A 72,089-nucleotide genomic window follows, 5' to 3' on the forward strand; every position below is an offset into this window, starting at 1 on the left:
ACTTCATCTCCAGAAGTTGCTGCTTTTAGTTTCCCCCGCTTGGGCTGGGGGACCTTCCACGTGCGAAATCAGCATTCCTACGGCGGTTAGGCGACTGGTATGGGTAGGGCGACGGCGATCGGTGTGAGCGGGCTGTTCCTCGGTTGGTGTTGGACAGGTATTCGTCGATCTCAGTAGGGCGCTTTCCGGGTCTGGGGCATGGGGCGTCGACGGAGAAACCACGCAGTCCGAGTCTCCTGTACGGGCAGCGACGATAGATGTGATTGGCCTCTCTGCAATGGTAGCACAGCGGACGATGATCTGGCGTTCGCCAAACGTCAGTCTTCCTCGGCGTCTGGGTTTGGGCTGTGTACGGTTGTACGGTCGACGGCGGCGACAGTGGCGACGGCGGCGAGAGTGGACGGCGGTACGCTGGACCTTCTTGGCGGCGTGTTGGAGCAGGGCGGGGTCGACAAACAGTAGCGGAGTAAGTCATAGCTTGTGGCTCTCGGGGTACCTCGGATGGCGTAGAAGTTTACAACGCTTGTTGCACTTCTTCTATAATCACGTCGGTGAGGGAAGCGACATGGGGCTGTGGCGACGTTGGTAGAAGTTTCCGCAGCTCCTCTCTCACTATTGCGCGGATAGTCTCGCGTAGGCCGTCGGCCGGTATCCGCGTGCTGCCAAAGTCGTTCGCATTGGCCGCGCCAACAAAGTTGCGGTAATACTGCTTAGCACGCATTTCGAGGGCTTTCTCAATGGTGGTGGCTTCGGTCACGAATTCGGCGATGGTTTTGGGCTGATTTCGGACAAGCCCAGCAAACGGTTCCTCCTTCACTCCGCTCATTAAGAAGCGCAACTTCTTTTCTTCCGTCATTTCGGGGTCCGTGCGGCAAAATAGCTGCTTCATCTCCTCAACGAAGATCACGACTCCTTTGTTGGGGTGTTGCGTGCACGTTTCCAACAAAAGGGCGGCTCTTTCTTTCCGCACGACGGTAGTCAAGGCCTTAGTGAACTCGCTTTTGAAGTGAGCCTAGTTTGTCAAGGAGCTCTCGTGGTTCTCGAACCAAGTGCGAGCCGAGTCGTCACAGTAAAAGAAAACATGCCGCAACGTTTCTGCGTCGTCCCACCTGTTGAATTTCCGGACGCGCTCCAGTTTCTCCAACCATTCTTCTGGGTCTTCAGCGGGGGTTCCTCGAAATGATGGCGGGTCCCGTGGCTGCTGCAGAACGACGGGATGATTGGCTTGGTTGGCCATGGTGCTGGTTGCGACGTCTTTCTTCTTTGCTTTCTCCTTTAGTAGACCAACCTCGTGTGGTAAATCTTGCAGGCGGAGGCTGGCTCTTGTTGGACTGGCTTGGCGGCTTCCAGAGGTTATAGTGGGCATGAAGTGTGCGTACCCCCACCTCCACCAGATGTCACGAAGCCAAGGACGACGCAGTTGTTTGGAAAAGAAACAAGTTTATTGGAGCGAACTTGTGCTCTCCTAACAACTGAAAAGAATACAGAGGCGGCGAAGCAGCGGTCAACAAAGTGACGTACGTGTGTCGGCGAGCGTCGCAGAATCGAATGCCGTGGCGTCTGCTGTGTAGGCTTTTATCTTTCGGCGCGAGAGTTTCTGGAACCGTCGATTCGCATCCAGAACATTGTAGATCACAGAAGATTATTGTGGGCTAGCGGCGTTAGGGCGAAACACCCTGCTTATCTGAATGAGATAGCCCATGCGGCATAAAAATAAAGAATGGAAAAAGTGCTTGGCATGGGACACAGATAACAGAGCCGGGCGCGGCCGGGCATTAAAAACAAACAATAAATAAACAAATCTGTACATGGTTCGCGGCAATATCACAAAGATATATTATCACCTATCCGAGATTTTAAAACAGATGTGTATGCCCAGATGTGCACTATACGTGCGTGGGCATGTCTTCTTTTTACCCCTCTCTTGCCCCCATTGTAACGGGACACAGAAGATAGCAATTACCTTGTTAAATTGTTTTGTTCTTTCGCATGTTGAACCACGTGAGTGTGATTTTTTTGTTATACCTATTTTGTCCTCCACACATAGTCTTCTCTCATTTTTTTTCGGCGTTCTTTGACTATAATTTTATTGTTCAAATTCACCCTTGCTACATTCTTGATTGATTGATTGATTGTGGGGGTTTAACGCGCCGACGCAACGCAGGCGATGAGGCGCGCCGTAGTGGAGGGCTCCGGATTAATTTTGACCACCTGGGGATCTTTAACGTGCGCCGAAATCTCGTACACACGGGCGTTTTTGCTTTTCGCCTCCATCAGAAAAGCGGCCGCCGCGGCCGGGAATCGAACCCGCGACCTCATGCTCAGCAGCGCAACGCCTTAGCCACTGAGCCACCGCGGCGGGTTCCCTTGCTACATTCTATATATATATATATATATATATATATATATATATATATATATATATATATATATATATATAGCATAGAAGTCAGCTTACCCAGTACTGTGAAGAAAGAAAGTCCTCTCCCTAAAACACAAAGAAACTCTTCGTGCTGCAAACGTTTTTGTCGTGGTGTGTCTCTGTCTTTACTTACCTTATTTTTCCCACACTTTTTTAGTTTTTTTCCGTATATATATATATATATATATATATATATATAGATTTTTATACCTTTACAAATGTGGATCACAGATTGAACTGCTTGGTGGGCTTCTTAAAAAAGGCAGAAGGTTGGATATGCATTTAGGAATGCCAAGAAAAGCAAAGAGATAAGGCATCAGGCATAGGCCTTTAGCGTGTAATTAGCTCGGCGTCAAAAAGCACGAAGTATAAACGTTACCATGATATTCTGTACCATCGAACCATATGTTTTCGCACAGTGCCACAAATGACACGTATATATCCTAGAAACAAAAAACATATCGCAACCCTGCTTTCAACCTATTCAACCTCGTGGTGAATTCAAAAGAAACCCGCGTGTATTGCAACGCGAGGTTTAAACAGCGAACAAACGAACGCATTTAATATCGCTTATCTTGAAGCCAACCATTGTCAATCCTAAGGTGATTGATTGGCATTGTTTGCTATGCTCACAGAGTTGTTTCTTACAAATCGCTAGGACAGCCATGCATACCGTTGCTTCTGTATCTCTGTAACTTCTTCCAATTCCAACACGGTTGCAATATTGAAAGCAATTTTATGACAGGCCCGTGTTAAACTTCTAAAAGCGGGATTTGCTTTTCTGTGTTAAAAGTGTGGAAGCAACATAGCAAAAACCATTATATTTGGCACACAAACATGAATTGTTGGATAATTGTCTGTGCAGTCACTGCTTGTATTTTTTCAGTAAGTCTAGAAGATGAAGTGCTCAACACAAAAGGAATGGCTCCCCGCAGCAACTTAGTTCGTGAGTGTGCTCTGAAAAGTTTATTTCCCATTTTACTGGTATGCCCGCAATACCGAACTGGTTATAACACGTATCGTTTGTGCCAACAGAACAACAAGAAACCAAGGCATCGGCCAAAGGTGCAGATCTATTTGGTAAGTTTAGTGCAATGAGCCCAGTACCATCTCGAAAATTCTTTATTCTCCAGATATCATGTCAGTTACCTAAAAGAATCGCTTCTTTTAACAAGACCGAATGCAAAATGTTGCCGCGTCGTCAAGTGACATTGCTGGTTTGTTTGTTTGGAAAAGTTCATGCAATTTTTAAAACGCATGCCAGAATCAACATACCAATCCTGTCCCTGAAACGAATTGTTTATTTTGACAGAGCCAGTTAAAAGCAACGTTGGGCAGGAAATAGAGGACCTATTGGGTACGTACTCTCGAACTTTTAGGCCTAATTTGTATCAAACCTATTTAAGCCCTGAGGTCCGAAACAGGTTCCCTAAAGGTTTTGCTTCTAATACAGGACCCAAGGGAAGCGCATTCACGCCGCAAACAGTTGAGGTTTCTGGTACGTAGACTGTTCGAATTTTAGCATAATGTCTTTAAAACATATCTCGGATCTACGATACCAACTGGGTTACGGAAACTTATCGTTCTTGTTAACAGAGCCAAAAGAAATCAACGCAACACCGCAACCAAGTGGCATTTTGAGTAAGTTTCCGCTATCGAATTTAAGAAAATTTTGTAAATCTCATTTCAGTACGACATAACAACACAGTTCCTCAGACTCCTTGTTTATGTAAACGGAGTCTGTAGAAAGTCCGGAGGCCCAGCAGATGGACATCTTTCAAAAATTCACTCGGTTAAATTTTCCCACTTATTTATATTTTTAAGTCCCGGCTACTGAAACGCATTTTTTCTGTTAATAGCGACCTTAGGAACCAAAGCGACGCAACAACCCAAAAACGTGCCTCGTAAGTTGTTGGCCTAAATTTTCTTACAATTCGTTTAAAATACGCATTAGCTCCGAGATATAAAACTGGTTACTGAAACGTAATCCTCCTGAAAATAGAGAAAGAAGAAGCCTCTCGGAAGGAGCAGCCACGCCGACTAATCTGTGTTTTGTCTGTCAGTTTTTGATCAATTTTTTTAATATACCTTTTCTACCATGTATATCAATTATCTCTTTAAAACTGTTTTTACCTACCACGCAAGCGCCAGTCATTGGGAAGGAGAAACTTAAAGACGTACATCATGGGCAGTATCTCTTTCATTTTTGCCCAACTTGTTCGGGTAATTTCATTCTGGAGAAGAAGACCACACTCTGAAAGTTATATTTTTATGAACTGAGCGAAAAGGTACATCTTCCAAAAAACAAACAACCTGCAAGCTTCTTAAGTTGAATCTTCCGAATTTTCGCACAATATTTTAGAAGCCTTTTTTATCGGAGTTATGCCAAACAAATTTCTGAGGCTTCCTGTGTATTGGAGCAGTAGCTACCGAGCATACTTGAGAATTATTTTTGTTGATGCCGCGGAATATTAGTGTGTCTATTCATTGCGGTATACATTGCGTGAACATTTCTATGCGAGCTTGTTTGTATTTCTTTGTGGGAATTTTAGTAGGAAAATTTAGTACGAATTTTTTTTTGTGGGAAGCAATAGTCAAGTCTTCAAATAGTTGCCTCTTGTTGGTCAACATTTTTTATGGACCATAGCTTGGTGACTAAATACCACTTTCCCTATGAAGGTTTTCGAAAAGAATATATGTTATTACGGCAACTTTCAATACATTAAGGTGATGACAACTTTTGTCCAAGCTTAGCGCAAAGTTCTACAATTCACTTTGTATGAACATTTCTGAACACCCAACAGAATTTTAAGCCGTGTTTGCGCGAACTACATCATTGTCGTTCACAGAAATGTCCCATTGAAACCTCTTGTATCAAATAGTTTGGAAGTGTGCCGACAATATTCGCATTCGTATGTTGTGGTAGTATTTTCTTGTTATACAATGTGGTCGCGAATATTTCAGGGGAGTTATATATCAAGGCATCAAGAAAAAACCCGATATGGATATTTCTTGATTGTTATGAAAATATAAAATATGAAAAAAAACAAAGCTAAAAGGTGCTAAGCAAGAGGGGAATTATCAAGCTTCCATCTTTAAAATGCAGTATTGTCTTGTATACTGAATAAAATTTCTCTTCGGTTTTATTTCTGTGTACTGTACAAGAAACTGCAAGGTCACTGAAGCCTAGGGGGGGGGGTGGTTTCTTCCGAATAAAAACCCTTATCCGCTCGCAGATACCGAAAATACTGGGCAGAGGGAGTGAGAGGAACCCAGCAGCCATGCGACCTATTGTAACGGGGTGCAAACGTATCTGCCAAGTGCTCAGTGAGGGAGACATCCAGCTTCATAAGGTCCTTGCCTTTAAGGTTAACAGAAAAACGAATTTGTAAAGAAGTAGAGGCTATTTTTAAATACTAGAAGAGGCGAGAGAAGTAGAGGCTATTAGTCCACCTCACGACTTGTGGAAAACAGGGTTGTACAAGAAAGTGAACAACACGTTTATGATTTCAAAAGCAACCTCAGTGCAGTTTTTTTTATATAATATACAGTTTGCACCTGGAATCCTCCAATTTTGAGTGAACAGTTTCGAAGTTTAAAAGTAACAAAAAACAATAATTGGGCGTTCCGAAATTGGAGTTTTAAAGTAACGTGATGCATTGTACCAGCCAGAAGACATGCTGTTCAGCACCTATTATTAATACACATATTCTATTGCAGTGTAAACCCAAGAAATTGCTGTCATAAACGCGTCCGCTTAACTCACCAAAAGCTGTATCTAAACCACAGCAACTCATTTTTAGGAATGCTCGGTGAAAACTTTAATTTCAGCAATTTAGAGTGTCACTGTTTGGCACAAAGAATTGTTGCGGCTCAGTGAGGCGAGTATTGGAAATATTCAATATATTTATTAGAACAATATAAACAGATAAAGTAAAAATGACGTTCAAGAGATAAAAATCCGCAGTTTTTCCTATGATTTATAAGTCGAAGTACAAGTGACAACTTGACAATATTCTGTCTTTGCTTTTGAATTTTTTTCAATTGCGCTAATCCCTACCTTAAAATTTACAGAGAATAAAACTTCTGCAAATAAGACGGATAAGAAGAAGCGAAAAAGGAAAAAACCATGGGACCACTACCGTATGTTGAGATTTTTAATTATTGGGGTTTCTGCATAAAGGAAAGTGCTAACGCAGGACGGGGCTAGTTTTTATCGTATAAATTATTTGGGTGGCTATATATTTGCTATCGCAACACTTAGTGAAAGAACAACCTTCTATCAGACTGTAAATAGGCGGCTATAGTCAGAAACTATTACACAACTGTTCTATGTCACCCCAAAACAGAATCAGATTACAGATGCGAGTGAAAGTTTCGACACAAGTTTTAGAAACTTACTAATGTTAAACTACGTTAAACGCAATGCTAGCCGTTGATGACTTCGCACTGGCAATTCTTCCAATCATTCCAATTAAATTTTCTCTACCTAGTATTCAGGTGCCAACATAGTGCAGTTATGGCGATTTTCCAGAAAACCAAAATATATATGAGCTGTAAAAACTGCGAGAAAGTCTTCGCATCAACCCTGGCTCTTAAAACCTAATAAACAGAAAACTAAAAATTAAATAACAACTACCAGGAAAGACTCACTGAATAGGCGTTGGTCAGCCCTCTATTTGTACCAGTGTAGCCTGTATGCACTAACCCCATATACAAATATATGTAGTTTGCAGGCTCATAGTTCTTTGCACTTTGATTATCCACTGACTTGAGTTTTTAACGTACCTGCTGATGAAACACGATTTATAAATCCTCGAGCTTGCAGAAACCCAAATAGCAACACATTTCTACCTTCTTCACGTTTCACTATTTACGCATAGCCATGGCTCGAGATATTATCCTGTGCTTTGAGCTGAAATGGACTTTCCCTTCATTCTTTAGGTGAAGTAGGGCATTCCGGTAAGTCGGGAAGACAGTGTGATTCTGCCGTTCCCTAGTGAGCCTTTCCATGTTTCATTGAGAATAGTCATATCTCAGGAGATGAGACGGTTCCTGAAAAGGCATGTTCTAAAATTCAAATGCTTGAAGTTATAATCCGAAGCACTGGTTCATTGAAAGATCAGCTCGTGTACCCAAATATGGATTGTTTTTTTAGGTTGTGATTCTGTTTTGTCCGAGTTCGTAGCACAAGAAATACCGTAAACAAAACAAGAATATTTCCTAAAGCTTCCCAGTTTCTTCTCCGAGGAGTGCATTTTGAGAAAAATGGGAGGCTCATCAACAATAATATTGTATATAATAAACAAAAAAACTTTGCCTGCTCACTTTTAGAAGGAGACCGAATTGGAGAAGAACTTCGAAGTTTGTTTTGTGTGGTACGACTGAGAGGACGGCTCGATCAAAAGAAATCCCATCAACTAAATTGGATGAGATAACAGCTCGTGCAAAATTCTGTAGAACGTGGTTAGCAGCGTTGTTTGCGAGAAACCATCACAACTTGGTTTTCAAATCTGTTGTCACTCTTCACACTTACTTTTTCGAGGAACCTGTCTTGTATACAGTGGAGACGTGCATATCACTTTGGGGTGCAGGTAAAGCCAATCTTCCCCATTGCGGCTTCTATTCACAGACCTTTTCATTCTGTACTGCTTTAGAAGGAGACTCCGTCCCGAAGTCCAGCCTGAAAATTCTCACCACATGCGCAGCAACCATGAACTACGAGAATTCCGATGTGGGTGCACACTCTCGTTCTCAGTTCATTAGGCTAATAGTGTGCAAACGACCTCACGTTTATTTTGGTGCCCAACAACAGCCGTCACCTACGAAGTTTGTCAATGCACAAACAAACTTATTTCCGCGTGTCCCATGTGTGTCATCATCATCAGCGTTACTGCCAGCCTATCTATTCCAACTGCAGGGCAAAAGCCTTAACCATAACTCTTTTTTTCGTCCGGTCCTGTGCTTACTGCGACCGCGCAAACTTCGTGATCTCATCTGCCCATCTAACTTTCTGCTGACTCCTACCACGCTTTCCTTCTCTAGGGGTTCACTCTATTTCCCTAATGACAATAGTTTATCTTGCTTCGCATTACATGCCCTACCCACGTGTATTTCTTCTTTTTCATTTCTACTATGTCCTTAACAAGTGTTTGTTTTCTGAACCACTCCGCAATTTTGTCGTTTATTCTTACACAAATGATCTTCCGTTCTATTGCCCACTGAGACTTCCTCAATGTAAGTTCAACCTTCCGAGCGAGCATCCACATTTATTCCCAGTAAGTCAGTACAAATAAGATGTAGTTGTAATACAATTCTTTATCAGGGAAAACGGAAGGCTGCCTTTCATTATCTCAGAATGCCTACGGAATAAACTCCACCCGTTCTTATATTTTTAATTATCTCTGTCTAATGCTCGGGATGCGGGGTCAAACCCCTGCTCTCTCATGAGGTTTTAATCATTACTTTAGTCTCCTACATACTAAAATGGGGTTTCATTAGGAGGCGTTCACAACGTGTTATTAGGGTCTGATTTTCCAGAGTCCAAGCTAGCTCGAGAGTCCTCGCGCAAGAATCGCGAAAAGCGTTATCGATGGGGCTGTTTCAATGATTTAGCTTAGCACATAAACCTAGTGTGGGACGGACGCCACTTGAAAGTAAGTCTCGGTCTCAGTTGAGCACACACACCTTTGGTAACACTGGTGTTTCTTCTAACGGCCACTATCTCTGTTACAATTACCTCCCGGGGAAAAAGGAGCATCTTTGGCGACTGAAGGCGAGGCGAGGGCCAGCTTGTCGTCATACGGCCGAATGCGCTGAATATGAAATGTCTCGCGGCCAGGGTGACGACAATCTGTTGGAGGAGTGACTGTCTCAACAACGTAAGTCAGGGGTGAAGTTCGTTCGACGACTCAGTAGGGTCCCTTGTATTTAGCTTCTAGTTTGCTCGAAAGGCCGGGGGCATTGGACGGTGTGAAAACCAAGCGAGGGAACCAGTAGCGTATGTAGGAACTCCGCTGGTGGCGTCGTGGCGGGACTTCTAACGTACTTGGTCTACGGTCGTGACGATCTCGCCAGTTGGCGGCACGTTTTGCATACTTGGCGATTTCGGAGACTGGTGCACACTGACGCTTCCGGGTAGTACGGAAGAATAGTGTGAAATGTACCCGATGGCTCATGCCTGTATAATAAAAGAACCGCGAGAAGCCCGTAGTTGTCTGCGTCACAGTATTATCGGCGTAAGTGACGAAAAGCAGAACTGCATTTCAGTTGGAATGGTCGGGACAAATGTACATTGACATGATGTCACCTAATCTACTGTTGAAGCTCTCGATCAGTCCCTTAGTTTGTTAGGTTGACATGAGGAGCTTTTTATGCGAACGACTCGGCATTTGGTTAGCACCGGCTTCACTATGCCTGACAAGAATACGCGTCTCCTGTCACTCAAAAATTCTCCCGGCGCTCCACGGCGAAGCATAAAACGCTGCACGAGGAACGTTGATACGTCGCGGGCGGTGACAGTGGAAAGCGCGGCTGTTTCTGCATACCTGTTGAAGTGGTCAACCGCGACGGTAATCTATCGGTTGCCTGTAACCGAGTTAAGGAGCGGACCATAAATGTTGATGGTGACAGCCGAAAGGGCGACTCGGACATGGTGGAGGTTGCAGCGGGCCGATTGGCTGTTGAAGGGGAGACTTGCGACCCTGGAAATCTGTACACGAGCGGATGCACTTCGTTACAAACAAGTACATTCCGCGCCAGTAATAGCACAAATGGAAGCGCTGGTACGCTTTGAGCAAACCGGCGTGCGCGCAGGTTGCGTCAGCCTGGTAGTGGGATCATATATCAGAGCGTGGATGGCCAGGGATGACGAGTAACCACTACCAGCCCTCAGATGAGTAGTTGCGATGCTAAAGAAGGTCGTCCGGATGGGCGCAGTGCGAAGCATCGCGGTGCAGTGCACGGGAGGCAGCAACTGTTGACGGAATCGACAAATATTGACATGCAAAGGTGATTCTGAGATCTTTGCGCTGTTTGGCAGCCATGTCAAGGGAGTCCAGGGACGCCAGGGTAGTACCTGGTGTACATGAACTATCATCCTCCGACCCCACGGGTGATCTCAACAGGGCATCAGCATGCGCGTGTCTGCGTCAGGACTAGTACACGACTCCAATATTGTGTTCCTACAGGCAAAGAGCCTAATGACAGAGTGTGCCCGAAGGATTTTTGAGTGAAGACAGCCATAAGAGGGCGTGGTGTTCAGTGACGACTTTAAATGGACGACACTAGAGGTAAGGGCGATACTTGTTGATTGCCCAAACGATCACCAAACATTCTTTCTCTGTTACGGAATCATTTCATTCCACCTTCGCCAGAGTGCGGCTGGCGTATGAGAGCACGTCTTCATAAAAGCCGGCTTTCGGCTGTGCGAACACGGCGCCACGACCGATACAACTCGCGTCAGTGTACACTTCAGTAGGTGCAAGCGGGTCAAAATGGCGCAGTATTTGGGGCGGCGTAAGCAGGCGCCGCTTGGTGTTAAGGCGGTCTCCCAAGCAGGCGACCACTGGAGACGTTCGTTGTATCCGCACAGGAGCAGCGTTAAAAGGGCAATGATGGTGGCAGAAGTTCGAACGAATCTGCGAAAATAGGAAAACAAGCCGACAAAGCTTGGAGGTCTTTCACAGAGGCCGGTTTTGGAAACTGCCGCGTCAGGAAGCCTGTCCCGATCTGGACGGACGCTGTCTTTGGACACAACATGGCCCATAATTGTTTGCTTGCGAGCAGCAGAGCGGTGCGTATTCAGGTTCAGTTGCGAGCCAGCTGATGTGAGGCAGGTGAACACTTGTTTTAAGTTGCTCAAGGTGCACCTCAAAATCTGATGAAGACACAACAATGTCACCCAGATAACAAAGATATGCTTTCCACTTAAGACACAATAAAATGTTGTCCATCATTTGTTCGGAAGTGGCTGGCGCATTACAATGCCTGAACAGCATCACGTTAAATTTATAAAACCTTCAGGTGTAACGAACGCTGTTTTGAGTGATCGGCATCAGCCCAGGGCACTGGCCAGTAACCCGACCGCAGGTGGAAAGAGAAAAACTCGGCACCCTTGTAGGCAGTCAACAGCGCCGTCGATAGGGGGCAGAGAATAAACGTCCTTGTGTGCAATCTTATTTTGGGGGCAATTATTTACGCAGAACCGGATAGACCTATTGTTTTCTGTGACCAGAACTACAAGAGAGGCGCACGGGCTGGTAGAGGGTCGGATGACGTTACGGGTAAGCATATAGGTTACTTGCTCGTCGATCCCGCGGCGCTCCACAGTTGACACGCGGTATGGGTTCTGCCACAGTGGGGCGTCGGAGCCGGTGTCTGTTTCAAGTGCAACAGCCGACATGCGTCCCATATGGCTTCCACGCGCTTAATTGAGTTCCGAAAACTGTGAAGGCAGGCGTTGTTCCGCGCGAAGCTTGCCCACAGCGGGGTGCCCGAACGCTTCCAGGAATCTTAAATTAATCGCCAACCAAGTCTGAATCTTGGGTTCATTATTACAAAACCACGACTGAGCTAATTTGTCGATGGAGACAAAGACGTTGTAGACATTTGCAATGTCAACCCAGCGGATGTGGGTGCTCATCCTTTCTGATAGCCAATTTTCCGCATCGATATCGTCGCTGCTGGTGAAACAGGGGGAGAGAGCGCTCGGTGCCTCGTCAGACGGGAGGGAGTGCTCTCTTGCTTCGTAGTTCCAAGCCGGGGACCATGCAGAGACTACGACCTCCACCAAAATATAAACGGGTTTATTTGCAGGCGACCAGAACGTGGTAACAGGGCGACCAGAACGTGGTAACAGGGTCTGGTTGTGTCAAAGACGAAGCTTGCTCGAGCGTCCACGCGCAGGTCTTGCGAAAGAGCGTTCTCGGTGAGGCTGTTCGGATAACTGAGCTCTGCACACAGTCCTAGAGGGGTATTGACGCCACTTAAAAGACAGCCTCGCTCTCAGTAGAGCTCACATCCCTTTAACCACATCGGTGTTCCTTATAACGACAACTATCTCTGTTACAATATTATATTTAAACCACTAGGGATTTACTGTTGTGGCCAATGCGGTAAGCATCCTTTGCATTCGTCCCGCTACTTGCGTAGCAAGGCAAAGTCATCAGCAAGTCTGAGGTTACTGAGGTAATCTCCAATAAACCTTCCTCCCTCCTAATCCAATGTTCTGAATTCTTCTTGGAAACATGCTGTGAATAACATTGGCAAAATTATGTCTCCTTATTTAACGCCCTTTATTATATGTATTTTACTGATCTTTTTTTTAAAGGACGATGGTAGCTGTGGACCCACTGAAATATCTTATGGTATTCTTACATAATGCTCGTCGACACCCTAGTTCCGTGTTGCCTGAATGACTGCTAAGGTTTCGACCGAGTCAAATGCTTTCTGATAATCTATGAAGGCTATATTTATGAGTTCAGTGTACTCCGCCCACTTCTCTATCCCCTCATTATTCCCGTGAATATGGTTCATTGGGCAATAGCCTTTACGAAACCCTGCTTGTTCTTCATGTTGACTGAAAGATAAGGTGGCAGAAATTTTTTTAGCGATTACCTTGGTAAGTACCTTGAATACGACTGACAGTAACATAATCGGACTGTAAATTTTTAGGTGATTCACTTCACATTTCTCATGGATTAGGGTGATGTTCGCGTACTTCCAAGGTTCTGGTACACTCGCAGTCATTAGGCATTGCCTGTACAGGTTTGCCTGTTTTACTAGTACAATTTGCCCGGCTGCTGTTATCTAATCTTCGCCAGGTGCTGTGCCACCTTGTATTTCCTTTACACCTTCCTTCTGTTGTTTAATGCTATGTGTTTAGCATTACACAACGTCACCGTTCAGCTTTGGAGAACGCAGCGTCGACTAGTTCACCGTAGGCTGCATCGTGTGTAGCTCAGGCATGGTTAGCTCCTCCGCGCATTCGGAGGACGCCTAGCATAATAAAACGGGTTTTGGGGGTTTCATCAATGCTTTTTGTTTGATTTTAATATTTGGACCTTTGATTTTCGTAGAGAAGATATTTTTCTCTTTCACTGAGTTGAACGTCCGCCTGCACCGCATTTTTGCGAGTGAAGGGGTTTAATTTTTTTAAACACAGCTTTCCATGCCCCAGTAATGGCGTTCATTGTCATGTCAGAACGCACCTCAGGAAAGCCAGCATTCTAAAATGCATTCTAAAGGCACATAAAGCACCCCCAAGAAAAAAAGCTTCCGTTTTCAAGCTCCTACCATACTTCATCGCGTTATGAAGGCATAATGTTTTCGATAGCGCTATTCTGATGTGGACAAGCACTTTGGGTTCAGCTCTTTCATTATGTCTTATGTTTTATGAGGGCAAGTATTGGAGCTAAACTAACGTTACTCATTGAAGCAGTTCTTCTACTGATGACAATCCCACCTCTTTATTCCTCACTGTTGCAATCCAGAAAGCAAGTTGGAAGTTGATTGTTACCCTTGCACTTACTGCAATGCCTTGAATTCATTCCGATAGGTGCACGCTAAGGCGTTTATCTGGAACCGACCACCTTCGGTTGCCATTCATTTAAAGTATCCTCTCGTTTAGGCTTTCTTAGCTGCTGTACCCTTTAAATAGCCTCGAATCTCAAAATTTGCGGGAATCGTGATGCCGCTGTGTCATGATAAAACCGTCATAAGATCCAACTTGGCGGGTTCCGTGTAGTGATAGCGGTACACTCAGTATGATAACTGCAGGTAACGTCGTCAGTGCGCACAAACACTCGTACATATAGTAGGAACTGCGGAACCCTGCGATATCGCCGGTGCACTTTCATTCCTCTCAAGAACTGAAGGGATCGCTCGTCATATTAGCTGCTCTGTCTTTACGTCCGAAATAGGAGGGAAAGTCGACTACATTTTTATTTCGATCTACGTGGCGCTCACAGAGCAATTACCAACATACTGTACAGGGACGACGCGTGGAAAGAGCTGCTCTTGGCAGTGTGATAGGCTCCTCTAATGCTTTGAAGGGTTGCTCGGCCCCTGCATTGGTGATGCTCCCGTCCTGTTGCGTTGACTACCGAGGGCAGTTGATCCATTCACCCATCCACTTTTTGCTCGTGGTGTTGGAAGTCGGCAGCCTCTATAGTACGCCGGAAGAGAAGTATGGCGTCGGCAAAAAAGGCCAGGATGGTATCCTAAGAATGAATAAAGGCAGACGAATGCTTGACAAGAAACTCTGCGTAGCAGTCTTTAAACCTACCGCATGGCTTGTAATGCATGATGGGCCTCCTGATTACGTCAGAGAAGGGTGTGATGCTCACCTTAAAAAAAACCCAGTAATAGATTTTGATTAGGTTAATATGGGCGATAAAAACTACACAGTGACGAAGGCTACGGCGTTTTTGAAATTATATGGAGGATATCGTATAAAACACTCCAGGAAATGTTCAAGGACAGGAACAAAGATGTTAGAGGTTCGTCTTCCGAAATCTTTTCTTCAAAACTTGGCGAGCGCCCCTCTCATCAACCCGAAAAGTTTGCCAGGTTTACAAGGCGAAAGAATGTGGATGCAAAGTGCTTACTCAGAAGTAAACAAGTTCCTGGGATAGTATTGTTTTTTTCTTTTGAAGTAGGAGTTGAGAAGACGTTTTTCGAATTCGAAGTCTTGAAAACCGAACCCCATGACTCATTATTTTCCAGCATTCCTGGCACGTTTACCCCTTCTTTTATTTTCAGCCTAGTATGATGTACGCCTTTTTTACTAAAATAACGGTGTAGCAGTAAAATAGTATCAAAGTATGCGTAGTCTTTGGAGGGTTAAAGGCGCAAATACAGGATTGAATGAGGCTATTGCTGCACTTTGACTACAGGAATGTATTTCCTTTGTTTCAGTGATCCTGTGCACATTACTAGAAAAAACGAAAAACAATTGATTTCTAGATAATTGACAAGCTAAAAAGACAATATCTCCATTATCTTTAATTATGTAAGCAAAAATGCTTCTACTGCCAATGTGACCGTAATAATCTAACACCACTGTACTTTACGATTTCATAGAGGCGTCTAGCAGTATTTGGCTGGTGGTTGTGTTTACCCCAAATTTATACAAAATTAAGCACCTATATGTAGCAATACTTGTTGAAATACATAAGACAAGATTATGTTACCATGAGCATGAATCATAAAAGTTCTTCTTTCACAACATCCAACGCCTCGCGACAGAGTGAGTGAATCAGCTGGCATTTCACTGTTTTCAGTTTTAAAGGGACATCACTTTCTAAATTCCTCCAGGGATGTTTTGAGGTAGCTGGATCTTCCAGGCGTGCTTGTAGCGCCGATGGTGCTTCCGACAGAGATGTGTACGTGTACCAACTTCAGGACAGTAACCACCGCTTGCTTGGGGACAGTAGCCTCTGTATAGAGGTCGATGATGGTCTTAGGAATCACTTGAAGCCAAATATGATCATACTTGTGTAGATCATGCTGTTTGGTGCAATATCCTCATGTGGTCTTGAACGGTGGCTTAACAGAATGTTGTTCTGTCGCATCCGAGGGTGCTTCTGTTTGATTCTTCAGGTCGAGATATATTAAAGCCGAACCTGTTTACAAATAATTTTTTGTGTCCGCATTTGAAAATGCCAAGCGCGGCCAGGTGAGCGAGAGCATTGCCACATATCGAGGTGCTGAACAGGCCAAATGGGAAGGGTATATCGTTGTGACAAGCCCACACCGACACTTCAAACAACGGGGCTTCCTTAATTTCACTCGGTTGCATCAAGCCGAGGTTCTTGGTTAGCGGGTGGTTAAGACGCAAATAGCGTTCAAGTATAGGGTGTATACTTGTAAGAATACTAGAGGCTATCTCTATATGGTTTATATGGTGAAGTATATGGTGTATACTTGGTGTAAGAATACTAGAGGATATCTACAATGGGTGTACAGCTACCATCATACTCCATAGGGAGAGCAGTAAAATACCTATAAGGAAGGGTGTCAGACAAGGAGACACAATCTCTCCAATGTTATTCACAGCGTGCTTATAAGAAGTATTCAGAACGTTGAATTGGGAACAGGTGGGAGTAAGATTTAATGGAGAATACCTCAGTGACTTCAGATTTGCTGATGACGTTGCCTTGCTAAGTAACTCGGGGGACGATTTGCAAAGCATGCTTTCCGCACTGGGCGAACAGAGTGGAACCGTGGGCCTGAAAATTAATATGCAGAAAACTAAAGTAAGGATCAATAACCTCGGGACTGCACAGCAGTTTGAGATAGGTGGCGAGGCAGTGAATGTGGTAAGCGAATATATCTACTTAGGCCAAGTTGTGACCCCAGATCCCAACCATGAGGCAGAGATAATAAGAAAGATCAGAATGGGGTGGGGTGCATATGGCAGACATTCTATGATAATGAATAGCATCCTACCATTGTCGCTGAAGAAGAAAGTGTATGACAGCTGCATCTTACCGGTACTCACCTACGGGGAGAAACTTCGAGGGTCACTAAGAGGGTTCAACTTAAATTGAGAACCACTCAGCGGGCAATGGAGCGGCAATTGATAGGTGTAACATTAAGGGACAGGAAGAGAGCGGAGTGGGCCAGGAAGCAAACTGGTGTTAAAGACATATTAGTAGAAATTAAGAAGAAGAAATGGACGTGTGCAGGGCATGTAATGCGAAGGCAACATAACCGCTGGTCATTAAGGGTAACAGAGTGGATCCCTAGAGAAAGCAAGCGTTGCAGGCGGCGGCATAAAGTTAGATGGGCAGATGAGATCAAGAAGTTTGTGGGCATAAATTGGTCACAGTTGGCACAGGACCGAGATAATTGGAAAATAATGGGAGAGGCCTTTGCCCTGCAGTGGGCGTAGATAGGCTGGTGATGATGATGATGATGATATGGTGTATAAGCGTTGGCACAAAACGACAAGAAGCTATAGGCGTAAACGAAACCAGCCGCGCCTTCGTTGCCGTGTTCGTTTCGCTGTTTCGCATAATGCAGCCTACAGTTCTGCCAAAGAAACACTAGACCTCTACCCCAAATTCAGCCTTACGACTTCCTAGAAGAGCTGTGAAGATGTCTCAGAAACTTCGCACTTGGAAGAAAGTTTGACCTGGTACAGGATTCGCACACAGAACGACAGCAAATCGGGAGCAGTCGCTCTACCAACTGATCTAACCAGGAGGCTAGCCGTTTGTAGCGCGAGGGCGACTTCATCAGCAACTCAAAGTGGTAAAGATGACTTAACTGACCAGAGTTGAGGAAATCCCCCAGGGGTCCTGAGTTGATACAGTGACTGCCCTAGATTGGCGGAGGGCGCGTGTTCGAATCCAGTTGAAATTTTTTGTCGACTATGAATTTTCTGAGCAAGCTTTAGAGCTTTCCTGTGTAGCCGTAAGGCTGCATTATGGGTGATGTCAAAATTTCGTCAGCGAAATGTACTCCACCTCGGTGATTTCCTTATAACTGGTCGGTTAGTGTACACGTTTAGTGCCAGTGAAAAGCATTTGTTCAACTAATATTGGTATAGGAAGGTATGGAGCCCACTGCAACGAACGAGCTGGTATCGAAGTGAAGCAGCACGTGCTTTGAAGTGGTGTAGGAAGTGGCCAAATAAAATAGGGTAGCCTGCCTGAATGACATAGAGGGTGTGTGGTTGCGGAGTTTGACGCACCGACGGTACACAGGCAAAATGGGCACCCTGGTGGAGAGCGTCGGATGAATTTTGACCGCTTGGGGCGTTTATGTGCTCCTAAATCGTGAACCCACGGGCGTTTCCGGTTTTCCCGTTCATAAGAAAAGCGGCCGCGGAATCGAAACCTCGTCCACCACTTCACAAGCAGAAGTTCACGATATCAAGTAACCCTGACTTTTTTCAGGGCGAAGAACCTTAGGGGCACCGGCTGACGAAATTTTGTGGTGTGGAAGTCTCTTGAGGTCACGGCACTAAAACAGCATTAGGCTTCTTTTCAATGCCTCACGCTAGAACGTAACGCGTACTAAAACACACCGGGACACCGCATTTTCAATGCCTTGCGCTAGAACGTTTTGTCTCTGTGAAAAAAAGTGTGTATAAAAGGACACTCCAGGACAATTGCCCTCCATTGCCACGTGCCAAAGCATTGTGTGCTTGAAAGACGCGACACGTTTAAAGCAAAGGGTTATACCTCTATGCCCCATGGTTTCCTCTCCGTGGGCAAACATGCGAATGAACCAAGGCCTAAGACTTCGATGGTTCAGCATCAAAACCGCAATATAGATGATAAGGGGCCTTTGAACAATGGGACCTCCAGAATGTGTTCTTGGTAGAGATTATGTTTGCGGATTAACTGACGGAAAGTCTGTTTCCCATTTAATTGCTTCAATCCCGTTCAATGCCAAACAGGGCGCCACCGCCTGAACAAGTGCGCGTTTTGTCCTCCCACCGGCGCTTCAGTGGCCCCGAATTCTTGCGAGCCCTGTCGCAAGAGAGAGACCTTCAATCTTTTATTACACTTACAAACCGTATACTTCCCCCCTCACTAGGTTTCAAGGTAGAGGAAATGGCACCCTGGGTTTTCCGTAGCAACGAGGGTTCGCTTTTTAATATTGCCCTAAGTGCTCCATCGTGAGCCTATATAAAGTACAAGACTAGTGAAACCTAGTATGTGTTGTCACCTTTAGGAGATTCTACTAATTGATAGAAGAAACAAAATCTGCTAACACAAAAGCGGGCGCGATATAAACACTACCAATTTCCATTACCAGTTGGTTTGTAAATGGTAAAGCGCTTTGGTGGGGACAAATGCGCAGCTTTGTTAGTCAAGGCACGGTGTTTTGTCTCACATTTTCGAGGGAAAACGAGTCGCCGACACTTCTTAGTCGTAGTAGTCCTCAGAACGTAGAGTTTTTGGTAATGTAAAGTTCACCCTCCCCTTGACGTGAAAAAATGTGTACCTTGGGAGCCGTGACCATAATCTCAGTTTCCGAGGTGTACTGTTGTTTTCCAACAACGTAGGCATGCGCTTGCAAAATTGAAAAAACATTTATTCATCCAACGTCCACCAGATTTATTTGTGTTCTAGGTTCGTTTATTTATAACAGACACCATCCTATAAAAACTGGTTAAACCTCTTTTTGCAACAATAAAAATTTTTTCCCGCCTGGTATGTTTAGCCTACTTTAAGTTTCGCTTTGCTTTTGGAGCCTGTTTATAATAGAATGAAACTACGGGAAGTGTGCAGAAGGAATATCTTCGGTACTTGATATCAATTGGTTTGTAACTTAACAGGCTTACTGGAAGCCGAAATTTCTTTATGCCCAGAAAGAAAGATGTTTTAACACTGCGCGAATCCAGGCGTTTAGCAACGAAAAATAAATGTATGTTCTTTGCACTTTTTTACAGCTACTGAGTAACCCTAAAATAGCGGGGATTTTTTTAATGAGGAAGAAGTTATGTGAACACAATTCTGACCTTTTTAAACAAAAAATGGTGTATTAGAACTCAAGCTGAGGTATCATTAAAGGAGGCATGAAGAGAAAATGCAAGTTGGTTTTATTCGAAAGATTTTGTGTTTTATAGTGCCCCCAGCGCTCGTCCGGATACCAACGATGCTTTATTCACTGAGAAATTAAACAATTTAGGTTAAAATTTTGATTTTCCCACTAAATCGTTTGTTTTCGGGGTCTGCAATGACATCACAGGAACCGACCGCTCTGCCGCCTAGAATAGCTTCATTCAAAGAATCCGCCGTACAGGGAAGATACACGTATACGCTGGCGCCGCCCTTTTGGGTCGCTCGCTCGCCCCCGAAGCAAGTCATTGTGTCCAAACCGCGCTAAAATTATCGCCGCAACGCGGTTTACTGAAGAAGTTTGAATCATATTGTCTGTTTCGCGTTGCTAGGTCTCGTGGGAAACGAAAAGAACAAAGCGTTGAGCGCTTGCCCAATCGCGGCGGCATTGGGACCGTTGAAAGGTTGTCTCCACCCTGTACTGCGGTGTTGGTTTGTTCCCGCGTTTCTTTACGTTTCCCGAACCTAGATGGAGCCACCATACCGTGGCAAGCGTTTGGTTTATTTTCGCCCGTATTTAAACCTGGCTTGTTTTTGTTCTGGGATAAAATATGCTTTCCCTAAAACCGTGCTCGCTTGGTTCACTCGACAAATGTGGTCACGTAAGACACCGTTGCTTGCGTCAATCGGCCAGTGTCGTCTGAGACAATCCCAAGCCCCGGAGTGCTGTGCAGCTAAACCAAGCCTGCTGTGCACAGTACGAACAGCAGTACGCATAAGTACTTTTATGTTTCCATGTGCTTTCGTAACTTCCACTGTTTGTCCCATCATTCTTATTCCTTTGTAAAGAATGTGCCCTAAATTTACGCGCGAATCGCTCGGTCGGCTAGTTTGTAAGCTCTACCTAATTTGCGTCTGCTTCTGGTGGCCTCCGTCAATCGCAGAGCTGGCTCGAATGACATCATAGGTTCTGTTGCCGGAAATGAGCGTGTGGGTCGCATGGCCATTTACTTTTTTCCTAATTATGTAGCTTATTTGACCGAAGTTTACGTTAACAGTGGTATCAGTATGATTCTGACGAGGCAATCTTTTGTATGAACCAAACTTGTGTTTTCGCTTCATGGCTCCTTTAAATAGAAGTGGATACTTATCAGTGAAGCTTCGCCTAATATCGAAACCTACCTGGCGTAGCTCTGATATAAGGTATAAAAAAAGGCTTTTACAATCTTCATATTGAAGTTTTTGTTAATCTGCGCCCTTTATGCAAGCGAAGGCAAATTATACCTCTCTAAATGACCCTATTTTGGGAACCCGCACACACACACACACACACACATATACTTATATATATATATATATATATATATATATATATATATATATATATATATATATATATATATATATATATATATATATATATATATATATATACCGCAGCGATGGCGTACAGGTAAAATACCCGCCTCACGTGCAGAAGGACCGTGGTTCGAATCTAGGTGCCAGACAATTCCCACCGGATTAAAAAAAAACAAAAAAAAAGAAATCCCCATATTGATGGAATTGCACAAAGGGACTTGGGGTGCGGCCTGACCCCGGCGAGCATTGCCCATGAAAATAAATTCCTGTTCCCTTGTGTAGTGAAAGCCAAATAAATGAAAATGGGAACAAAACCTGCACCAGCAAAGCTATCACAGGTTAAAGCCAATTAGAGAAATAAATGAACTGGGAGGTATGCTCCAATGTGAATTTCAAGTAAAGCCAATTTGGTAGAAAAGCAAAGAAAAGGGAGGCTCTTGCAACTCGCGACAGAAGACAACACAACCCAGTCCCATCAGAAAGTGATTTCGAAATGCAGGGGTGGCACCTCGTGAACTAAATCAGCTCCCACATAAATGTACCCTTTCCCCAATGAATCTCCCCTCCACTAACTCCCTGATCCATCATCGCTAACCACAGCCTCGGGAGGTACTCAGCAATCAGCGGCATTTATTGAAAGCCGATGTAAAAGGGGTGCACTAGCCCATCCGTGGGGGGGTGAAAAACCTTGCCTCCGTCTCCTGGCTGGACTAAAAACACCCCCCATCGTGATGGGACTGGTCTCGTCCTCTCCTGACCAAACATTAAGGGGACCGCGAAAGGGATAAACTAGCCCATCCCTGGAGGGTGAAAAACCATGCCTCCTTCTCCTGGCTGGACTAAAAAACACCCTCCATGGTGATGGGACTGGTCTCAACCAATCCGACCAAAATTTAAGGGGACGGTGATGACGAGCCGCAGGCAGACTGGGTCCACGCAGGAACCGAGAGCAGGAGCCCGAGCAGCCAACTCAAACTCCTGGGTCCCGCGCTGGAGCCCGGAACAGAACACCAGGGCGTCTCGGGACCTGCACAGCGAGAGCAAAAGCGCAGAATACCAGACAGACATACAAAAGGGCAACTCTCTCAGGCCGCACACGGCGGTCCAATCACGTCAGTCTGTTGAGGGCATGTAGAGATTAATGAATTCAACCATCTCCTTAATTATATCTAGTGCGCGCTGGTTACGCAATAGCGCGGGATAAAGTAGGGGCGTAAGGTCAGTGTGAAGCAAATCTTGCAATCGTTGGCGAAATTGGGCAGTTTCGCTACAATCAGACATATAATGCTCAATGTTCCAGCACTCGGACCCACAGAAACAAAGAGGATGAGGAACGAGAGATAGGTTATACAGATAGAAAGGAAAGCGGCCGTGCCCCGTGATAAAGAAAATCACCCTTCGATGGGGCGGGAAATTAGGTGGGAGGGACGTAACTACCGGTATCCAGCGAAACAATTCCGTATCCGTATGAACCGTGGTCCACTGTACCGACCACGCACGCCATACCTCTGCATTGAGCATCGACCTTACCACCCGAACCGATAAAGCTGACTCCCTGGGCTCACCCACAGTGCATGCCCTAACCGCAAGATGATCCGCGATCTCGTTTCCAGGTATGCGTGCGTGGCCCCGCACGTGGAAAAAGAAAAGACGCATGCGCGTAGAAAGAACTGAAAAAAGGGCGCGGATGTCCTCTATGCCCTCGTTACGCGTGCGCAAAGAGGCCAGCGCTGTCAACAGCGACAAGCAATCTGTGTAGACCCGTACAGGCCGTTCCGTCGTGCAACCGGTTAGATACACGAGGGCCTCCCTGAGGGCGATTAATTCCGCCGCGAAAGCACTACCCGCCGACGAAACTTTAAAACGCCTGGCTTCCACTAAACGACCCGTGTGCGTGTACACTACAAAGGCGGCACCCGCCAAGGAATTAGAGAATGCACCATCCGTGTAAACATGCAACCCCGGTAACCTAGCATAAGCGAGTGCCTGTGGCGTCTCCAGTCGACGGAATGGACAGACGACGCGAGATGCGGGGTGCCGCCGCCAAGGATCAAAAGTACGCTGTACACGGTCCGGGGACAGCGAGAGGCGGCCGTAAGTTACTTCGCGGCGCAGGGAAACTAGCAAAAATTGCGCCCTCTGGGCCGCCAAAACCTCGGCCAAAGGCGGAATGCCCGTCAACGCATTGAAGGCCTCAGTACGCACCGTCCTCACGGCCCCCGTCAAAGCAAGAAGAGGGATCCGCTGAAGTGACTTAATTCGGTTTACCAAGAAATTCGATGGAGATTCCGGCCACCATGCTGGAGATGCATAAGTGATGGCCGGTTGGATCAATTGGAGGTATAAACGACGGAAGGCAGAAGGAGGAAGTCGATAGTGCATGTGAATAAACTGAACCAGCTTGGGAACGAGAATGTCGACCTTAGTCTTAAGATAAGTAGCGTGAACCATACATGTGAACCACGAGTCCAGGACTACTCCAAGGACTTTCATTTCTTTTACCATGGAGAGATTAACTCCGTCCAGACGTATGGTAGGCGGTCGACGGGCCAAGCTAACCCGCCCGTTAGGGAACAGCATAAAAGAGCACTTGGACGCATTCAGCCTAACCTTAACCGATTCCGCCCACTCACACACTACCGCCAGCGCATCCGCAGTTAGACGCTCCAACTCCCGGCGGTGACGTCCCGACACCACTAGGAGCGTATCATCTGCGTAAGCTTGTACATGTACACCTGGGGGGAACGTGGTCTCCAACAATTCATGAAGCACAATGTTCCAGAGAAGCGGGCTCAAGGGAGAACCCTGAGGACTACCTATGGACTGCTCAACTGACGCATCCCCCTCCTTAAGACGACACACCACCCTTCGATTACATAAGAAAGAGCGGAGAAGGCAGTACAAGTTAACGGGGCAGGAATGACGTCGAAGGAAATTCAAAACCGTAGGATGCCATACGGAATCAAAGGCACCCTGGAAATCGAGGGATATCAGAACCGAATGAAGCAAATCCCGGTGGCGGGACTGGAGGACTTCCCATAAGTGATGGAGAGCCATCGTGGTGTTTTTGTTATAAGTAAAGCCAAATTGCAAAGGATGGATTAGGTTATGACTATTCAAAAAATAATACAAGCGGGAAAACAACAGCTTCTCTAAAAACTTACCAAAAACCGATAGCATACAGATGGGCCTGTAAGACCTAGGGTTCTCTGGCGACCGACCCGGTTTTGGAATAAAGACCACCCGTCCAACCTTCCACGCCGTCGGGAAGTGCCCCAACCGAAGAGCAGCGTTAAAAACAAAACACACGAAAGCAGGATGTGCTTCATGAAAAGCCTGTACCAATTCCGGCGTCAGGCTGTCAAGCCCGGGAGCGGAGCGCAGCCTCATAGACCTCACCGTCTCACGGACCTCTGTTACAGTAAACGGCGTGTCCCGTAAATTCGAGAAATAAGGGGTTTCAGCTAACGCTTTTTCCGCAGCGTGCACAGGGTCGTCCGTCGAAGCGTCATCCCTAGGCATGTGCGCGGATAACAGAACACGCGCAGACTCCAGTTGAGAAGTCGTGCGCAACCCGTCAGACGTGTCCAAGGGAGGCAAAGTTATTGGAGTTCGGAATTTACCAAAGGCCAATTTAAAAGGATCACCAAATAGGAATTTCTCAGTGTTGTCAGTGCAGAACTTCCGCACTGACGCATCTTTTGCCTGTGCAATTGCACACCTATATTTTTGGAGAGCCGAATAGTAAACATCCCGTCTAACCAGACGCTCTGCGGGATCGCGGGAGCGCTGAAAGCTCCGCCGCAGCGACCGCACCTGCGATCGCTGCCGCGCTATGTCATCTGACCACCAAGGCTTGGCCTGCGGGTAGAGACGGGCGGTTTGTACGTTTTCCCTGCACAGCGTGCCATATAAGTCGTAAAAATGATCGACTATCAAATCTAACGACACCGGATCTGCAATTTCAGAGCGGGCTACCTGCGCAAACCAGCGGTTACGCGCAAGTGAAGCCATCACACGGGAGCGCCCAGCCCGAGTCAACCGCTTGCACGTCGGGAGGCGGTGAGAGCCAACCGAAAAAAGAACATATCTATGGTCAGAGAGAGGGGGAGTCTCGCTTACCCTCCAACGGACAGAAAAATCCCTCCAGGCGCTTGAAAATAACGTTAAATCTATCCACGCCTCCGCGTAATCCGTTACAAACGTGGGCAACGAAGCCGGATCATTTGCCACGTCAAAGTCATTAGCCACTAGAAACTGAGTTACAGCAGCCCCACGAGAATCCGTTACCTGCCCTCCCCACCTGGGACTCTTCGCATTAAAATCCCCAGCAATAATAACGTGCGAACAATGGTTCGCCATAAATAACTGCGAGCAGGGATCCAAGATGTCCGTTACAGGAAGCGAAGGGGCGGCGTATACGGCCACAAGTAAAAACGAGAACACCCGGGAAGAGAAGCGCACCGCCACAACATACTCCGATATGTGAATAGGAAAGGGGTCAAACGGAACAGATTGCACAAGAAGGAGAACCTTAGGATTATGGGGGTAAGCAAATGTCATCACCGAGTGGGGTAGTCCTGGAACATTACCAGCGCGCACGTACGGGTCACCAATTATAGCAAAATGAATGCTCTGGTTTTGGATAAAATCGATTACATGGGAAGTCGCCATTCGGGTGTGGTCCAGATTCGCTTGAATAAATTTTAATCCCTCAAGAGACATCAGTGACGTTTAAAAGTTCCTAAGAGGTGCTAAGCAGACGACTGCGGGTCACCGTAATCCGTCCGACGGCGCAGGCGTGCCACCCAAGCGGAAACCGACGTGCAGGTGGAAGCGCCGAAAAAGTGATCATGAGGGCGCTTCCACATGCGACACTCATGACACACATAATTGGCATGTTCCGCCAGGGTGCACGCCGACGTAGCGTGATCACCCGCGCAGTTATTACAAATGTCGCGAGGGGCCTCGCAATGGTTCGTTGAATGCCCCAAAGAAGAGCACTTAAAACAAGTGGGCACGTAGAGGTTCTCCTCTAACGTGCAGGAGGTCCAGTCGATGTGAAGCCTTCCCTTACTCTTCAGCAAAGCAAACACCTCGGGGGACACCTCTACAACGTGAACCCTTGCGCCAAAGCGCTGGGTATACACCGTCCGGTGCTTAAATTCATCAGGGGGAATGGCCAAGTCATTCTGTGAATTAATTTGAGACAGCAGCATGGCTGGTACAATTGAGGGATCCACTCCCAAAATTTTCAGTTGAGGGTTACGTCGGGAAGGCTTCTGCACCACTAAGGCAGACCGCGTGACCGAATTAGACTTAATCGCCGTCTCCAGGTTATCAAGATATGCACTAACCTTAGAAACCACAGTTAAACCCGCACGTGAAGGCTTAAAAATGACCGGGCCGACACCAATGGCACTAGGATTAAAAGAAGATTTAAGCAAAGCGACGATATCTTTGCCTGGAGAAGGCGAAGGGTTGGCTAGCCTGAGATGAAGAGCGTGATCAGGCCGACTATCCCCTACCCCCGACGGACGGCGAGCCGCAGCCGTCGGCGAAACCTGGCGGCCCGCCACGTCCGCAAAAGAGGGGGACCGCTCCACCGTAGGAGGTGGAGCGGCCCCGTTCCCCCCCGACAAACCAGCCCCTCTTAAATCGTCCATCTGTTGGCGAAGCTGAATTACTTGCCCCTCAGCCAAACTCTTCCCGGCGCTCAACGACATTACCAAACGTTGCATTTTAAAATAAACATCCATGACCTCGGACCGAACAGAGCAGGGCAGCTTGTTGCGAGGATCGTTAATAATATTCGACAGCGACTGGCCTAAGGCCGAGCAGACAGCAGCGGGGGAATCTCCGTCCATGGGGGGATTGACGGGAGCATGCCCGTCCACGGGATTGACCGGGGGCGCTGAAGCGCCCCCTGAACCAGAGCACGAGGGATTGCCCCGAGCAGCCGCCTCCGCCTCATCCATTGCCGCAATAACTAAATTAGCATCTTTCGTTCCAAGAGAGCTACACGTAGGCGAAATAGAACGCACAGAAGAGCGCCCGGATGCCATATCAAGATCTATACACAGTGCTAAGTTAAACTACGCAAGTCACAGTGCTGAGCTTCACTGACTTAGCCGCTCCACATACCCCCGCCGCTGGCAGAGGCACGAATGGTAGCAGCTAAGCCTAACTAACAGAACGGCCCCCAAGGGCCAGAAATACGCGCTCTGCGCAACGGCCCCCACTAGAACCCGAGCCTAGGGATGGTAAAAGGCTATCAGAAACCCAAAAAGCTGGCTAAACTGGAGCGCGCTCACCAAATTCATGAAAATCAGGTAGAGCCGACGAAAAGGACCTCTTCTTCGCGTGAACGCTGATGATGATCCACACCCGTGGGTCAAAGGCAACTCGTCAAAGGATCCGCCCTTACGGGCTAACTCGTTCGAAACTAAAGGCCCGGTAGGGCCGAAGGGCGGAGTTTGCAGAGCCTTTCCCAAGCGTTCCACCCCTGGAAAAGCCCGGGCACCGAAGGCCGGGGGGACGCTTGTACCCCACCGTCAATCGGGTACAAGCGTCCCGGTAATGCACTCCCTCATTGCCGGTAATGCACTCCCTCATGTGAGCAGAATTGACCACCCTGGTGTAGTAATGGCCACAACCTCCAATGAATACGCCAATTAACCCTCGGCCCTCAGTCCCCAGCGGCTGCGAAGCAACTGACCACGGCGGTGGTCAGACCTGTGACGCAGCCGAGGGTGCTAAGAATCCTTGGATCCGGACAGTCCACCAATGGAATCTGAACCTGGCAACGTTTAACGCGCGAACCTTATCTAGCGAAGCAAGTCTCGAGGTGTTGTTCTAGGAATTAGAGGGCATTAAATCGGATGTAATAGGGCTTAGCGAGGTTAGGAGGGCAGGTGAAGCCTTTACGGTGATGAAAAATGGACACGTCCTATGTTACCGTGGTCTAGAGGACAGAAGAGAACTGGGAGTGAGATTTCTGTCAATAAAAGCATAGCTGGCAACATAGACGAATACTATAGCATTAACAAAAGGGCAGCAGGTCTTGTAATTAGGCTCAAAAAGAGGTACAAGCTCAAGGTGGTGCAGGGCTACGCGTCGACATCCAGCCACGAACAAGGTAGTGGAACGCTTCTGTGAAGCTGTGGAATCGGCAATGGCTAAAGTAAAAACACAGTATACCGTAGTTACGGGAGACATCAATGCTAAAGTAGGCAAGAATCAGGCTGGAGACAAGGAAGTTGGGAGCTATGGTCTGAGATGTAGAAATAGCAGGGGGGACCTACTAGTTGAGTTTGCAGAACGAAATAACCTACGCATAATGAATACTTTCTTCTGTAAACGGGAGAGTCGGAAGTGGACCTGGAGGAGCCCGAATGGGGAGCACAAAAATGAAATAAACTTCATATTATGCGATAACCCTGGCGTCGCGCAGGATGTGGAAGTGCTCGGAAGGGTAAGGTGTAGTGACCACCGTATGGTAAGATCTCGAATTAGGCTAGATTTGAGGAGGGATCGCAACAAGCTAGTACGAAAGAAGCCGATAAATGAGCTAACAGTAAGACGTAAAGTAGAAGAATTCAGGATCGCTCTGCAGAACCGACATTCCGCTCTTAACGAGAAAGCTGAGCTTACGACACAGGAAGCCAGCGATAACCTTACACGCATTATCACGGAGTGTGCAGTAGAAGTCGTGGGCACTATGGCTAGACAGGATACTGGTAAACTTTCACAGCAGACGAAAGATCTAATCAGGAAACGGCAAACCATGACAATCTCCTCCTCAGCTAACAGAATAGAACTAGCGGAGCTATCGAAGTTTGTCAATAAGCTTAAGACAGCTGACATACGGAAGTATATTATGGAGAGGATCGAATACGCTGTATAGAACGGAGGAAGCCTGAAAGCAGTGAAGAGACGTCTTGGCGTGGGGAAAAATCAGATGTATGTACTTAAGGATAAGCAAGGCAATGTCATCACAAAAAGGGATAAAATAGTCACAGTGGCCGATGCGTTCAATAGGGATCTGTACAGTAGCCGGGACATCCAGGATAATGCCGAACGAAACGGTAGTTCAAAGGAGATAGACATCCCACCAGTAACGACCGAAGAAGTAAAGAAGGCTTTGAAAGAAATGAAAGGGGGCAAAGCACCTGGTGAGGATCAGATAACCGCAGACCTCTTGAAGGATGGCGGAGAAATAGTACTTAGAAAACTGGCAAACCTGTATAGGCAATGCCTAATGACCGCAATGGTACCTGAATCTTTGAAAAACGCGAACATCCTCCTAGTCGTTGGGCTTGAAAAATTACAGGCCGAGCAGCTTACTGTCAGTCGCCTTTGCCCTGCAGTGGGCTTAGATAGGCTCGTGATGATGATGATGATGATATATATTGATATTGTGAGCTGAGTTTGTGTCTTGCTACCTGGCAGAAGATACTTGTCCCCATCGGTATTTATCATAATCAACAGTAGCTTGCAGCTACCGCATCATCTGCTGTACATACTCATCATCACCGGCGCAACCTCGTCGGCAACAATTATACCTCTCTAAATGACACAATTTTGGGAACCCGCACACACAAACACACACACACACACATATATATATATATATATATATATATATATAAGGTTAGTAGAGACAGAGACAAACGAGAAAGACGTAGACATAAAAAATAAGTTTACTGACGTTTCAGGGAGAGGACTCCCTTTCTTCTCTCTGAAGAAAGGGAGTGCTCTCCCTGAAACGTCAGTAAGCTTATTTTTTATTTCTACGTCTTTCTCGTTTAACTCTCTCTCTACTAACCTTATTTTTTTCGCGCTCTGTGTGAGTTTTTATCTTTTCAGTCTATATATATATATATATATATATATATATATATATATATATATATATATATATATACAAATACTGACTGACAGCTTACTGTCAGTCGTCTACAAGGTATTTACCAAGGTAATCACTAACCGAATCTCTGCAACCTTAGATTTCAGTCAACCTAAAGAACAAGCAGGGTTCTGTAAAGGTTATTCAACAATGGACCATATTCACACGATCAATCAGGTGATAGAGAAGTGCGCTGAGTATACTGAACCCATATATATAGCCTTCATAGATTATGAGAAAGCATTTGACTCGGTCGAAACCCTAGCAGTCACTCAGGCATTACGAAACCAGGGGGTAGATGAGCATTATGTAAGAATACTAGAGGATATCTACAGTTGGTCTACAGCTACCATCATCCTCCATAGGGAGAGCAGTAAAATACCTATAAGGAAGGGTGTCAGACAAGGCGACACAATCTCTCCAATGTTATTCACAGCATGCTTACAAGAAGTATTCAGAACGTTGGATTGGGAACAGGTGGGAGTAAGGGTTAATGGAGAATACCTCAGTAACCTCAGATTTGCTGATGATGTTGCCTTGCTAAGTAACTCGGGGGACGAATTGCAAAGCATGCTTTCCGCACTGGGCGAACAGAGTAGAACCGTGTGCCTGAAAATTAATATGCAGAAAACTAAAGTAATGATCAATAACCTCGGGACAGCACAGCAGTTTGAGATAGGTGGCGAGGCAGTGGAAGTGGTACGCGAATATATCTACTTAGGCCAAGTTGTGACCCCAGATCCAAACTATGAGGCAGAGATAATTAGAAGGATCAGAATAGGGTGGGGTGCATATGGCAGACATTCTCAGATAACGAATAGCAGCATACCATTGTCGCTGAAGAAGAAAGTGTATGACAGCTGCATCTTACCGGTACTCATCTACGGGGGAGAAACTTGGAGGCTCACTAACAGGGTTCAACTTAAATTGAGAACGACTCAGCGGGCAATGGAGCGGAAAATGATAGGTGTAACATTAAGGGACAAGAAGAGAGCGGAGTGGGTCAGAGAGCAAACTGGTGTAAAGACATATTAGTAGAAATTAGGAAGAAATGGACGTGGGCAGGGCATGTAATGCGAAGGCAAGATAACCGCTGGTCATTAAGGGTAACAGAGTGGATCCCTAGAGAAGGCAAGCGTTGCAGGGGGCGGCAGAAAGTTAGATGGGCAGATGAGATCCAGAAGTTTGCGGGGATAAATTGGTCACAGTTGGCACAGGACCGGGGTAATCGGAGAATAATGGGAGAGGCCTTTGCCCTGCAGTGGGCGTAGATAGGCTGGTGATGATGATGATGATATATATATATTGTTAGCTAAGTTTGTGTCGTGCTGCCTGCTAGAAGATATTTGTCCCCATCGGTATTTATCATCATCAACAGTAGCTTGCAGCTACCGCATCATCTGCTGTACATACTCATCATCACCACCACAACCTCGTCTTCGGCTAATCACCATCAGCAGGGACGCTGATTCGCCACCTTGGTTCTTACCCGCCTGATGCCTCGGAATAAAGGAGCTGCGAAAGCGACGGTCCCGTCACCTTCTATCTACGGCCTCACAAGTGGTGGAGTTGCAACTCGATCCCGACCTGTAGGTCTCCTTCAACACCCTTGGAGCTCGGTTCTGGTCGCCGCTTGCCCTTAAGACCAATGTCCATGTCGCTAGACCCTCCGAGTGGCCCAGTCTCCGCACCTCTTCGATGTATCGTGACCACTCCCCAGCGCGACCCGCCTGAGTTCGCTGGTCTTTGGGGCGAAGACGTGGAGGAGTGGCTGGACAGCTACACACGCGTTAGAAGGTTCGATATGTGTGATGATCTCCTAAAATTGTTAGACGTTGGCTTCTCCCTGAAGCAGATTGCCGAGACGTGGTATTTAAACCCCAAACATAAATTTACCGATTGGGCTGGCTTCACAACGGAGTTGCGAAAAATTTTTGGCTCCCCTAAAGCGCGGAGTGACAACGCGAGAGGAAACTCGACGTTCGCGTGCAGCAAGCTAATGCAACGTACACCTCATACATCGAGGATATTCTAGCGCTGTGTCGCTATGTCGACAAATATATGCCGGAGTCTGACCGTGTTCGCCACATTCTCAAAGGAAACAGCGAGTTCGCTTTCAACGCAATGGTCCTGCAGAACCTTTCCACCGTAGCCGACGTAACATCCACCTGTCAGGGTATCGACGAACTTCAATCGATCCGCCTCCCACGGTACACGGCGTCTACCCCTCATCTTGGGAACAAAGACCTTCGTGCGATGATTCGAGTTAGAGTTCGCGAAGAAGTGTACGGCAACATATCTCATTTTGCGCACGGTGTTCGCCAAGCCGCTACGACTCCTCGCCTTCGCAAGATGGTTAAAGGGGAGCTTGCGGCTATGCCTGTGCTAATACCGCCTGTCCATCCGTTGCCACATTAACACCGTCCTGCTTAGATGTCACTGGCCGGACACCTCTGCCGTTGTCCCCGATCATGACCCACCCCTCGCCTGGCTATGTTGCGGCCATGCCCCAGCGCCGAGCACAAAGCCCGACTTTCCACTAAGTCAGTATGCCTTCTCGAACCGGCCCGTGTGCTACTATTGCGCCATTCGAGGGCACATCTCCCGCGTTTGTCGACGCCTCCAACGGGATGAACGACGTGGCTATGCTGCCTATGAGCGTGAGAGCGTACCCACGAACAACTACGGGTACGGACGGCGTGCGTACCCGTCGCCTCCTCGGCGCTTAACGTCTCCGCCTCAGGTTGACGACGTTCCTTCAAGCTCCCGTGCGCCACGACCCCGCTCTGTTTAACCAGGTCGCCGTTCAGATTCCCCTCTTCGTCCTGCGTCTTACATCGCCGACCACCGCCAGGCATCTCCTGCGAAGCTTACAAGTCCTCCAGGCCGTCCGTCGAACTTGATGTCTGTTTTGGTTGAAGGTGTTTGCGTCGATGCCATTATTGACACTTGTGCGAGCGTTTCAGTGATAAACACGGAATCGTGTGCTCGTCTACGCATGGTACGAACACCCTAAGCGGGACCTTTTTTACATGGAGAGAATAGCAGCTTGACTAAGCTATCCGGACAATGCACAGTGCGGATGGTTGTTGCTTCTCTTCGGCATCATGTTCAGTGTGCGGTGTTGTCCCCCTGTGCTCATCATCTTATTTTGCGTTGGATTTTCTCTCATCCACATCCGCCGTCATTTCATGTGATCACCCTGAAATTCAACTAACAGATACAGAGCAGCTCAGCGGCATTTCTGAAGTACCGCAGCTACAGCTCACAGGGAGTGCAGATTGTGTTTTAAATCCCCGCCGTGAGACGCTGTTTTCTGTCTGCTCAAACCGAATCAGTGACGGAGACGTGATCATAGTTCCCTGTCCACGTTTTCTGCCCAAAGGTGTCGTCATCCCGACATGCCTCATCCGCTACGCACACGGATCAGCAAACCTTCTTGCTACCAACACCACTTCCTAATCCATATTGCTCTCCGCGGACCCTACTGTCGCTTCTGTTATGCCTGACGATACGCTGTCAATACTTCCCCTGTCCTTCGTCTCTTCCCTCCCGACGCCTGCAAAATCTGAGCCAAATATTTCCACACTTAAGGCTACCATCAGCAAAGATCTCTCAGAAAGCAAAACAAACCAGCTACTTCAGCTCCTGGAAAAATACAGGGAGACATTTGACTGCCTTTCTAGCAAGCTGGGGCAGACGTCACTGACAGCGCATCGGATCGAGACGGATGGCATCCACATCGTCCGCCATCCCCCATACCGTGTGTCATCGTCCGAACGAAAAGTCATCGAGGAAAACGTAGCGGACATGCTGGAAGGAAACATCATTCGGCCGTCTTCCAGCCCATGGTCTTCCCCCGTGGTTTTGGTGCGCAAGAAGGATGGTTCTATGGAGTTTTGCGGGGACTATAGAGCACTAAATAAGATCACCAAGAAGGATGTTTATCCCATCCCGCGTATAGATGACGCGCTCGACTGTCTACAGGGGGCAGAATTTTTCTCCAGCTTAGACCTGCCACCTGGTTATTGGCAGATACCCATGCACGAGCCTGACGAGGAAAAGACAGCGTTTGCTACTCCAGACGGCCTATACGAGTTTAACGTAATGCCGTTTGGTTTATGCAACTCCCTAGACACGTTTGACCTCATGATATACACAGTTCTTCGTGGCCTTAAATGGAAGGCGTGGTTGTGTTACCTGGATGACATTGTTATTTTCTCGTCGAATTTTACTCAACATCAACGGCGTCTCGACAAAGTTCTGAGTAATCGTGCCAAAGCCAGCCTGAGTGTGAACACCAAGAAGTGCCACTTCACCAGCAAATCCATCAAAGGTCTCGGCCACATTGTCAGCAAAGATGGTATACGGCCCGACCGAGACAAAATTTCCGCTGTGGCCAATTTTCCTCGACCTCAAGAGAAAAAATCCCTTCGCAGTTTCCTTGGTTTGCAATCATAATTCCGCCGTTTCGTTGGCAATTTCCCCACCCTGGCCTCGCCCCTGAATCAGCTACTGCATTCCGGTAACCCCTTTGTCGTGAGTGACGACTGCGAGAAGGCTTTTCAAAACCTAAAGCAAGCACTTACTTCCGGGCCTCTCCTTTCCATTTCGATGACACCCAGCCAGTCCTTCTTCGTACTGATGCTAGCGGGCATGGAATTGGCGCCGTCTTGCTACAGCGCGATGCTCACTCGCGTGAAAAAGTGGTTGCCTACGCAAGCTGCTCTCTGACGTCCACAGAAATATATTACCCCATCACAGATCAAGAATGTCTGGCTGTTGTGTGGTCTGTACAAAAGTTCCGTCCCTACCTTTACGGCCGACATTTCACAGTCGTTACAGATCACCATGCCCTGTGTTGGCTGTCTTCTTTGAAAACTCTGTCAGGACGACTTGGGCGTTGGATTCTCCGCTTGCAAGAGTATGGCTTCACGGTAATCTTTAAGTCTAGTCGCAAGCATCTCCACGCGGACGCGCTTTCCCGGTGTCCGCTGGTGAAGTCTTCAGATGACGTTGCCTGACATTCTAATGTGCAACCTTTGCCCATTGCATCCTTCGATATTACTATCAACGATACCCCCGAATTGTCTGCCCTTCACCGCACAGACAGTTACTGTCGGACAATAAATGATCGGCTCACCGGCTCTACACGAGCACCGAATAGCCGCCTACGTCGTCAGATGCGCCAGTTCCAGCTTCTGGATTGCGCATCAACCACCACGCCGATGGAGCTAGATGGGTTCCGGTTATGAACAGTTTCCTCCTTCCACGCATTTTGGAAGCGTTGCACGATGACCAGACTGCAGGCCACCTCGGAATCCAGAAGACCTACAACCGTGTCCGAGGGCGCCTTTTTGGCCAGGGCTTTCTACGAGTGTCGCTAAATACGTCGCCTCTTGTGCGCCTTGTAAGCACCAGAAACACTCCACGTAACACCCTGTCGGTCTACTCCAGCCGCTTTCGTGTCTCGCAAGCCCGTTTGAAGTGGTCGGTATTGACCTTTACGGTCCCTTGCCTACGACAGCGGCCGGATATCGCTGGACAGTTACGGCTAAGGATCACCTGACTCGCTACGCCGAAACCGCTCCTCTTCCTTCAGCTAGCGCCACCGAGATCGCTGACTTCTTCTTAAAAAACATTTTGCTACGCCAAGGAGCGCCCCGCGTTTTGGTTAGCAATAGAGGCAAGGCATTTCTGTCTCAAGTTCTCGCCGACTTGCTTCGAGCTTCCAACAGCTGACAAGATGACGTCTAGCTATCATCCCCAAACAAACGGCCTCACAGAACGCTTCCATCGAACTCTCTCTGATATGATCTCTATGTATACTCAACCTGATCATCGCAACTGGGATGCCATCTTATCTCCTGTTACCTATGCTTAAAATCCCGAAATTCAGACCACAACCGGATACTCCCTATACTACCTTGTATACGGCAGTCACCCTTCGCACACTCTGGATACCTGCTTCTTTGCCGCTCCTGTGTCACCTTCTCCGAAGTCTCCCGAACAATTTGTTGCTCGCGTTGAACACTGCCGCCAACTTGCCTGCATCCGCACTGAAGCGAGTCAACAGGATCGAAAGCAACGCTACGACGCTGTGCATCGCTGTCCTCAATTCCGACCCGGTGATGAAGTCTTGGTGTGGACCCCTATTCGTGTTCCGGGCCTCTGCGAGAAGTTCTTGCACCCTTTCCTTCGTCCGTACAAAGTTCTCGAGGCGTCCTCTCCTGTAACCTTTCGCGTCACAACGGTGTGCCCAAGTTCCGACCGCCGCCATCGTGGCACCGAGATAGTTTAGCTTTCCCGGCTCAAGGCCTTTAACCGCCGCGACGAACTCTGAAACGCGGCCTCGCGGCCGCTTCTTTCAACGAGAGGACAATAGTTTGAGCTGAGTTTGTCTTGCTGCCTGCTACGAGATATTTGTCTTCATCGGAACTTATCATCATCACCAGTAGCTTGCACCTACCGCATCATGTGCTGTACATACTCATCATCGCTGGTACAACCTCGTCTTCGGCTAACCATCATCAGCAGAAAGGCTGAGTCGCCATCTTCGTTCATCCCCGCCTGACGCCGCGGAATAAAGGAGCTGCGAAGCGACGGTCCCGTCACCTTCTATGTACGGTCTCACAATATATATATATATATATATATATATATAGCGTAGTGGTTATCGCACCAGACCAGTATTCTGGAGGTTGTGGGTTCGGATCCCACCTGGCGGGTATTTTTTCTCCACTTTCTATCTTTCCAAATTCTTTATCTGTTTCAATGATCTACCACATCTTCCCCTTTGCTTTCCGATGTTTTCTTGACTGCCAACTCTTATTTCTGTCGTATTTTGAACAAGCCCCTCTTTTCCCATTCTGATTTGCTACATGCATAGCGAGAGTCTCGGTTCTGGCAGTCTTGGCGCCATAGGAAGAATAAGAGGGTTCAACGCTGTTCAACTGCTCTTGACATATCGTAGACACTCGAGTCACAGCCGGGGGGTTAAAAAGAATGTCCCCTTCACCCCGAATAGTCCGAGTGGCGCTGGTTACCACCTCCAAGCACAGGAAACAAAAATACTTTACGTAAATACCCCAGAAACTGAGGGGAAAATCGCCCCGCTGATAGCGTGGTGGTTATCACACCAGACCAGTATTATGGAGGTCGTGGATTCGGATCCCACCTGGCAGGCTTTTTTTCTTCACTTTCTTTTTTCCAAGTTCTTTATCTGTTTCAATGACCTACAACATCCTCCCCTTTGCTTTCTGAGGTTTTCTTGACTGCCAACTCTTATTTCTGCCATATATATATATATATATATATATATATATATATATATATATATATATATATAAATATATACACATATATATATATATTTTTATATCAAATGCATTGTCTTATGTCTGTTGTTTTGCTGCTGAAAACAGCAATACATCAGAGTATTTCATTTAAAGCCTTTGTTTTAAATGGGGAGTCAAAGCCAAGAAAGATTCTGCTGATCAAGTACGTCAACAGAACAGTACAGTCGGTAAAACGCTTGTCTATAACAGCGATTTCAACTTCAACCAGCTGCATCCGAAAACTGCCGAAACATACTCGTTCGAAACGTGTCGGAGGCAAAAGCGAAGGGCTAAGACTTCAGAATTCCTCAGTAGTTTTATTCAAATCCCGCTCCGGCGGGGCAGGATAGGGCTGAAAGTGCGAAAGCTGTGTTATAGACAAGCCTTTTAGCGGCGGTACATTCTTCACGTTACTGTTCTTGTACCTGCGGGTTAATATTTTAGGTGTTAATCATAAAGAAGACCAATAAAAATACAACTGGACACTGTATTTACATTTTATTTCCAGCTTGTCGTCTCAACGAAGTCCACTGTTCTGGCCAGCATTGCCAGGAGAAGAAATGCAAGTTTCGAAATCAAATACCAAAGGATGACTGTTCTGGGACGGTCAGAACAGGATGCTTCTGCCGAAAAAATAAATACAGAAGGAGGGATGGCCGATGCGTGTTCAAGAATCTATGTCCACTGGTGCCGCTGAGGTTCCTAAGGGAGGAATAATATTGAAGGAAGGACAATTTGCTTTTTCGCAATATGAAAGATAATCAAATAAAAATTAATATAAACCACGTGTTGTGTGTTATCTCGTGATAATACGGACTAATATAGTTGACAGGAACTTCAAATAGGCTATGCATTTTGTACACATAAATCACATGCATTAAAATGTAATTTCTGAGTTTTACTTATTATATGAAATACATTTTTCAAAACATGAACGGAGAAGACTGTATTTTCACTTACCCTCCAAATAGATTACAAATGCACCGACCCTCAGGGATGTCGCTTACGGTATTGATAATATATTAAAAGTGCCTTTTCCCACAACTAATCACGCTGTAATTGCACTGTAAATAAAATACTCATAGACCTAACTGAATACATTTTGAGCTGCACAATGAGATGATCTTAGAAGTATGCTGAAGCATGTAAGCAAACTCCTAATATAGTCAAAATATACTTCAATTGATAATATGTTTAGAATGAACATGTTAGAAATAACCCATGAATACGGTAGTAGTAGTATAAACGTTGATTAGAAAAAAAGGAAAAGGGAAAATGGTGGTGGTGAATACCATTTCACCAAGAGGCATCCTGGAAATGGGGCTATCCGCCCCATTTCCAGGATGCCTCTTGTCCGGGCCGACTTGATGGCCCGAGAAACCTAGGTCCTCTGGCGGGCCGGAACTGGGCTGGTGAGCTCAGTCTTCGACTGCTCCAAGTGTGGGGAAGGGGGCTGGGTTGAGGGATTGGGAACAGGAGTATAGGAGGTGCAATGTGGTGAGTGGGGTGTCCCAGTGTTGGTATTGAAAGGGAATGAGAGTGGGTGCGATGTGATGGAGGAAGATGCGATTGTAGAAAGATGTCTGAGGGCGATGATAGATCATTGCTTCATGGTTGGTTAGGGAGTGTTGTGGAGGAGGGTATATTTATTTAAAATACTTTATAAACGCATTAAAGCTTTGCCAAAATACACTTCAAGTACACTAAAAGCGCTGGTTCTGTTCCTGAATCTTATCATTCACGTAAATTGTATATTCAGTTCCAGATAAAATACAGTTCAAATGAGTAAAATCCGTACGATTTTTTCATTTAATTGTTATTACATATAATAAGAAAAACTCAGCGAGATTCTTTCACTTATGGCACTGCATAACGCAGGCATACAACTAAAGTGTGCGTATTAGAGAGAGACTCAGTGCACAAATACGCAGGCGACAGTGTTTCAGAGCAATCGTGAAAGCATACGCATATGATTCAACGGTATATATATGTGCAAGCAAACTTGCACATCGCCAGAGTGATTACGACGGTATCGCTGTACAGACTTTGAAAATTGTCTTTATCTAAAAAGTATTGGTCTTAGAAGGAAAACGCTCGCTATGCTTGCCAGTGCGAGCAGCTGGGCGCTTCTCACTGCAACTCAAGACCTCATCCCAGGTGCCCGGTACCTGTGGCGCGAGTTGAGCGGCTCACCCTTACTTCCCGTTTTTTCTGCCCTGGCTTCGTTTTTTTCGCCCTGTCTAGTCGTGTAACAAAAGTATTCGAACTCTTCAACGGGCGGTCTTCCTGCGGACGCAGTCCCTGGCTGGACGGTGCGTTGCTGCGGCGTTTGTCCCGGGGTAGAAGTTGAGCCAAGCTAAGTATGATTTACCAGCAATCTGCGTGTAAGGTGTCGCACAACAATTGACCGACGTATGTTTGCCTTGCAATGAAAGAGTGCTAATGCCCCTTATGAAATCTGCACGTGGTTGTTAGGCTTCTCTCCACCTACTTCATGTAACTAAGTACTCCACCTTCTCCATGTACTAAGTTCTTCGTGCAAGGCAATGTGCGCAGAAATTACCGACAGCCAGAAGACGTCAAAAAATAAATGCCATTTTAATGCCTTTTTTTGCGCCTATTCTATAAACCGGGTCCTTCTGAGCGGCAGGGGAGACTCTTGCTACTGGTTTCTCTGTATATTAAGTTATTCTGTTGTAAACGTATTGAGGACTGACACATGCAGTAAACAGAGAACTGCTACAAACGTTTTATGTACAACCTGTTCTTAGAAATTCCGCCGTCCATATTTGCACGATTCAGAAATGTGCTAAGCGTATCATAGGACGGAGGAGTTTTTTTTGTTTTCTGTTCACAGCAGCCCCTAGGAGCCTCGCATTTTCACAGTAGCCGCCTTACGTGGAATGAACTAAGTTTTTGGCATACATGCATTGGTGATTAATGCGAATAGCCGGTCCTGACGGCGAAGGGTCAAATGGCCTGCCGTGCAAGTTAACGCAGTCCGCAGTTTTTGTTGGTTGCATGTCTCCATTCGGTCAACTAAAGCTAAAGGACATTAGACAAGAGTGTTACGAGCGACCCACGTAACTAGCTTAGGCTGTAGCCACACTAAGTGGTTCGCGGCGAGGTACTTATATTGAATAATCCATATTAGAGAAATGTACGAGTCTTCCCGGTACGTTACTGTAGCATTTAGTCTAATCAGTTGCTGTTCCTGCTCCCCCGGATAGCCAAGAACCCGTAAAAAAAATTGTGGCTCACCCCTCTTTCTTAGGAATCGGAAAACAATAGAGGGCCTTGCAGGAGCAGTTGGTTGTTAAACAAACCTCCTTCATGTGCGAAGAATCCGCGAACCTGGCCGCGCCACTTGAAGTAGCGCCCACACTCAACAAAGAAAAAACAGGCGAGTTTCGCCTCAATTCACGCACGTCCCCCGTACATAAAGGCGCTTGAATCGACGCGCCAATTGTCAGCGCTCATTGCCACCATGATGCGCTAATTCGCTTCGCCTCTTCTAGACGGCAGCACCATCTAATAAGTAGGGGGCTTCGATTCACGCGACCACCTTACAGGGTGGGAACTAGCGTCAATGAATAAGCTACACTGAAAAATGCCGCGATTTCATGCACCCGGAAGTGTCTGGGGGCCATTTTGTTTTTGCTTGCACTGTTGCCGTCTCTCCCAACAAAACCGCCGCCGGTTGCGACGGGCAGTGTGACCAGCCGCTCTAGGTTCCGTTCAGCAGAGAGAGGGAGAGGAGAGGCGCCCAGAAACAGAATGGTTACGCTCATATTTTAAGAAATATCGCGAGGTGCCGAACAACCAATGAAAATACCGGCGGCACATAACAATTAAAGAGAAGAATGCCAATACTCTAAAAGCCTTAATTTAGTTTTGCTAGTGGAAACACTTATACGTTTTTGCCGCCATTTTGGGTCACTCGATCGCCGCCGAACCAAGTCATTGTATCGAAACCGGGCTAAAAGTGCCGTCGCAAGTTGTTTACTAGTGAAGTTTGAATCATCATATCTGTTTCACAAAGACGAATCAGGGGACGAATTGCAAAGCATGTTTTCCAGAGTGGACAAACACAGTAGAACCGTGGGCCTGAAAATTATTATGCTGAAAACAAAAGTCATTATCAATAACCTCGGGACAGCACAGTGGTTTGAGATAGGTGGCGAGGCCATGGAAGTGGTAATCACGTAGGCTAACTAGGCCAAGTTGTATCCCCAGATCCCAACCATGAGGCAGAGATAACTAGAAGGATAAGAATGGGGTGGAGTGCATACGGCAGAAATTCTCAGATAATGAATAGCAGCCTACCATTGTCCCTGAAGAAGAAAGTGTATGATAGCTACATCTTACCAGTAGTAACCAACGGAGCACACATTTGGAGGCTCACTAAGAGGGTTCCACCTAAATTGAGAACGATGCAGCGGGCAAAGGAGCAGAAGATGATAGGCGTAAGATAAAGGGACAAGAAGAGAGCGAAGTGGGTCAGGCAACAAACGCGTATTAACGATATGTTATGTAGGGACTCAGCCCCTACGTGCGCCCGCGGAGGGTGATTACACTGCAGTGAGTGCCGGACGAACACTGATAGTGGCGTCAGTGCGTCATGGTGCCCGTGCGCGCGTGTGCGATGAACAGTGAGCCGCAACGGACACGTGTAGTGCAACAGAACCCGGAGCATGCGCACAACCAACAGAGTGGCTTAAAAGCGGCGCTCACAGGAGCAGCTGGACAGTGCGCACCGAGGGACACGCGAGAGCAGCTGTGGCCGCGGGCGGCGGCGAGCCACGACCATGACGCCCGGACCGCGAGGAGCAACCCGCGTCCGAGGCGGACGCTCTTCACCCGACGTCGGCACAAGTGACTGAAGACGTCGTCGTGAGTGTACAGCACCATGCTGTACCTTTCTGGACAAGCAGGGTTTCAACCACCGCAATGTTTTCTTTACGCGCTTTCGGCGCTTGCTTGCCGTGCTCTCTTTTTGTTGCCTCTCAACCTGCCTTGTTTGTTTTTTCCTGTTTTGGTTTTCCCGGAATAAACCGGTGATTTGTTCTCATGCGGATCGGCGTTACTTCGTCGGGCAGGTTTGGGCTCGCGAACCCTTTACGCTCGAAGGGGGATCCTTCACTGGCGCCCAACGTGGTTTCTTTCTTTATTCCTTTTTTTCTTATTGTCTTCGAGCCTTGACTCGCCCCGCGAGCTACACTGCCACCCGCACGTGAGAATGCTTGCAGAACGCTTCAGAACTGTGTATGCTTTGTTCGGGTCGCTAACCTTTTTCACGCAGAAGTCTCCGGTGGATTCGGCGCCACAAAAGACGGCCGTGCCTACTTTGCGAGCATCACTCAGAGACCGGAGAATGCTTCCAACCGTCTACCACAAGCCACGCTCAACGACGAAGCTGGCGTGGAAAGGAGTAGCCGAAAGCTGCGCACCAAATCCTGTGAGTGACTTCCCACAGAATTTGCGCTTATCGAAGTGTAACCGCTGATTTACTTTGCGCGCCCACTTAGGAGCATTTTTTTCTTTCTGCGCCGGTCAGAACGGCTGTATTCAAGGCAGTGTTGACAGTATTCTGCAGCTACAACTATGTCGACGGACGAGAATGCTGTTCCCACGTTAAGCGAAAATGCCTCCGTACGTTTCTCGGATAGTATTGCGCAGACTGATCTGCTATCGGACAACACAAAGCCAATTCTTGACTTGATGGCCCAACTGATAGAATCGAAGGCAGAGTTTGAAAAGCAACTGTTGGCGCTTCAGACTAGCAAGCTTAACACTGAGGCATTATTGGATGATCGGCCGCCCCAGGCTCGTCAATGCAACTGTCACTGCAGCCCGTCGTTGCAGTTAAACTTGGCCGTGCCAACGTATACAGGTTCCACCTACAAGAAGTCTGTTTTCGACTTTCTTTATGAATTGGCGGACTACCAACAAGCCATGGCAATTTCAGATAGAGTGCTGATTAGCAGGATCTTGCCAGTTGCTTTGCGGGCGGAAGCTGGCGTATGGAGACGTCACCAGAAGCCATTCGAGGACATGACGGACTTCAAAGAACGCTTCAAGCTGGAGTTTTTGCCACCTGGGTATGCGTACCGAATCAAAGACGAACTTCGCGCTCGGACACAGGGAGAAGGTGAAAGCCTTCGGGGATATGTGCGTTCTATGCAGGACTTGTACCAGCGGGCTGAACCGGAAGCACCCGAGGAGGAAAAAGTTTTCCGGGTCATCCGACAGTGCCACCCCAGGTTCCAGCCGTACTTGCGGTCCCGGCGGTTCTCAGACTTTGAAGACCTCGCCAAGGAGGCCACAGCCATACAAGCTTCGCTGATGGCCACGGAATCCTACGAACCGCCGCCGCCTAAAGAGGCATGCCTAGAGGCTTCGTGTGCGTACACCTACCGCACACCCCAGGGATGAACCAGCGGAGGCCCCGAGCGAAGCGAACAACGCAACGAGGAAGGAAGGCGGCGCTGTTCATGGGCGCGGGGCCGGACAACTGGCAATCGCAGGAGAAAAACCACAAGCGAGCACCGATCATTCATGGCAAAGGTGGTTGCAGCGCTGACTCACCCCAGCGGTGCGGTGCCACCGTGGGAGATGGCCGCAGCGCTGACTCACCCCAGCGGTGCGGCGCCACCGTGGGAGATGGCCGCAGCGCTGACTCACCCCAGCGGTGCGGCGCCACCGTGGGAGATGGCCGCAGCGCTGACTCACCCCAGCGGTGCGGCGCCACCATGGGAGATGGTTGCAGCGCTGACTCACCCCAGCGGTGCGGCGCCCCGTGGGAGATGGTTGCAGCGCTGATTCACCCCAGCGGTGCGGCGCCCCCGTGGGAGATGGTTGCAGCGCTGACTCACCCCAGCGGTGCGGCGCCCCCGGGGGAGATGGTTTCCAAGCGCCGACTCCCCCCGGCGGTGAGGCGCCGTCGTGGGAGCGCCCGGTCGGCCGGAATGACCAGAGGCAAGTACCTCACAGTTGGGAGACATTTCCTACCCATCGAAAATCCATCTGTGCAGACATCAGCAAGGAATTCGTGTCCAAATCACCTGAGTCGAGCAACAAGGAAAGGCGGCAAGCGGCTTTCCACCAGACCGTGTACTCAAGCTGTACGAGCTCGGAGGCGCCACCTTGCCTGGACACGGTGCAGCCGACAGGCGCACGCGACAATGCACTGGTATTCTGGTCATCCTACCACCCAGCAGCACGCTGTGCAGACCCCCTCGCGCAACCAATCGAGATACGCCCCTCGAAACTGCGGCGAGACTCGCCGCATCGCGGCAGGCAGCAGTGCACAAACCCGCAGACGCAGCAGTGCAAAGACCCACTGCCTCCAAAGCGGCCAAAATGGCCGCGAAATGCTCGGCGCAGACGGCGGGTGCAGGAGCAGAGCCGAAATTCCACACCAACTGCCTTCGAGCATGCCGCACCCTACATGGACGACATTGAAGGCGGGAACGTGGTGCAAAAGGCACACGAAGGGCCTCCAGCGAGCAACAATCAGCGCATGGTGAGCTGTTGGCCGTTGGCCCTTGGCGGACAGGCTGCAGGCGTGGACAATGCACCTTTCATTACAGTCAAGGTAGCTGGCCTGACTATACCTGCCCTACTGGACACTGGAGCAACGGTTTCTGTGTTTGGAGACGTTGTCGGAGAATGGTGCTCCCCGAGGAAGATCAAATTCCGGCACGTAAGCACCAGTATCAGAACAGCTTCGGATCAGGTCGTGCCGATAACATCGGCAGTGAGGCTGACGGTAATCGCAGATGGTCGCAAGCACAGGCAACGTTTCTTGTACCTCCCCGGCCTTTCCTGTCCAGCCATTCTAGGCCGCGATTTTATGGCCAGGACAGGGCTAGTGCTTGACGTGAAGGCTGGAAACTACCACTACGGCCCAGGAACGCCGCTGAAGAGCTTCGCAGCAAGACCACCAGAATCTCTGTCAGGGTTGCTGACAGCGGAGACCACCACCGGAGAGGTTGAAAATGGTTTGCGAACAATCTTGATGTCGTTCGCAGGACCACCGGAGGAACAATCGCGGCTCGCAGCGGTACTACAACCCTTCGCAGCGATGTTCACGGAAGCTCCGGGTACTGTGAACATTTTGGAGCACCACATCGAGACGGGAAATGCGCGTCCACTACGGTTCAACCCAAGGCCCTTGAGCGTCCACAAGCAACCACAGCTGGACAGAGCCCTGGAGGAGATGGTAAATACAGGAGCGGTGAGGCCATCAAAAAGCCCTTGGGCATTTCCGATTGTGCTGGCGGATAAGAAAGATGGTAGTGTCCGCATGTGCGTAGACTACAGACGCCTAAACGCGATAACTACGAGAGATTCATATCCCTTTCCATCCATCGATGCGGTTATGTATGCTCTAGGTTCAGCAGAGGTTTTTACCACACTTGACTGTAGTAGAGGTTTCCTACAGATCCCTGTAGCGGAGAAGGATATCGAGAAAACAGCGTTCACTTGTACCAGAGGGTTGTTTGAATTCGTGAGGCTGCCTTTCCGTTTGTCAAATTCCCCAGCAACTTTCCAGCGCGTGATGGACACCGTGCTGGGGGACGCGAAATTCAACTACGCGATGGCGTACATGGACGATGTGGTTGTATATTCAGACAACCTTGAGGATCACGTTGTTCATTTGCAGACTGTGTTGGAGCGCATGCAAAACGCAGGCCTCACAGTAAACCCCCGCAAGGTACAACTGGCTGCCAGCAGGATCGAGCTCCTGGGCTTCGTTGTGGACCAAGGTTCAGTCCGGCCAAACGAGGAGAAGCTCAAGGCGATCTTGCAGTTCCCGAAACCAGAGAACGTCAAAAGTCTGCAGCGCTTCCTGGGTATGGTCGGCTTCTACAGGCACTTCATTCCGAACTGTGCGGACTTGGCATGGCCTCTCCATCAGCTGCTAAGGAAGGGCGCCAAGTGGTCTTGCACGGCTTTGGAGGAGCAGGCGTTTCAGGCGCTATCAACAGCCATCGCCGACACCACAAGCCTGCGGTTGCCAGATCTCAACCGCCCCTTTGTTGTCCAAACCGATGCAAGTGAGTACGGCATAGGGGCTGTTTTGCTACAGGAGTGTCACGTCAATTCATCCAGCGGACAGGATGCCGGAAAAAACCGTTTAATTGACGAGGACTGTCTTTCGGAGCGCACGACAAGTACGTAAACAGTCAAAGTGTTCTAACAATTCGAGCTCGCCTAAAAGTTGTCAACGATGGCGTCGCCTCACGTTGCAGCAGATGTCTTCCTGTTCGGCGCAGAAGCCAAAGTGACGGTCGCGTCTCGACGAGGCTTGTAAGACGTGGGCCCAGCCGACGCTGCCAACAGCCAAGGGAGCGTAGCCCTAGTTGCGTTGTAGAGCTGGCGTCGCAGCGTAGCCCGGACGTCCCCGCCTGTAGCTTAGTTGGTAAGCTGGAGCCGCCGACGGTGCGCTGCCGCGGGGTCTCCCTCCAGGATCGCAGCCTGGAGCTCCAGTCAGTATGCCTGAGGCGTCGTCAGGCCCCGATCACGCTGGGGTTGGTTCCAGGATCGTCGCCTGGTCTTCTTCCTTCCCCCCACGCTCGCCTCGTTCCTCTTCTTCCTCTCGTCTCGATGTTCATTTCATTGTTTGCCCACTTGTTAACTTCTTGATTGCCACATACTCCATGGGAGTTTTCGGCGCATACACCTTCGAGGGTTCCGGCACATACCCGTTCGGGGGGTTACTTATGACAATATACCTGCCCCTTTTAGGCGTTTTTTCCCTAAAAACGGCTCACTTTCCCAAGAAATCATGCCCGCTTTGTTGAATTGAAGGGTCTCTTGGTTCGAATGCAGTCTCTTTTAAAACTTCCTGTCACACCGCAAAATCCTAATCCAGTATAACTTAAACAGTTCGCTAACACCGTTCACTGTTCCGTTCAAAGCTTCCAAGTTTCCACAGTTCTCAGACCCTAAAGTATCCACCTGAACACTGCACGGTATAATTCACAAGATATGCCGAACACCGGCATATTCAAACTTTGAAATTACCCAAAGAACTATTACAGTTTACACAATCACTGTTCATACCATCTCCCCCTGCACTTGCCTTCCCAGTCACATGATCCCAGTAACTGTACTAATGAGCAGTGGTACTCTCGAAGTAACTCTTGATGAATTGGTGCACTCTGGATGCTTGCTGCACTCTGTCAGCCGCTCGGCGACCGCTTGTCCTCTTCTGGCGTGTCTTGGGCTACCACGGCCTTTGGAAAAAACTTGCTTGCAAACCTTGCAGGACTTGACATATCTTCTTGCATCACTTTGCACGCCTGGCCAAAAGAAATCTTCGGCGATTCTCCTGATGGTTTCACAAATCCCTCGATGGCCTGCCACGATGGTTTTGTGTGCTAAAGCCAAGAGCTCCTGCCGTATATTTTGCGGTGCGACAAGCTGCATAACTACTCGTCCGGAGCGGTATATGCACCTCCGGTAAAGAAGTTCATTCTGAACTATAAACATGTAAACGGCACGATGTCCTCTCCATTCCACCCCTACTTGCTGATAACAGCCCTGCAGTGTCCGATCTTGCATCTGGTGCTTGGCTAACTCACGAGAGTTTAGCGCAAGGGGTTGATTGAGTGAAGCTTCTGGAGTGGTCTGCTCCTCCCCCACCTTGACGGTTGCGTCAACGGCTGCTGCCATTTCCAGTTGGGCATACTCTATATGCGGATAATCACCATCTGTCTTGTGCAGCTTCTGTGATCCAATGCGGCTACTCCCTTTCTGTTCGATTTCTGCGTTGCAAATCCATTGGGGGTCGGGAGTGTCTACATCTCGAACACCTGGAACATTCCCCAATATCAGGTCATATAAAGGGTTCTCTAGGCATTTTGCACTAACGCTTCCAGAATAATAGGGTGTTGAGATCTCTATGATGGCTTCCGGTAACCACTTGATGGTATTGTCAACGAAAATAACTGGTGATTTCTTTCCTGTCAGATCTACATCACGTACCAAACTCCTTCTAATCAGCATGGTGTTCGCACCACTATCCCTCAATACCGTGATCTTCTTCCCTCCGACTACTCCCTCACTGATTGGCATTCTGTCCATATTGTTCATCTCCATCATACATGCTCCTACTGTTCCGACTTCATCTCCCTTTGCTTGAGCATCATTCGGCCGTTGCTCTAGTTTTGAATGTGGAGACACCATGCTCGCAACTATGTCTTGAGTCTTAAAGCGACAGGCCTCAGTCCTGTGTCCCCTCCTATCGCAGACTTGGCAAATCAGGTCAGATTTGGTGCCTTCAAAGTTAATGCGGCAATCCGCGGCTAAATGACCGATGCCATCACAGCGGAAGCATCTCCTACGACCCTGTTTGGTGGTGCGGAGCTTCCTCAATTCTGGCGCGTTTCCTCCACTTGCCGGCTGTTCTTGTTCATCCGTCACCTTACCAAAGTTTTTAAAGCCCTGCGCCTCCAGGAACCCGTCAGTCGACTCGGCCAGGTCGTCGAGAGCATGCAGTCGCTTTTCTTTAAGAAACACGACTAACTTGGGATTACAACAATTTAAAAATTGCTCTGCGACAACACGATTTCTGATCGCTGCATAAGTTTTCTCAGTTCCAGAAAGCTCCATCCACCGATCGAAGTAATTACTGATTCGTGCTGCGAACTGTCGACCGGTTTCAGCGTCTTCTGGTTGGCAACATCTAAACTTTTCTCTGAAACCTTCAGCAGTCAAGCGAAACCTCTCCAGTAGCGCAATCTTCACCTTGTCGTAGTCGTGTGAGTCGGATGGTGGCATTCGGCCGAAAACACTTAATGCTTCGCCTGCCAAACACAAGCTCAAAGCCGTAGCCCATTCGGACTTTTCCCAGCCCTGGCCAGTGGCTATCCTCTCAAAACGTTGAAGGTAGGCATCCAAGTCGTCTCGCTTTTCATCGAAAGGTGCCATCAACTTTTTGGGACAGATCTTTGGGGCTCGAGGTGATGCGGAACCTGATGCTTCTCCAGTCTGCACTACTGCCCCCTGCGAAGCATATTCAGCGAGCTGCAGTTTAAGTTCCAGTATTTTCTGTTCCCTCTCTGCTCTTTCCTGCTCTCGTTCGGCTCTCTTCTGCTCCTCCTGGGCTGCTCTTTCATACATTGCCAACGCCTCCTCTTTTGTCAATCCTAGTGCCTCAGTAAGGGCTACCAGTTTTTCTGGGTCCATGATCCACCTGGCTGAATTGACAGTGACAATGAAAATTGATGGATCCTGGCAGGCTTGCCAAAATTGTCACGTCAATTCATCCAGCGGACAGGATGCCCGAAAAAACCGTTTAATTGACGAGGACTGTCTTTCGGAGCACACGACAAGTACGTAAACAGTCAAAGTGTTCTAACAATTCGAGCTCGCCTAAAAGTTGTCAACGATGGCGTCGCCTCACGTTGCAGCAGATGTCTTCCTGTTCGGCGCAGAAGCCAAAGTGACGGTCGCGTCTCGACGAGGCTTGTAAGACGTGGGCCCAGCCGACGCTGCCAACAGCCAAGGGAGCGTAGCCCTAGTTGCGTTGTAGAGCTGGCGTCGCAGCGTAGCCCGGACGTCCCCGCCTGTAGCTTAGTTGGTAAGCTGGAGCCGCCGACGGTGCGCTGCCGCGGGGTCTCCCTCCAGGATCGCAGCCTGGAGCTCCAGTCAGTATGCCTGAGGCGTCGTCAGGCCCCGATTACGCTGGGGTTGGTTCCAGGATCGTCGCCTGGTCTTCTTCCTTCCCCCCACGCTCGCCTCGTTCCTCTTCTTCCTCTCGTCTCGATGTTCATTTCATTGTTTGCCCACTTGTTAACTTCTTGATTGCCACATACTCCATGGGAGTTTTCGGCGCATACACCTTCGAGGGTTCCGGCACATACCCGTTCGGGGGGTTACTTATGACAATATAGCGGCGAACTGTACCCTCTGGCATTCGCCAGCCGCACTCTCTCAGCAGCCGAATAGAACTATTCAGTGACAGAAAGAGTGTCTTGCCATAGTGTTCGCCCTCAAAAAGTTTAACATGTACTTGGATGGCGCAGATTTCACGATACAGACTGACCACCAAGCACTGTCATGGTTGTCACCGCTTCAGAACCCTGCAGGTCGCCTCGCACGCTGGGCGCTAAACCTGCAGAAGTATCATTACAAAGTGGAATACAAGAAGGGTACCAGCAACAAAGCCGCGGACGCCTTGTCTCGCGCACCCCTACCAGCACAACAGCAACCAGAACCCCAGGTCTTCGCGGTTACAACGCCTGGAGAAGCCTGGGGAACCCTTGTAAGTCGCCAGGAGATGCTTGAAGCGCAGCAGGCCGACGAGCAGTGCAAGCGCATTCGGGAGTCGATTACGGCCGCAGAGAACGACGATACTACGGCGGCGAGGGCCCCGGACTACGACTGCTACGTCCAAAGCCAGGACGGCTTGCTACTGCGGTACATTCCAAGCGCAGACACCGACAGTGGTGAGTATCCCTTCCGGGTATTCGTACCAAAGCGCCTAAGAAGGTCTTTTCTGGAATATTACCACGACACTACCCTTGCTGGTCATAGTGACGGTCTGAAAACCTACCAAAAGCTATGCCGCGTTGTCACATGGCCTCGCCTGAGAAAAGAGGTAATGAAGTACGCCCAGACATGCCCAGTTTGCCAGTCTGTCAAGCCAAGAGGCGGCAAACCACCTGGCCACATGAAGTCAGTCGAGAGCCGCTTCCCTTGGCAAATCGCGGCGTGTGACGTGATGGGTCCATACCCAAGATCAGTGAAGGGCAATCGCTACCTTCTCGTCGTCACAGATCATTTCTCCAAGTGGGTCGAACTGTACGCATTACGTAGACTTGATTCTAAGTTGATCTGGGAGAAGTTGTTGGACACTTTCACCCGCTTTGGTTTTCCAGAGCAGCTCATAACAGACAATGCGACGTACTTCACCAGCAAGAACTTCGTGGACACTTGTTCGGTTCTGGGCGTAGTGCATAAGAAGACTACTCCGTACCATCCACAAGCGAACATTACGGAACGGGTCAACAGAAACTTGAAGATGATGCTGGTGGCCTTCACTGAACGTCACAAAGACTGGGATGCTCACCTCCCGGAAATGGCGTTTGCAACTCGGTCTACGGTCAATCGCTCTACCGGGTTCACACCAGCTGTCATGCTTTTTGGTCGCGACCTGTGCTTTCCTATCCAACACTCTTTCAGTGACCAGGTCGAGGTGCACCCTCGCACTTATGTTAAGTATGCGCAGGATCTCCGCAGCAGCATGAACGAGACCCTCAGGAAGCCAGGCAACACCTGGACTTGGCACGCCTCGAACAGCGCCAGCAGTACGACAAGGGACGGCGCCAGGTCGAGTTTTCCGTGGGTGACCTGGTACTGCGCCGCATGCATCCGTTGAGCGATGCAGCAAAAGGGTTTGCTGCTTCCCTGGCTGACCGATGGGAAGGTCCTTATAAGGTAACAAAGCGCACATCTCGGCTGACGTATCGCCTTCGCGACCTGCACGGAGGGCGGGATACGGGTCCCGTAGGCATTGACGACCTTAAGGCATATTATGAGCGACTCTCTGTAGAAGAAATCTAATCTTGCTAATGTTCTTCCAGGATACGCTATCCGCTCAACGTTGCAGCAACAAGGTTCGGCGGGAAGACCTCCACCGGCACTCATCTCAAACCCACAGGAGAAGGCATCCTCAACGGCACCCCCCAGCGCTTCTCGGATAACTAGCGAGTTGTCCGGTCTTGGGGGAGGGGGAATGTAGGGACTCAGCCCCTACGTGCGCCCGCGGAGGGTGATTACACTGCAGTGAGTGCCGGTCGAACACTGATAGTGGCGTCAGTGCGTCATGGTGCCCGTGCGCGCGTGTGCGATGAACAGTGAGCCGCAACGCACACGTGTAGTGCAACAGAACCCGGAGCATGCGCACAACCAACAGAGTGGCTTAAAAGCGGCGCTCACAGGAGCAGCTGGACAGTGCGCACCGAGGGACACGCGAGAGCAGCTGCGGCCGCGGGCGGCGGCGAGCCACGACCACGACGCCCGGACCGCGAGGAGCAACCAGCGTCCGAGAAGGACGCTCTTCACCCGACGTCGGCACAAGTGACTGAAGACGTCGTAGTGAGTGTACAGCACCATGCTGTACCTTTCTGGACAAGCAGGGTTTCAACCACCGCAATGTTTTCTTTACGCGCTTTCGGCGCTTGCTTGCCGTGCTCTCTTTTTGTTGCCTCCCAACCTGCCTTGTTTGTTTTTTCCTGTTTTGGTTTTCCCGGAATAAACCGGTGATTTGTTCTCATGCGGATCGGCGTTACTTCGTCGGGCAGGTTTGGGCTCGCGAACCCTATACGCTCGAAGGGGGATCCTTCAATTAGTAGAAATTTAGAAGGAATGGTCGTGGGCAGGGCATGTAATGCGAAGGCAAGATAACCGTTGGTCATTAAGGGTAACAGAGTGGATCCCTAGAGAAGGCAAGCGTTGCAGGGGGCGGCAGAAAGTGAGATGGGCAGATGAAATCAAGAAGTTTGGGGTGACAAATTGGTCCCAGTTAGCACAGGACCGGGGCAATTGGAGATTAATGGGAGAGGCCATTGCCCTGGGCGTAGATAGGCTGGTGATGATGATCTGTTTCGCGTTTCTGGGTCTTGTGGAAAACGAAAAGAACAACGCCTTGAGCACTTTGACCCAATTACGGCGGCGGGGGACCGTTCAAAGGGTGCTGCTCCTTGTACGGCGGCGCTGGCATCGAGGCACCCTAAATGACTCTTAGGGAAAGAAATAAGGCGTGTTCGTACAGCTGTTCACGTCTTCTTTCATTGCGCAGAGTTCAGAGCGCTCCGTACGTCCCTTACGGCGGAAGAGTCGTTTACTCGAAACAAGGTGCCGCCGCGTCATTGCGCTTTTTCTGGGACGTCACTTCCGTGACGGATACCGCGATACAGTGATTCTGGTGTACCTGGGCATAAAACACTTTCTTGATAAAAATAATGAAGAAGGGGGGTGTGGGACGCCCAGGCAGGCACCAGTTCCCCGCACAAGACTACGCGATTCCCGGTATGGCTGCTTCCGTTTCTCTCTGTTTAATCAATCGCTGCTCTAAACTTCCTAAAACTGCGGGATGTTCCACGCTTCCTCTTTTGTGCTTCCTAGGAACTTCTTGCCTCCCTACTGCATTCTGTTCACATAGTTTGTTATAGCTTAACTCGGTCGCTTCATTTTCAACATCAAATTGAATTTGTATTTATCCGCAACCACTCGCGCCTCGCCATTTATGTGATGCCTGGGACATACATTTCAAAGGAGAACTATTTTCAATTTTGCCGTGCTCGCCTCGCGACCACGTTTGCTTCGTATAGGAAAAGATGTGTATGCGATTTATGTTACGATTGTGCTGTAGTGCAACAAGAAGCCGCTTATCGTCGTGTGTCACGTGTGTGTGTTGCCGCGTCATGGTTTGTACGTTAGAAAAGTGTGGTGGGCTGTTTTTATGCGGAACGTCGTCACCAAACTCGATATTAGAACTTCGAAGCTATATCTGTTGTTGGTGGGATGTGGAAAGTGTGCCATTTTCACCTAACTGGTTGTTGTAACAGTTCGGTTGAGGCTGAAGTTGAGCGAATACCTACCTGGTGTCCATCTGACCTGACGCGGATTGCACAAAAGCGTGATATGTGTGTTTGGAGAGATACGGCCGCTCGTACAGCTTTAAGCTGCGTGCTCATAACGTCGAACTTGTCGTGCCGCACTACCGAAGGCCATCAGCGCCATCGCGCCGCACCCTTTACTGTCAGCGCGGTGCGACGCGGCTGGCAGCCGTCGATAGGACGGCACGGCATCTCGGGGCTAGTGTGCGAGTAGCTTAACGCGTTATTACGTCGATTTTAAAATCCTACATTGTATGGTATCTTTCCTTAGTTATTCACCTTGTTCTGGCTGGTCGGAGTACAGACGGAGTAGGGGTGTGGCCTGACTTTTTCTCTGGCCTCAACAGGTGTGAAGACAGCATTATTGTAGAGACTCACAAAGAATTAAACCTTCTTACACAATTATCTGAAAGTGGGTAGCTTGAAGAAAATCAGTAGGAGCCGGCCTTCCTGCGAGAGCCGGGTGCCTATAACGTTCTTTTCGTGACAATTGGCATATTATCGGACATGCAAAATTATGAACCAGTGTTTGTATTGTAAGAGTAAGGAAATGTGGTGGGGCGTTTTGTTTATTGACAGTCATGAACTCTGGGTTGTCATATAGATCAGTAGCATTTTTTAAAAGATAAGGGTAAAAAAGGAACGAAACAGTATATTTCCTGGATTTGAACCCTCCCCCCCCCCATTGAAGAAAGTCGGAAACGTGTGGCCCCGTGAATGACCACGTATTTTTTTAAACGTTGCCAAAAGCGCACATGCGAGCAGCTTTTATTACGTTTTCTAAGCTTGCTGTACGTTTGCTCCCATCGCCTAACGAAGTGACATCGTGGAAACTGAACTGACAATGCGTGTACTCAAGTTTCGATTGCCTTGTATTTTGTGTGAATTGTTGGGATTTCTGAGAGGTGTCGTAAGCTGTTAAAGTTGTTTTTGAATAGCTGAATACATACCGCAGGAACGAACCAACAGCTTATCTACGGTTCATTTTTCTGCACAGTTTTTTGTGATGGCCTTGATGCGTTAGAATAATTTGTCTGTTGCAGCTGTGTTTCATAGAGATGGCTGTTGTTCAATGATTGCATTCTGGTGCTTGTGCAGTGAAGAATGTATGGGGTTGTACTTTTACGTTTCAACAAAGTGGTTTAAATGTTTATTGGCTTACATTAGATTTACAGCGTCTCTTTCATGATTGACCGTTCTTAGTTTGCAGGGTGGGGAATGTGACTGAGCGGCTTCCCATGGAGCATACATTTACTTAGATTCAACACCTGTTCCCACTTTTACATATTTTATGTATCGAAAAACCGTGACAGGTGTTGAAGAACTTTTAAACAGTGAGTAAATGTGGTACAGGTTAAAAAGATGCAGTAATAATTGCAAGAACTTGTGTAGCAGGTAGAAATGTGTTCTATCACACCTTCAAAGTGATATGTTCGTACAAATACGTTCGTACTCTCCCTTTTGCTTATACAGTTGTGGGACGAACCGAAATAAACTCTGTGGCATAGCCAAATGGTTTTATTTTAGGCCTTCAGAGTGTCATGTATTTCGTTTTTGAGCAAACTCTGTTGCTTCTGGCTGTACAGACGCAGTAAAAATTGGAAAAATTTGTTCTACAGGTGCAATGGTTTTACGCCATTTCTTGAAAGTGCTAAGTAATTTCTTGGCAATGTTGAACTGTTGCGTCTGGCTAGAAAGCTTCGTTAAGAAATGAAAGCTCCCATAAAATTCGTTGGAATGTGTTGGAAGGCTTCGATGTCGCTGCTTTTTACGCACAGATTGCACCTTCTGGCTATGAAATTGCGGTGCGATTTCAAACACTTAAGTAGTTCTTCTGGAATGGCTTTATACTTCGCCATTAGCGTGTGACGTCGCTGATTCTTACACACACAATATATCTTCTTGCCATGAAGTTGTGGTGCGAGTTGAAGGTGGTTATGTAGTACGTTAGAATGAATTCATGCCACACCTTCACGCTGTGAAGTCGCTGCTTCTAATGCACATACTGTTGCTTTTCGCTTTAAAGCTGCATTGCTAATTGAAAGCACTCGTGCAGCAAATCAAAATCAATTTAACGTTGGGCTTTCAGGGTGCCACGTTGCAGCGGCTGACTGTGAGGTTTCGTAAGAATAGAAACTGCCTGTCCAGCAGCCCTGCAACCTTGACAAGGGGCACTGATAAATAAGTATTTATTCTCCGTGTTCCAGTTCAGTTCTCTGATTTGTTGCCGAAGTGGACAAACGAAGGATGTGTTTGCATAGAGGTGTTACCGCATTTTAAAATGAGTTACTTAAACCTCATGATCATATTTATAATATTAGACCGGCCGAATATAGTTGTCCCAATTGGTTCAGTAAGAATTGAATACACTTGTATAGCCGTTTGTTGAAGTTTTTTTATGGGGCAGTCAGTGTCGACGTCACTGTTTCCTGTACATAAGGCGATGGTTTTAGGAAAATGTAGGAAAATTTAGGAAAACACTGGCTTCAGGAAAATTATTGGAAATGAAAAAGTTTCCACAAAAGTTCGACATGGTTGGACAGGAACTACACATTTAACCGAATGTCTTCTTTACGAAAGCTATTTCAAAAGCCTCATCATAATTAAAAATTCCTTCACGGCAGCATGCTGCATATTAGTGTAAAATCAGTGAACGTTTAATATACCATAACATGGAAAGTAGAACTTTGGAAGACTTGTTTAGTAGGTAACTTCACTTTTTTCGATAATAGCCCCAAATATATATTTTTAATTTGGCTGTTTGTGCTTCAGGGTGCTTTTCTAATCATTTCACTGCCAGTCAGGGCTCTCTGCCATATCATCCGTCTGTCAACTCGAGGGTTGTGTTATGAAACTGAAGAAATGGCGGCGGGTGTTTTAATACATGGCTGGTTTACACCTCAAATTCGTTCCCTGAATTGAAAGCAAGACACTGTAGTGTGAATAAAACCAACTGACGTAGAGCGTCATGCCAATCACGTGTGTCGTGAACTAGCAATGATCGGACTGGAAACGTTTGACGTCCCGATATTATCTATTTGCGCCATACGGTGGTGTCGTCTCGTTTAAGCAGAATGACATAACACTTATTTCTTCGCACTTACAGCTGATTTTGCAATATTGGACACCCCGTACGGCGTGGCGACCTCCACCGTTAGCCTGCGTCACCATAATAGGTGCTCACTTGGGGTCACTACGTTCGAAACGTTTACACAGAACAATGCGCTGCGAATTGCCGAAGATTCCTGAAAGGATTCGATCATTTTTCGTTACTGATTTACCTGTCATCCTCGGTTTACACATTCCGTGCACTGCATCCAAACATGCGGTGACGAAACCCCCTTTTTGCACCCTGCGTTCATAACGCTTGATTCGACGGTGATAAGGTTTGTCTAAGGGTTGTCTAAGGATAAGGTTTATCTAAGTAATTTTTTTGCTGAGCAAGTTTTTAACCAGGACGACATTATCTTCTTCATGTTAAAATCATTCATTCTCTGGAATGAAACATGTATAAACGACTTTTTATTCGAATGGATAAACTTTCAGCGGTTTATATTAGTAATCATAGTTAAACAGCTGCAATATAACGAACTCTTTTTTGCAACCGCAGAGATTCAGGTTCTTGCCACACAAGGCTTGTGGCCGGAGCATTTTCTGCGCTTTTACCCCGTTATAAAGTATTGGGAATTCTCGACTTACACATGTGCGCGTTTTGAGAAGCTTTTAGGGCACTTGCGGTCGAATGAGTTTTAAAAATGAGACTATAGACACGCCATAACAGCAAGTCTAGGGCGGGTGCGCATGGGCTGATTGGCGGGTGATGTGTGTTTAGCAGCCGCATTTGCTCATTTGCGAAGCAAGTGTACTTTCTATGTTTGTAGTTGTCTCGAGTATTATTAAAGTCACTCTAACGCTAGCAGTCCCTGACGCTAACAGGTGTTTATTTTTTCTGCATGTTAGAGACGCCAGAGTTCACAAAGATTTACCACTTTTCTCGCAAAAAATTATTGCATTTTTTGTGAACAGCAAAAGAATAAATTTACCAGGGATGTTTATCTGATAAATACATCTGTATGCAGAAATGAACATTGTTCGCTAAGCTTGCTTTAATCGCCTGGATACTGGGCCTGCCATACAGGTTGGAATTTTAGGAACGGCTTGTAAAAACTTTGTTTTTAAATGAACATACTGTTGAGTTTTTAAAGACATTGTTTAGTCACACGCAAATCTAATGACTTTTATATAAGCCTTGTATTTCGATCCTTCTCCTGCATTTTTACCTGTTTCGCTGGGAACTATTTTTATAAAACATATGCTCCGAGGAAGTCGACGCGCAACTACGGAAAACATAACAATAATAATACATATTCCTTTACGGATAATCTTTTCTCATAATTTCCTGTGGGGTCACAGATCAGGTTTGTCCAAGGTAGTTGAAAAACTACAATTACAAGCATTTGAAGCAATATCGAGTGCCTTAAAAACAAAAATAGGATCACGCTAATGACTCTGGGGCATGTTTTATAACTTTCTTTTCTTAGGTGCTTCTTCTTTTCCTTATTTCCGCGAGTTCTCATGCCTTGGTGATCTCCGAACATAACCCCCTTCACTCCCGACAGACTTTCTTTATAAATATTTTGAATGTGCAATGTTACGAGGCAATATAAAATATATGCTCAACAAATTCTCTCACGTTCCTCAAAGTGGCAAAATTCCCATGACTGTTTTTCTTCGGTTTTTTAATGTGAAAGTAAGAAATTCCTGCTTTTGAAGAAAGTTTGCATGGTTAGGAAACGGCGCAACTGATTTATCATGCATTTGGCTCTAACCAAGCAGTGTATCTGTAATATTTTTTCTTGTTTTCTTTTTTTTTTTTCAATGTAGGTGCTGGCGAAATTCCACTCCTGGGAGATTCCGAAATACGAGGAGTCTGGTGCACAATGCTGCATCTGCGCTGGCTTCTGAGATTAGGGGAAAACATTCATTCAATGCTGTGAATTGTAATAACGAAACTGGACACTCGGGTGAGGTGTACAAGAAGCAAGCTTCAACATGTCAATATGTGTGCACACGTGCTGTTCGTTGCAGTTGTTTGCTGTCCCCTAAGCTGAGCAGGGCCGGTTATGCTCTACACTATCAAACATATCTTCAGGCTAGAGCCTCTTACAAGTTTCACTACCAAAAAACCACAATTTCTAGCCCAAAGGTAATCAAGTCCAACTAAAACACATTCAAATGGCATCTCTCAAGGTATTTATTGTTGTATTTTTAATATTTTGGAAGATCGAACACATTTTGAATATATTCCAAGCAGTTTTTTCTATATAAAATGCATTACTAGAACATCATGTATCTAATAAAAGTGTAATATCTATGCTATACTCGCTCATTTTGTACGTATTTAAAATAGGATTTTTGTGCATTCCGAATGAATTTAAAATGCATTGCTTTGAATTCGAACTTTCTGTGTGCTACACAGCGAGACAGGCTGGAGCAACAAGGGAGCAAACAAATCACAGGTCCGTGCCGAAATTTGCCAATGGTTTATCCAGAATGCGGATTCCAACGTACAGCATTAAAATATGGTGTTGTGCTGTGCAATCATATTCTTTAGCACACTAAACATGACAGGTGCTCCGCGTAGGCAAATGAGCCATCCGATTTTATTCTTCAGCATGGAGCCTCTTCGCTGTCAGTGGTATCTACAGTAGAAACGCTAAGGTGTTCGCCATGTGCCTTTAAGAGCATGCTGGAATACTAAATCACCTCCTGCACCCACGCTCTGGAGAACAAAGCAGCACAATTACATGCTCCGCCGTACTATTCATCTGCACAGAACACAGTGTGCAGTAACATTCTCTACCGATTTCACTTGTTTGAAAGCATTGTTACACTCTTAAAGTTTGCATTAAAACACCAACCAGTTCGCCTATTGTTGATGTAGGACGAGCTACATGAGAAGAAAATTTCGTAAATGAATTTACTTGCATAATCCACGGAATGGTTGACTTATAGCACGCCATATTACCACTTCCTGTTTTGCATGACTCGCAATCAGCAAATTTGCGTTTAATTGGGAAGCTTTCGGCCTCCCGCAAGTGTCGCGTATTGACGACTCTGTGTTTGTGCTCGCCGTTCCGAGAATAGCCCTGATCAGGTCCAGTTACGGATTTCACCATGGCGAAGCACGCTTGTTCAGCATCAGACTGCGTAGTTTTCGTAATACGGGCTAAAAAAGATAAAAAACGATAAAGTGAGAAACTATAAAGAAGCTTTATTTCGTCCACTTCGTTCAAACGGCTTGAGTGAAGTACAACAGTGGATTCTTTTACCGCTTCCCGCGAGAAGCAGACGACGCATCTCGGAAGACGCTGTGGGCATAGAACCTACGGATTGGAAAAAAAGTCACGCCCACCATGCGAGTTTGTCCAAAGCCCTTCGCTGAAAACGACAAACAGCTTCTGGTCAGCAGCCACTTGCGTTTTTGTTATAATAAAGCCGCATATTACAGAATGGCAGAGTACTTTCTGTCGGCGCGCATCCCACGTGTTCTCTGCCCAAACTAGTACTGACAATTATCAAATATTTGTTCCGTGGTAAAAATTTTTGTTTTTCCTAGCTATATCAAGATACACGTTTGAAACGAAGGCTTCATTTCCATTCTCTTGGAAGATCATTTAATAAAACGTGCCTCAAGCGGGGCTGAAATGCGTATATGCGCGGTCGAAGCACGCGCAGCTCGACGTACTTGACGCTCAATTATGTGAATGACACGACTCCTCCCAGCTTCCACAGCTCCAAGCAGTGAGTGCACGACGTTATTGTATTTGCGCGGCTGTCTTCCCTGTTTGTTTTGTCTTATCGCACGTGTGATTCCAGTTTAGTCGTTACCCCGAAGTACGTTGTGCATGTTCCAAATGCCCACATTGATCCGCACACCTGCTAAGCATCTAGTACGACTTCGCGCTTTTTATCAATAACAAACGTTGCGGGCGGCTGCTAATAAAAATATACAAAATTGCGTATCAAATGGGAGAATCACGACATTTCGAGAAATAAAAATGCACCGGAAATATAATGGGCGCTCCAAATGTACAGCAATTTAAAACATAGCCAGATCGCATAGAACCTGACTTCACCCGCAGCTATCCAACACCCTAAAGATTGCACATAGCGTAAGATGTTCACTTTATAGGTTTATTCAGCACCCGTACGTTTCATGCTGTCATCTCTGCCATTAAAGCATAATATTTTCTGTAAGCGTTTACAGCAATTCGATAGAAACCAGGTTGTTTTAAACAGACATTTTTCTGTACTGCTCAGATGTTCAATGGTTTGTATTTATATTTACGTGTTGTCGTGGCACGCTAATGCTATTCCGAACTAGGTTTTCAGGGTACAAACTGAAAAGGAAGGTACCAAGGAAAACAGCAGTTCCAAGTTCGGACCTGCCAAAATCATCAATCTATGCTGCTGTAAACGGTGCCCGACATGAACAGCTAAATGTAGAAAGGCAGCTAGGGATCACGCGGTCCACCATCCACGACTGTGAGCCTAAGTTGAAAACACGCAAAAGCGTACGCAAAAGCGTACACAGTACCATTTTATTCTATCTTTCACGAACGCACGGCTGGTAAACGTCTACAGAGCTATCATGGAGCTGAGAAATTCCTCACACGCCGCTATTCACAACTGCTGGCACTTGTGCTGCTCAGGTGACACAACAGTGCGCATGTTTTATGCCATTTTAATCAACATCCTTATTCGTGCCAATCGGTAATATTACTATTTCTTAGGAGAAAAGACGGTTGAGCACCACATTCATCCAGCTTGTCACTAGTCACCACACCCTACAGCAGGCGTTGCAAGTCATGGCACCAAAGGAGTGGGCACCTTTCTGGCTAGCAGGTTTTTGGCAGCTTCAGCCAGCAAGTCTGAGTCAGAACCAACAAAGAAAAAAATTAGGGCCATTACACCATGGTGATATGGACAAGATAACATCTGTTGACATACTTCTTTGGGATTATGATGTTTAACCTCCGGGAATATTCTTGTTCAACACACCCTAAACTGGACGCTGTAAAATGAGTAGAAGAATCCCGGACACGGCGTGGTGCCACTTCGGTATATGTGGGTATTATCCTGTGGCACAAGACCATTTAAACCTCCTAGTAAGGCATTGCCATTCTTTTGTTGTCTGTGTGAATGTCACGTGCGAAAGCAGGAGTATGAAGCAGCAATAGCATGTATTCTTGTTTTGCTGTTTTCAATTCAGGCGAAACTACCAGACCCAACGAATAGTTATTCAGCCACATATGCCTTAAAACAGGCCGCACATACGAGAACATTCGCAGCCTTACAGGTTATTAGCAAAAGTTTGTGGGCAGGTAGTCACTTATGCTGCTGAGAAGCACAGGGATCTCAATTCTAAACCCAAAATTTTCGAGTTGCCAAAAGCCCAGTTTTTTTCTGGTCAGCCAACTGTAACACTTATTACAATATTAGATACACAATATTGTCATACCCACATACAAGCCCAGCATAGAACGCCTTCTCATTATAAGCTACCGACGGTTGTCAGAAAAATCACCAGACAGGCAATTACCGAGTGTTTTGGTGTGCCAGTCATTTCGTCATTATGCTTTGTTTACATAATGACATGATTAGTTGCACCAGATAGATTGCCAGTGAGCTTCTTTCCTGTCGTTTTAAGTTGGAAGCACTTAAGGAGCTGGCTCATCTTTGTAGCTGGTACTGGTCACGGCGTGACGCACCAAAACAGAGGCTCCAAAACGAAAACCGCTTCCTATGGTTGAGATTTAACAGGGGTTCTTCGCGTTCGAAAACTAATGCCATTCCGTTGCACCGCAACAACTTTTGAAATAACAAAATGGGAGAATTGCCCCTGCTGTTTTCCTAAAGGGTATTGGGGCTTTAAACAAGCAACAAATATTCCACACCATGCATCCATCTAGCAAAGCCTATTCATGCAGCATTGTGCAGTAACACATAAAGAGCGTTCGGCAGTTTCTTAAGCTTGATCACTGCTTCGAATCTTCCACTTTTCTCATTACAGTACATAAAGTCGTCCTTGTTCGGAATGGTAACATTTGGTTGCTCCGCAAACGTCATAGGGCGCTTGCAACATCTTATTACGTTGCACTACACGCATCATTTGAAATCCACTCCATGAAGTAATTTCTCTTTTCTGACGGCTGCCATATTTCGATCGACCAAAATTGCAGGAAGGGGTGAACTCCTGATGCTTTCGATTAATCAAAGCTGTATGGCATATCCATGATGTCAGTAAAGTGCAAATCTTCTTTGTGCTAGTTTCCTGGAAACATAAACAGTATCTTCAGCTGGCACCCCAACTTCTTTTCTGCTTTTGTATTACTTTTTTCATTCATTTGCAGGATGCGCACGGAAGCCCACTTTCACTCCTCAAGAGCAGGGCACTGCTACTGTGAATGCAGAACTGGCGTCTGAAGCTCTTGTGTATATTAACAAGACTGTTCAAGTTAAATCAGGAGCACTTGAAACAAATACGTTTACACCCTAATTGGTTGGAATATTAATTCCTTCAACAGATTGACCTCACTAGTTGCTAGTGTCTGGTGGCTGCCTATATGACAGAATACAGCCATCTGCTCATGAAGAGTTCATGCTGGTGCAGTCCATGCCTGAAAAACAATAGAAGCACTCATTATTAGATACCAATTTGCACTTAGGGGTAATGTTATTTTGAGAAACTACGCATTCTTGTACAGCTCCACTCGACTCCTGTTAAATCAACCCTTGCCCACTTGCCGGACTCCAAGCTCTGGTCAAATAAACCATGTTAACTCAAACTTCTATTATTGGCTGAAAATAGTCCTCTTGCTTTTGTGCACTGAATCATGCATAGATTCCTCAGCAAAGGCACCAGTTTTAAACACTCTTACAGAATCAGACTACAAAGCAGTACCCGAAAAAAGAAGTCAATATTATAACTTACTCCGAAACTCCCCGAAAAGGCGGTCACTCAACTTGCCCAGTCAAGTCTCGCCGGATATTTACTTTTAGCTCTATTGTACAACATGCATAAGAAAGTGGCTTACCTGCCACATAGCGGTAAGATCACTGATGACAAGAGAATAAACAAACAAACTTAACAAACTTAATATACACATGGTAAGCCACAACCTTTATGTGTGGCTGAATTACCTATCACGCAGAAGTAATGAAACTCCACTAAGTTAAAACGTGAATAAAGCTGACTTCGAGCTAGCTATACTCACTGTCCTACCATGTACCAAATTTACTGAAGCCATTACAATGTGTATTATAAGGCTGTTTACCTTAAATGCACATTGTCGTCCATTTCACCGCCGGTGATCACGTACTGACCCCTCTTCATGCCGATACTACAGATGTTGATGATAGTTTCTGCTTATTGGCGCAAGGCCGACAAGGGCAAAGAGCGCGAGAGAGAAAGTTATTTGATGAGGACGCATGTGCAATTAAATACTAAATTGTAGATTAAAAACAAAAGTGAAGTGAATGCCTGAATTGGCTGGTGTATAGGGCCAGTGTGATTATGCATGGTATGTAAGAAGCTGAACAAAAATTGCACCAATCCACCCTGTGAATGTTCTTGTAAAGCAAAGCTTTAAACGTCCCCCAAAACGATTACCCGTGCTACATCACTTAAATTTAGTTACGTCACTCTAGAATAGCGAAACCAGACAGAGAGAAATGCACATAACTATACCCTTTATCACTTCAACGAGATATTCTTGGTACAGTTACATCCATGCATGATGCATGAACGGTGGTTGGCTGATTTGTATTGGTGTCGCACATAAGTGGGAACTCTTTTTTTATAAAATAAATGAAACTCAAACCCGGTGTTAGATAATCTTACTTCTCCATCTCTGGCGCCGTGGACGGAGACGTTGAGATCGGCGACAGATAAAGGGAAGGAGTACAAGAGGTGGAGCAGGAGTAGGGGCAGGATGAGAAAAAAGAAATACTTCTATTCAGATTTCTGAAAAGCCATGCAGTCTGTGCCGCCATCTGCTCTCTCCACGAGCTAAACCTAGATAGGCAGAGAGGGGCTGGACAGCAGCATCTGCCATGGCTCTTGTTGGGTAGTTGACGGAAAGAAAGGAGGGGGTGCTCAGGGCTAAAGTCGCACACCCCGATGATGTGGCAGACTGTTCCTACTTCTGAGAAATATTTAAATTGAGCGTCTTAGCGAATCGGGTGCATTAAGTTAGGCTGCGTCGGGTTGGGGAAGGAGCCGAACTGTATGAGCCGCAAGTGAGGCTAAGGTCAGGTTAAGGTCAGGCTAAGGCGAAAATAGGTTCTGTCTCTAGAGGCGGTAATGCTGGGTTATTTCCCTGCAGGACACAAGAGGGTGACCATCTTCGAGCGGCTCCAAAGCACACGGGGTAAAAACGGATGCTTGTAGGTGGGCGCATTTGTTGCACTTTATGGGCGCTTGAGCGGGAATTCAGATGAATTAAATAGAACGGTTTGGAGAGTGGTGTTTTCGCACACGCAGTGCAGGTCGGGACACCAAACCAGATTGGTGATTCCGGTAAGCTCATTGGGAATCGGTGACTACCTTCCGAAATCCTGGTTAAGTGAGAGCCAAGTCGATGACTGCCTCTTCTGCTGCCGTCATGTTTTCGGTCTTGAGTAAGACACACGCAAGGGGGTTGCGTCTTGAGGTAGCCATGGTGATGAAGTAATGCTGCGCCCTCGATGTTGTGAGGTGTCTGTGTAAATACCTGCACGATCCCCACGGGGGGGGGTGTTTTTGAGCGATTGAGCCCGTGCTTGTCGGCGACCCTCTACGGTAGAGGGTTTCATATTTCTAAGCAAAAGGAGCATTTTTATTTCTCGTCACTATGAGTCTGAGAGTGCATCAAACGGAGTGACATTCTGTGCTGCCAAGCGAATCTGGTGAAGGATGCGGCGACGCGCCGCAGTTCTGCTCATTCGGAGCTTCTTGTAAGAAAGGTGGCCCACTATCAGCTCTTCTATCGTGTTGTGGAGCTCCGTGCTATGAATCCTCTCTGCGGACGCGCTCACGGGAAGACCAATGGCCTGCTCAACCAACTTTCTATTCATCACATTAGACATCTTTGTGTGCTCCTTACCGAGAAGACAGGGGGTTGACGTAAGTGATTCCCGAGAGGACAAAAGCTTGAAGTAATCAAAAGGTAACGGATTGATTGAGGCCTCGCTTTTTTTGTGGCTATTCACAGGTTCATGTGTGGGATTTGATTGCTGCTTGGTTTGAGGCGCTGCACGGATACGTTACTATTGGTGTTTGCCTGGAGATTAAGGGCCACGGTTTTGATTCCGGGTCATTCAGTGATGGCCTGGCCATCAAGGAGTATTTGAATGGGTTCCTTGATGTGTCGTTAGGCGTGAGGGCGGCCTACAAGGAGGTGTGATTTTTTACGTGAACACTGGAGGCCACAGGATTTTGCGCAATGGTGCACTAGAAGTGAGATGCTATGCATTGGTGTGAGCTTCTCTTGATTGTTGTAACTCCTAGCCCACGTGCAAGGCGGGTACAGGGCCGCTAGACGTGCCTTCGGAGAAGGCCACAGCCGCGCAAGAGGTCGCGCGAAGCTATCACGCGGCACTCAGTGAGAATGGTGGGGGTAAAGCCGTAGATGTTCTCACTGACTGCACCACCTGCCCCCGTCTCTGCGTGGGCTCATCGCTACATTGATAAGACAATGAGCACTCGCTTTGTTACTATATCAGTTCCAGGTTCGATTCCTGGTGGCACCAGTAGATTCTTTTATTTGTTCATGGGCGTTTTCTGTTGACACCAATGGTCGCGAAAAAACCTTTGGGGGTTAGAGGTAAAAAGCTTTGCTTTAAAACTTGACGTCTGATAAAAACTGAAAACACGTTTGCTGTAAAACATTGGGTTGTCGGCTAAGAAGTGTGATGGGTTTAGCAGGATGTGTTATCTGTACAGTTCAGGAAAATATTTTCGTCGTGTGGTGTCGAGCGCCTTGCACTGAATGAGTATGTGAACTACGGATAGGACCTCTCCGCACCTGCTGCACCAGGGTCTTGAAGATCCCTGAGCAGATACGGGTGCGTTGCATGGGTGTGCCCTATCTGTAGCCTAGCCAAAGCGACTTCCGTGTATCTGTTGTGTGAATCAGCTGTGTACCGTCCCAAGTGTGGCTTTATTACATGTAGGTGGTTGTCGGTCTGTTCATTCCAGTGTGTTTGCCATGTTCTGCGGAGGTGTTGTCTAGGTATTGCTTAAAGTCTGTATAGCGTATTGTTTTGATGTCTACAATGTTCCCGAGTGCAGCAGCAGCGGCCCTCACGTCTGCCAACTCGTTCCCAGCGATCCCAGCGTGACTTGAGACCCAGCAGGGGAGCAGCTTATGCTTTTGCGCATACACAGACATGATAGTGTTGAATACAAGATTAACGATGTGGTTTTTGGTGATCTTGTGCGATGATAGTGCGCGAACAACACTCAAGGAATCTTTATGGATGATGTAATTGGGAATTTGATTTTTGAGAGTGTGTCGTGCAATCAGTGAAATACCATATGCTTATGGTAAAAAAATTGTTATGTGCATGCTGATGGTTCTGACTGCATTAAAATAGGCACCATGAGCAGCGAAGGAGACCATAGTGGAGGTTTTAGAAGCGTCACTGTAAAATTCTGCACGTGGATATTTAAACTGCAGAGAGAGAAAGTGCTCCACTATTGCAGCTCGCGGTACTCGATATTTGCCAAGTTTCGTAAACGAAAGGTGACAAGACACAGGGTGAAATTGCCACGGCGGTAAAATGTTTGGAAAGGATGACCTGTACACATCTAATAACGAAGCGCTGAGGTCCGAGGCTCACTCGCTCTCTCTATGGGGAAAGGGCAGAGGAATGGATGGGCGATTTACAAAGAGCAGAGATGTGGATGTATTGTTAAATGCAGGATAAAATTGATGGTTCTTCAGCGATGAAATTTTAAAAGCGTAAAGCAAGTTCATCTACGTCCTTTTGTTCTCAAGGGCCACTTGTTACACTCGACATACAGACTCTCGACTGGGCTAGTGCGAAAAGCACCCGACGCAAGAGGTAGCCCCAAGTGTAGCACTGGGTCAAGCATTTGTAACGCTGTTTTAATCGTTGACCCATACACCACCATACTGCCATAGTCTAAATGAGACACAACCAAAGCAGTACAAGCCCAGCAGCAGTTCTTTGTTAGCAAAATATGATTGGTGGGAGAGAACCTTAAGGATATTCATTGTTTTGTTACATTTATGCATAAGTTTCTTGATTTGTGGAATAAATGTGAGTTTGTGGTCAAACACAACAACTAAAACGTTGTGCTACTTGTTCACAGGAAGCGACACGCCATAAGAGTAATGTATGGGTCCGGAAAGACCCTGCACTTTTTGGAGAACACAGCGCACAAGCTCTTCCCATGATGATCTTTAAAACCATTCTTGTACGCCCAGCCGGCAAGGGTCTTGACGCCGAGCTGGACGTGACCTTCGTAGATAACAATATTGCATAATTTAAAGGATATCTGGACGTCGTCTACACACATGGAATACTAGATTGTTGGTGGCAATGCCTTTCCAAGAGAGTTCATCTTAACTATGAAGAGCGTGCAGCTCAACTCTCCACCTTGCGGCACGCCATTTTCTTGCACATGTACCTTTGACAGTGCAGAACCAACTCTGACACGAAAGGTTCTCTCCGACAAATAACCAGCAAGCGTGTAAACTTATACCAGAAGCACCGAATGACTTGAGGTCAGTAAGAATCCCATAACATCAAGCGGTGTCTGAGGCCTGTTCGAGGTAGAAAAACACAGGTAAACAGAACTGTTTGTGAATGATGGCATCCTTGATGTACGAACGACTTTAGTGCCACAAGTTGATCGTTTGTGGATCTCCCCGCCCGTCAGCCTGCCTGGCAGCTCGAGAAGGCCGTTGTACTCCAAAAAGTACACAAGCCTCTGGTTTTATTATCATTTTGAGGTGCTTGCAGGGGACTCTAGTCAGGGCAATGGGTCGATAGCTATCGGGGGAAAAGGTTCCTTCCATTATTTCAAGAATGCTACAAATATGATATCCTTCCAAAACTTTGGAATGTGCCCCGAATGCCATATCTGTTGAAAAGGCGAAGGAGTGTTACAAGAGTGTCTGTGTGTAAGTTCTTTATCATTGTATATGTAATGTCTGGGCTTGCAGCTGACCGTTTACACGTGCTCAGAGCACCGCTAATCTCAAGAAGTGTGAGAGTTGTAAGAAGTGGCTGATCTCTGACTGTCACGTAGAGGCTTCTTTTCGGCCACAAGTTTGTGTTTCATGAAAGTGTTGGTATAGTGTGCTGAACTAGATACGTGTTGAAAGATTTGTGCAATTGTGTCAGCCTAGTCTTCAAGTGTGTCCCCTGTTGTTCTGACCGGAGGCAGGTTGCGTGTTTGTGGTCCCTTGAGTTGTCGTATTCGTGTCCACAATTTTCGTGTGTCTGTGTTGCAGTTAATTGATGTTATGAATGAACGCCAACTATTGCGTTTTGCCTCGCGGCGCACACGTTTTCCAAACGCCTTGGCCCGTCTGAAGAAAAGGAGGTTACTCGACGTGGGGTACCGAGGAAGTATACGCCACGCCTTGTTCTGGGCCTCTCGCGCCCTCCTGCAGTCCTTGTTCCACCACGGCCTCTGCTGGTTGCGCGGGGCACCAGAGGCTTGGGGAATGAATTTTTCGGCGGAGTCGATGATGTGCGCCGTGAGCAGTTGGGTTGCCTGCTCAGCATGCAGGTGTGGTTTGGACGTGTAGTGTAGTTTAAATGAATCTGTAAATTTATTCCACTTTGCTTTTGCTTCATTAAACCTCTTATGGGAATATGGACTGCTCGGGCCCTTACCTATATACGTTATTGAGGTGGTGAAGTGGTCACTACCAAATGGGTCATGCCCACACCCCACTGAATACATAATAAAAGAACTGCAGATCCAATAACTCAGTGTGTGACTAGGTTTTGTGTCCTATATTTTAATATGTTGGCTGTTTCTTGTTGAAAAGATATGCTCCCGACGATGTTAAGAATTTCTTAATTAGGCCACCTTGCGCATCTATGTGAGCCGAGCCCCAATGAGAGTTTTGTGCATTCAGGCCTGAGCGCAAGGTAATACAAGTGTGCAAACGGGTAATGAAGGACAGCTGCGACCTCACTGCTTTGTCAAAAATCCGGCTTTAAGTTTACCTTCTACAAAATAACGTACAGGAGGCTCTCAAAAATTGTATGGCTATTTTGGTTCTCACACAGTCTCATATACAAAAACTTAAGCTTTAATCTTCCGTTTCGTCCCCTGGAATGGCGCGCTTTCATCTCTCACGCCGCCGCCCGTCTCTCGGTAAACACAACAACAAAACGTTTTCTATTGTAGCCTTGTATCACAAACAACCTCCCGGGACAAAACACGGTTTGGCGTTGTCATAGCACTAATTAAGTCCCATCGCAATAGCGCGAGATACATGTTAAATTTATTTGCCCCGAAAAAAAAGCACAGCTCGCCGCGTCTCCGTCTTTCGAGCCGGAGCAACGCCGCCCGAAGTTTGAGCACAGAAAAATGGTGGCGCCATGGCGCAGCCTCCGAACGCAGCATATAAAACTCTCCCTTTGAGTACGGGGCCGTTTTATCACCAGTAAAGCATTGAAAGACTCTGGTGATACACAATAGCGACGAACAGGAACCATACAACCCGCCAGACTATTGAGTTAGAGGAAGTCGAACGGGCTGGAGAGTGTTTTCGGAGCACTCCGTCCCAGTCACTTAGTGAAAATGAATTGTATGTTCAAGAGCAAGTTACCGTTTCATCATGGTTAAGTAACCGCAGTGACACTTGCCCTTAAATATTGTTAACGTAAGGGTGCTAATTAGTAGACAATTAAGAAATTGGACGTGGGCAGGGCAAATGCCAATGCAAGATAATCGTTGGTCATTAGGGGAACCGAGTGAATCCCAAGAGAAGGCAAGCGTGGCAGAGAACGGCAGAAAGTAAGATGGGCAGAAGAGATCAAGAAGATTGCGGAGATAAATTGGTCGAAGTTAGAACAGGACCGGTGTGATTGAAGATTAATGGGAGTGTATTTGCCCTTCAGGGCGCGTAGATGGGCTGGTGATGATGAAGGGGTAGTGCAAGGACCATACCTAAGATTGTGCGCGCGTTGTGCATGCGTGCGTGCATCCGTGTGTGTGTGTGTGTGTGTGTGTGCGTGTGTGTGCGTGCATGTGTGTGTGCGCGTGCGTGTGCGCATGCGTGTGCGTGTGTGTGTTTACTTTAGTGCGAGTGTGTGTGTGCGTTTTAGTGAGGGTGTGTGTGTGTGTGCGTGCTCGCGCGTGTGCGCGTGTGCGCGCGCGCGCGTGCGTGCGTGCCTGTGTGTTTATGTGATTTTTGTGCTGGTGTGTGTGGTTCGGAGTAGTGGGTATAAATGTATGATATCTTAATGTTTGTTGAAAGTTGCGGTGTGGGTCCTGTATTTTTATTTTTTGAGGCAAGTGAAGTACAGCTCTTCAAAACGAACGGGACAACGAGTAAGAAGCACACAATAAGCACTGAATGATAACTATGCTTAGTTATAAAAGCAAAAAGTAAAAAAACTGAGCAATGCACATGTGGAGAGGAACAAGCTAACAGTGATGCGGGTCAACATAAAACGATATACCGAAAATAAAACAGACTTTCTCCGTACGGGTTGACCGGTGACGTGAACATAGGAATAAACTTACAGAGGAACACTGATGTTTGGCGAAGATTGTTTCCCGATTTGAACAGGAGCAGCAACTTCTTGGTTGGCTTACTTTTTAACAATGCTGCTTCGTGTCGACGTAAGCGCGGCGGGGTCCGACGTTCA

The 72,089-nt window shown here is 47.2% G+C and overlaps 1 long non-coding RNA gene across 1 annotated transcript; it reads left to right on the forward strand.

Annotated features, from left to right (window-relative positions):
- Positions 1–3,243: 3,243 nt before the first annotated feature.
- LOC144139414 (uncharacterized) lies at positions 3,244–38,271 on the forward strand. Its single transcript, XR_013316197.1, has 6 exons — positions 3,244–3,368; positions 3,458–3,502; positions 3,735–3,779; positions 3,876–3,920; positions 6,497–6,565; positions 38,054–38,271. It is a non-coding gene; the product is annotated as an uncharacterized LOC144139414 (long non-coding RNA).
- Positions 38,272–72,089: the final 33,818 nt, after the last annotated feature.

The sequence above is a fragment of the Haemaphysalis longicornis genome, unplaced genomic scaffold (genome assembly GCF_048455015.1).
Source record: "Haemaphysalis longicornis isolate Haplotype H1 unplaced genomic scaffold, Haemaphysalis longicornis Haplotype H1 scaffold_5, whole genome shotgun sequence".
In the NCBI taxonomy this organism is placed as follows: Eukaryota; Metazoa; Arthropoda; class Arachnida; order Ixodida; family Ixodidae; genus Haemaphysalis; species Haemaphysalis longicornis.